The sequence below is a fragment of the Macaca mulatta genome, chromosome 10 (genome assembly GCF_049350105.2).
Source record: "Macaca mulatta isolate MMU2019108-1 chromosome 10, T2T-MMU8v2.0, whole genome shotgun sequence".
In the NCBI taxonomy this organism is placed as follows: domain Eukaryota; kingdom Metazoa; phylum Chordata; class Mammalia; order Primates; family Cercopithecidae; genus Macaca; species Macaca mulatta.
In genome coordinates this window covers 36450572-36522660 of record NC_133415.1, presented here as the reverse complement: position 1 = coordinate 36522660, position 72089 = coordinate 36450572, and the positions used below count along the sequence as shown (strand labels likewise).

The 72089-nt window shown below is 38.8% G+C and overlaps 1 pseudogene; it reads right to left on the bottom strand.

The window, feature by feature from the left end:
• Window positions 1-43647: 43647 nt before the first annotated feature.
• LOC106995624 (carboxy-terminal domain RNA polymerase II polypeptide A small phosphatase 2 pseudogene) lies at window positions 43648-44494 on the bottom strand (annotated as a pseudogene).
• Window positions 44495-72089: the final 27595 nt, after the last annotated feature.

Sequence of the window (72089 nt, the reverse complement as noted above, 5' to 3'; positions counted from 1 at the left end):
GAAAGGAGCATCTTGTCAGAAGACATTGTGGTCAGTGGTGAAGGTAACCCAGGCTGACTGGGGAAGTCCACCAGCACATCTGAAGACTGAGCTAGGGGAGGGTTTCCCTGATGTTCACTCCTTCTGCTCTCCATACATTCATCTACTTTTCCCAAACTTCCCTCTGATGTCCTCCAAACTTTCCAACCTCCCAGGGCTTTTTTTTTTTTTTTTTTGCCAGGGAGTCTAATGAAGTAAAAGCTTTAAAATTGCTTTGATTTTAAAAATAATTTTATTGATTATTAAAATGTCCTAACATAAAATTAGAATATCCACTTTTGAAATGTTTAAAAAGTAAATTAAGTATAAGTTTACATTTAATTAACTTATTTGATTCCTAATTAAAATTAAAAAAAAAGTTTGAAACAAGGTCTTGCTTTTTCACCAAGGCTGGAGTGCAGTAGTGAGATCTTGGGTTATTGCAACCTCCACCTCCTAGATTCAAATGATTCTCATGCCTCAGCCTCCCAAGTAGCTGGGGCTACAAGTACACACCACCAACTAGCTAATTTTTGTGTTTTTAGTAGATACGATGTTTTGCCATTGTGCCCACACTTGTCTCAAACTCCTGGTCTCAAGTGATTCACCCAGCTTGGCCTCTCAAAGTGCTGGGATTACAGGTGTGAGTCACTGCACCTGACCTAAAAAGTTTTTAAAATTATAGGTAAATTTAAATTACTCAGAAATAGCCAGAATTAACCATTGAATACCCTGAATCATTTTCTCATGCATAAGCCTTTCTAATCTTTCTATTTAAATTTAGGACTTGACTCAGTTCTAGTGTTTTAAAACCTGCTTTTTTCCTTTGAAGAAATGCAGACCATCTCACAGGTCAATGGACATCATGGACTTTCTGATGTTTAGTGCCTGCCTGGTTGTTTATCTATGACCTCCCATAACGTATTTAAGTAACACCCTCTTGATTATGGGGTTAAGTAGTTGAAATTACATTGTCCTTTCTGAAGCACTGCATGGACAAAATTAGATCTTGAAAGAAACACACAGACCGGTACCACACCCTTCCTTTGAAATTCTCTACTGCTTATTTAAAAAGCTGTTTATTCCTGACTAAGGTCCCACATTACACCCTCTGTAAAATTTTTGGAAACTATAAAAGTACAAGAGAACCAATAAAGCAATTTAATTTATCACAGAATCCTGCTTCCTATAAGCAACACCTCAATTCTTGTAATTTGGCATATTTCCTCTCAGTCATTTTTCTACACATTTTAAATTTTGAGCTGTAATGTATAAGTTTGGTTATACTTTTTAATGTATGCATTTAATTAATATGTTTAATGGTATATCATCTCATAAGCACTTCCCCATGTCATAAAAAAATTCTTTGTATAACCTATTTTTAATATATGTCTGTAGCTCCAAAGAACAGGTACACCTTCTTTACTCTTCTAATCCTCTATTATTGGAAAATTTTGTTTTTCCAATTCTTTGAGATAATAAATTGGTTAGGGTTAGTATTTTGGTCCTCATTTAAATTTTCTAAGAGTTTCCTTTCTATAAGAGGCTAAATGACTGTTAGAAGGAGAAGAGCCCTCTTGCAGGGGTGTGTCCTAGGGTTGAGGCCTTCCTGAAAAGTGCCGTCCTTGTGGCAGGTCCCCATGTGTCTTTCTAAAATCAGCACAGTCAGACTGAGGTGCTTGGGATTCTGCAGCTGTGACCCCTCTGGAATCTTCCTTGAATTCAGGTGCAACTAATCTCCTCCATGGTGGACACCAGGAAGTAGGCTGTAGAGCATTCTGTGACCCTGAAGAATGACACGATGTCCTTGATAAAGAAGATGAAAATTCCTGAAGGAGAAATAATGTTTTCTTAACAGCAGAAGTAGATGAAGAAGCACATTTGCTCCTCTGCTAGAATCAGAGAAATAACTTAGCCCACTGATAGTGTCTCAAAGTTATGTAAGTCATTCTATCAGAAGCCTGTTTCTAAGAGTACTTGGCACAGCTATTTCTGTGGGTCTCCGAGACATTCTTATTTTATTGAAGACAAATCCCCGTGGGGGAGCTTATTTTTGAGCACTTTTAGAAAAGCAATAGAGTACAACCAAAACTATATACTAATGAAAAAGTAAGCTATGCCTACAGAGATGTAGTTAGTTAATTTCACTAAAATGTTGTTTTATATAATGCAAACGGCACTAACACTTTGACAAATAGATCTGTATTATGAACAGTGAGGGCACTCACAAATTTTTTTTAAATCTTTGAACAATTTCTGGATTATTTATGTTAATAACAATTATGTAAAAAATTTAACCTAGAAGAATCTAAGCATATGTCTGATTATTTAATATAACAAAATGCAAAATAGGCAAATTTCCATTTATTAGTAGGACATAAACACTTTGTTCTGATACAAATATCAAACAGAAAATGTAAGTAAGAAATAGAAAAACAATGACCTGTACATGTTGATTATGTGTGTACATTACTATGCAAAATTACATTATTTTTAGTAACTTAGATTATGTAAATATTTATATTTTAAGCAGCAACAAATATTAACACATTTTTTAAATGTGCAGCTTAGATAATAGTTGATGATTACAATTTATAAATATTAGCTATTTACAACAAGTGGCTACTCAAAAAGAAATTCTAAAAATAATTTTATATTAACTTTGAAAATTTTAAACTCTTTTCTACAGAAGTTTTTAAATTACAGATAATAAAATAGAAAGTTTATAAAACAGGAAAAGCTATTGAGAAATAGTTGGATTTTGATTCATTAACTTTTCTGAATTATTAGTACTTGGAGGTTCACTGTTCATAATTCCAATAGGCTACACAAATTTTCTCTTCAGGAAAATGGCAAAACAGAAGACATTCAACTTTTAAATATCTGATGCCATTTTATTACCTTTTTTCTATATAACTGACATGAAATTTAGACCAATAAAAACAGAATTTCTTCCATGAAATTTCAAGAGCTGAGCTGAGCTGAGCTGGGAAGAGCTGAAGTGCTTGGTATCAGAGTTGTAAATTAAAGCAAGAGCCCCACATCAAACTAATAATAGTTAAGCCTTTTTCTCTTCCTTTCTGTGATTGTGTTAAGCAACAGGCAAAATCAGATGAAGCACCGACTCCTCATTGTTCCATTTTTTCCTCATGGAAAAGCACCAGGAAAGGGTCAGATGGATCAGCACAAACATGGGGCACTGTCTCACTGATGAGGTGGCCCCCTCATAAAAAACAGGCCTGCAATTTTGTGGAAAAGGGGCAGGAGAGGGTAGGGGAGAATGTATGAGCAAGAGTTAAAAAGTATTGAGTATTAAGTAAGAGTGTATAAAAATTATTATCGAAGTCTCATTCCTTCTCCAGAAACAGGGATCTGAACAAAAGTTTCTGAGGAAGGCCTCAACCAAAAGCCCCTCAGTAAGGTGCCCCTGAATCTAGATGCCTGGATGGGGAATGAAAATCTACATGTGAGCCTCAGTAGCCAAGAGAGCCTGTATTGTTTATTTCAACCCCTCAGAGGCTGCAATGCATAGACATTCATATGCTTCTCCTAAATGCACATGTCAGCAGGAGTGTGACAATCAATACTTTCAAAGATATAATGTGAATATCAGAATTTCTGGCAAAAATTTAGATAATCTTATCTTTCCAACCTCAAAAATCATATATGCTGAGAAACTTCAAAGGCATGTATCTCAACAAACAATTTTTCAGGAAGGACTAAAGAAGCACAGCTGTAGCACAAAAACTAGACTAGAAGTTGATGCTACCTGTGGAAATTGCTAATAATGGAAACACAGGTTGTTAGAATTTAACATGTCTGATGGGTGAATATAATGTCACAGCAGCATAGATGCAGGAATATTTGGATCTGACTATGCTATCTAAAGCTAGAATCCTTACATTTTCAAAAGTTTAGAAAAAATAGGTTAGAGTAGTTAGTGGAGGTGGTATTTCTCCTCTTTGGTTGATTTGGGAATTAACACCAATCCTCATAATAGTTTCTGGTTCATATGTACAGCATGTGTTTTAATCATGACAATTTAGGTAAATACATTGAGTTACTCTCTTTCAGGTATCTGTAAAGAGAGCATTATTAACATTACAGATAAATTTTAACTGGAATAAAATACCTCAACCCAGAATCTTCAGTGGTGCCATCAATTGAGGTCAGTCATTTATAATCAAATGAAATCTACTATTCTTTTTAAAATATACAAAGTAAAAGTCATCAAGATCAAAGTTATTCAGAAACAAAATAATAATCAAAACACAGCTGTACCATTAGAGCTTAATAAATCCCAAAATTGTATATGTAGTGTAGAAATAACATAAGTAGTTATAATGTTTAAATACATTAGAAGAAAAGTTTAAAAGTAAGATCAAAATAAAGCATATTATCAAAATAATTAGGTGAAAGTTTTAAATGAAAAAATAATATTTAAAATGTAAAGGATAGAATAAATAGAAAAATTACATAAATGAAAAAAGAAATTATCAATTAGAAGGTAAGATGAAGTGAATATTTAGAAGTCACAATAGAGATAAAGCAAATAAACAATATAAAAAACAAAAATACATGAAAAACTAGAATAAGTGGTGTTGTTTAAGTACAAGTTTAAATAAATAAAATGAAGTGAATGTCAAATAGGGAATAAAAAATATATAATTATTAAAATAAATAATTATAATAGCTTAAAGGCATGCTTATCAAAAAAAAAAATAGTTAAAAGCATAATACCAAAAAGAGAAAATCACGTAAAGCCATCTAAGATAAAATTCAAATTAATTAAAAAGCAATGAAAATAAACCTATTTCTCAATATGTGAATAAAATCAAGAATCCAATAGATTATGGTTTTCAAAGTTCTGAGGGAAAAACATGTAAATTTAAAATTACATATATTTCAAAATTTGTTGTCAGGATTGAGGACAAAATGTAACTTAATACACAAAACAATGTAAATTGTATATATTTACCTTAGTGAAATGCGTCAAAAATTTTCCAAAAATGTAGTTTATGAAGAAAAATACTCTTCCTGAGAACAAAAACTGAGATAAAATAAATATGCAAACATCTAAATAGATCTAAACTATATTAACATTGTGTCCAATTATGCAGAATGTGTGATATATCCATATGAAGTACATTTACGGAAGAATAAAAGACAATGTTATCCCAAGGGTTATAATAAATAAAAGAATAAATTTGGTAACAGATGAGTAACTTATTTTATATCAGTATAATGTGTATTTAAGAGATTTCTGTCACTAAATTCTTAAATATTGAGTGCAAATCCTATATACTGTTTTAACAATAATCACTATTATTTTCTCAGCAAAGATTGGCACTGAAAGACTGACTCCTACATAGCCAGTGACCACAGCTTCTGGAACAACAAAAGTATTAAATCATTTATCCTGAATATGGCCAATGAGCATGAGATGAAGAAATCTACCCAGTATGTGACCACAAAACAACTCAAAAGCAGTTGGATGGTCTGAGTAGCTTATTTCTCTGGAGAGACTCTTAGAGAGTGGCTGCTGCTATAGCGATGCTGAGACTGCCTTTTGTGCCTGGAGGAGAGAATTACCACCTGTGCATTTGAGAGCATCAGTGTTCCTCCAGAAGAGACATTTCTAAATGCTGCTAGTGTGAAAAACGAGCTTATGTTCATGTAGCCCCTGGGGGAAGAAAAACAGTAATAAACAAGAAAAATAATGCTTGCCCAGGTTACATTTGATTTAGCATTAGTGGGATAGAGCCAGTCACTACTAATACAGAAGTTGAAAATCCATGAGAGGAACACAAAACATAGTGTATAACTTAGGTGGGTGAGTTTGAAATTTGCCAAACAGTAGGTTCTGGGATTAATGGCAATCGTTTGTAATATGCTCAAAGAGCAAGTGGTGCATGTGAAGAAGCTCCTCATTACCATGTTAAGGTAGACAGCAGGCTTCTATTTGAGGCTACTCTAGAGAACATCTTCCCAATCTATGTCTGCAGAGAGCAAGTTTGCCATAGTAGAAGCATCACTATGTAGATGAATGCCTAGTTACTGATGCTCTGGTCACAGGACCTGGGCTGTAACCCAAAAAGCATGCAAAAATCCAGAAGAGAGGAAGGAAGATGACAGAGATTCCAATGCTGTGGAATAAAAAGCACTTTTATGGCACTATTATTTGAAGATGTGCTCTTTATCAGAAAAGTAAACGCATATCTGGAAAAACAAACCACACAACAAACAAAATCTCTTCTTAGGAAATCTCTGTGATTATATCAACTAGGACCACCACTCTCCTCGGTGTCGACCATCATGATTACCTCAATCAAAAATGCCTGAGTCATCCCCAGCAACCCCATGAGTACCATCCCCCCAGCCAGCTCATTCTTTCACTTCCCATTAGCATCAAATCTGCAATGATGCCATTGAAGCTCCCTCTTTTGGGGCTTTTATTATCTTCACACTTCCTGAACAATTGTAAGTGCCACATGTCCTGGAAGTTTATAGTTTATTTGTATATCTTCTCTTAAATTCCACAATACTATGGACAATGACTTATGAACATTTTATCTGCATACCTGGTACAGTGTTAGGTTAATGTTTTTCAAAAAGGTGAATGACTGGAGATAAGCAGACAATCCATTGGTCAGCTTTTTTCACTCTACTAATTAATATGAAGTGGAGAGAATTTATAATGTGTAATTGAGCAAACTTTCTTCATCAAACTTTTTAATAAGAGCAGTAATCTATTTATGAGGATAGAGCACTCCTGACCTAAACACATCCCAAAAGACCACACCTCCCAATACTGTTGCTGTGAAGATTAAGTTTCAACATAAATTTTTAAGGGAAACAAAAACATGAAAACCATGCCTCATGTCCCCATTTTTTTCTTTCACACAAAATACAATCATTCCATCTACTAGCTTCTGTAATTCTTAGCTCATTCCAGAATCAACATTAACATGTAAGTTCAAAGTCTTGTCTAAATCTCATGTGGATGAAATTCAAGGTATAATTAATTCTCATGCAAAGTTTTCTTTACCTGTGAATCTATGAAACCCAATATGTTATGTGTTTTTGAAATATAACGTCAGGAAAGGCAAAGGACAGACATTGCTGTTTCAAAGGGAGAAATAGGCAAGAAGAAATAAATAACAGGTCCCAAGTGTGTTATAAAAATAACAACTAGAAGGTAGGCCATGCACGATGTCTCATACCTGTAATCCCAGCACTTTGGGAGGCCAAGGCAGCTGGGTCACTTGAGGTCAAGAGTTCAAGATCAGCCTGGCAATATAGTAAAACTCTGCCTCTACAGAAAAAAAAAAAAAAAAAAAAAAAAAAAAAAAAAAAATTAGCCAAGCATGGTCTCATGCACCTTTGGTCCCAGCTACTTTGGAGGCTGAAGCAAGAAAATCACTGTAGTCCAGGGGGCAGAGGTTGCCATGAGCTGAGATCACACCACCGCACTCCACCCTGGGCAACAGAGTGAGAATCCATCTCAAAATAAATAAATAAATAAATAAAAATAATGGACAAAAACTGCTCAAATTTGAAAAAAGAAATGGACAAACAAACTCAAGAATTTTAGTGGACTTTGACCAGCATAAATTTAAAGAAAACCAAAGTGAGACACAATATAAAACTATTAAATATCTCATAGAAAAAAATTTCAAAAATTTCAAGAGAAAAAAATATTAAACATATACAATTCAGTCACACTAATACCATCAGCAGATGTCTTTAAAGATATTTTGCAGTTCAGAGTGTGGGATGATAATATTCAAGTACAAAAAAATTACCAACCAAGAACATTATATATGGCAAAACTCTCATTGAAACATGAAGGTGAAATTAAGATTTTTTCAGATAATCTAAACCTGAAGGAGTTTATGACCACTGGATTTGTTCTTCAAGAAATGCTAGAAAGTCCTTTGAGTATAAAAAACGGGAGTACCAACATACCATACAAACCTATAAAGCTCTGTTTTAAAGTAAATATATCAACAAATACAGCATCCTCTATTATTGTGATGTTGGTAAGTAAATTTAATTCCCTCATGGAATTTGACAGAAAAATATACAAAAATATTATATGTGCATGTTAAAGCATACACCATATAAAAGGCCTAATTTGTGACATCAAGAGAAAAGTGTGTGTTGGGAAAGATGGTCATGTAAAAGACTGTAAAAGTTATATGCTACTGCAGATAACATCAGATTAAAATAGATTGTTATAACCTTGAGACGTTTCATGTAATCTGTATAGTAATCACAAAGATAATACATGTAGAATACACACAAAAGAAAAAGAAATAAAAACATGTTAGTACAAAATTTAATTAGACAAAAAGGAAGATAGCAAGAAATAGAACAAATAAATAAAAGAACTACAAAAGACACATAAAACAATTAGAAAAATGGCTATAGTAACTCCTTAACTGCAAATAATAACCTCGTATGTAAAAATGTCAAATTCTCCAATAACAGACACAAGGTCACTGAAAAAATAAAAATATAAAATCAAATAAATTCTGTTTATAAGAGGCTCACCTTTTATTTAAGGATAAACATGGGCTGAAAGTGCAGAGATGGAAAATTATATTCTACATGGTAACCAAAATCTGTTTATAAGAGGCTCACCTTTTATTTAAGAATAAACATGGGCTGAAAGTGCAGGGACGGGAAATTATATTCTATATGGTAACCAAATAATCCTAAATAGCAACCAGAATAGAACAAACTTCGTCACATTTACATTAGATGACTAGGCTTTAAGCAAAAATCCATCATAAAGACAAACAAGGACATTGTAAAAGAAAAATAAATCGCCAAGAAGATATCATAATCAAAATATGCACATGTATCAGCAATGATTCCAAACACATAACACAAATAATGACAGAATTAAAAGGAGAAATAGGCTGAGTACAGTGGCACACACCTGCTTGTAATCCCTGCATCTTGGCGGGGGCTGAGGCAGGAAGATGGCTTGAGCCCAGGAGTTGAGATTAAACTGGGCAAGATAGCAAGACTTCATCTCTATTAAAAAAAATGTATATGTATATATAATAAAATATATATAAATAAAATATATATACATAAAAATAAAGGGAGAAATGGACACCACCACCAAAATGATAGGAGACTTTAATAATGAAGCGGACAACCTGGCAGACCAACATGAAAACAGAGGGTTGAGCAAGGAGAGATTCAACCAAATCCAACAGACATAGAGAAACAGTCTTCTCAACAACAGAATGCGCATGCTGGTGCGCACGTGGAACATTCTTCAGACTATTTCACAAATCGGACCGCAAAGAAATCAATTCAAGAAAACTAAAATCATACGAAGTATCATTTGCAACTAAAATGGGATGGAACTAGAAATGAATAGCAGGTGAAAAATTTAAAAATTTGCAAATAAATAAAAGTCAAGTAACATGCTCCTAAACAACATTATGGGTTAAAGAAGAAATCACAGTGAAAATTTCAACATAACTGGAAACAAAAAGCATAGCAAAATTATTGAATGCATCTAGAGCTTGTATTCAATTGTAGTAGTAAATGTGTACATTTAAAAAATCTATCTCCGCCGGGCGCCGTGGCTCGCACCTGTAATCCCAGCACTTTAGGAGGCCGAGGCTGGCAGATCACGAGGTCAGGAGATTGAGACCATTCTGGCTAACATGGTGAAATCCTGTATCTACTAAAAAAATACAAAAATTTTACCCAGGCGTGGTGGCGGTCGTCTGTAGTCCCAGCTACTCAGGAGGCTGAGGCAGGAGAATGGCGTGAACCTGGGAGGCAGAGCTTGCAGTGAGCCGAGATCGCGCTACTGCACTCTGACCTGGGCAACAGAGTGAGACTCCATCTCACACGCACACACACACAAACTATCTCAATCCACTACTACATGTAACCTAAGAAAAAAATAAAAAATTCAGCAGTTATAAATAGATAACAATTAAAAGCCATAGAAAAATATTTTAAACTTTTGTTCTATTGAAAAGATCAAGAAAACTGACATATTAAAAGAAAAAAATAAGATATCTCAAATAATTAAATTCAGAAATAAAAGAGGAGCTATGACTACTGACTCCACAAAAGTAGGAAAAGAAGAGGTTGCAAAAGTTTAAGTCCAAGTATATGCCAAAAAACGTGATAAGCTAAAAGAAATAGACAAATGTCTAGAAACATAGATTATACTAAAAATAAACCATAAAAAAATCTGAATAGACATTTAACTAGTAACAACAACCTCCCTTCAAAAAGCCCAGGCAAAGATCACTTTATTAAATATTTTTTTCCAAAATGTTAAATTAGAGTTAACACAAACCTTTCTAAAACTACTTCAGAAAAATAATAAAGAGAAAACAATTTCGAATGTATTTTATGAACCCAGCATTAACTCTGCATTAAACCCCACAAAGACCCTAAAAAAAAAAAAAAAAAAAAAAATACAACTACAGATGAATTTTCCTGATGACTATTGATGTAAAAATTCTCCTCGGAACATTAGAACACCAAATACGATAACATATTATAAGGAATATACACCAAGTCCCAAAAGGCCTGAACATAGGGTATCTTGGACCATTTGCCTAGTCTCTTGCAGAAGTTGGTCAGATCTGTGAGAATGTTAAAGTGTAGAGTGCCTTCTGCTGGCCACTGAGACTGATTCTCCAATTTGTATTGCGGCCATGCTATTGTGCAGAAGAAAATGAACCGCTTTCGTTTTATGTCTGGGCTGAGACTTAAAGTCTGGAGATTCGCCAAGAGGTACCCGGGAGGAGATTTTCAGTTTGGTTTGGACTGGGCAGTTCCCATGATCTTAAGGCGGGCAGTCCGGAGGCTATGGGAGCATCCTCTCAACTGCCACGCGGAGTGCTGGGTACGGTGGCTTCCGGGGAGGTTGGACGTCTCCTAGTCCCCAGTGCTGAGGTCACAGCTGACCGGAGAGAGCCCCTGACATGGCCGTGCGTTTTGGACAGGGACTCCTGGAGGTAGCCTTCAGGATGGGGGAAAACTTACTCAGCTGTGATTGAATTGAGTCAAATTTAGTGAGACGGCTCCAGGCTTGAGGAGGGGATCCCAGCTTGGGGAGAGGACAGCCCACCCGACCCGACAGGGGTCTGGGAAGTGGGGGGGTCTCCTCCTGGGTTGGCACCAAATGTAAAGGTAAACTGAGGCTGGAGCTGAACCAGGAACAAAGACACAAGGCAAATGGCAGTGAGAATAGCCTTTATTAGGACTCGTGAGCAAGGTTCCTCAGTCCAAAGCTGCAGGCTGAAGAAGTCGCGTTGAGGGAGGAGGGTAGCAGCTTTTTATAGCCCAAGAGGTAGGGAAGCTGGTTGTGCAAACAGGGCCTGGGGGGTCTTGAAACTACTAGGGTAGGAGTTGAGTAAGGGTCATGAGGAAGGGGTCTTTGGAAACTGTTAACCGAAACTGCTGTTTACGATCTTGTGGAATGCAGGTGAGCTGCAGGTCATGGGGGAGTGTGGTCCCCAGCAGGAACTCTGATGCATGTAAGTCTGCGGGTGTGTACAGGGTGAAGCGAGTCTTTAACAAAAGGCCTGCTATGCCAGGTAACGCCACCATGTTAGGTCTAGATTCCTGCCTAACAATTCTATTTCCAACCAACAGCATGTAAGGGGGTTTGACATAGCTCCTGATGGTTATAACCTGTTCAGATATCAAGGTGATATTGGATATGGGTGTTTTGGTATTAGTGTGAAGGAATTAATACGTAGTGTCCCATATTTTTATTCTTGCCAAGGATGCAGCTAATTTCCATAATTTAGGATGTTCTGGGGTAATAAAACGATGAATCATTTTTGGTCTAGGAGGAACAATGCCTGTGTCTATCCATCTAAAGGGGTAAGGAGACCCCCATTGTCTCAACCTGTATAACTGCCATCCATCCTCTATATAATCTGACAAAAAATTAAACTCCGAGAATGAAGTATTTTTGCTGGACCAATCTTTCCAATAATGCCCTTTTGGAGCCCAATCAATAGCAGTACCCACAGCTAAACTTTGGAGCACAACGGCCTTGGGAGCATTCCTATCATTCCATAAAATTGAAGTCACTAGAAAAGGTCCCTTTGTAGGTTTCTTTGGGCAGTCTGGCAGTCCTTTTGTTTTATTACTTTTAGTAGTGACAGGAACTCTCCATTCCTCATGGGGATTAAGTTTGACAGTGAGAAGTTGAAAAGAATTGGTACTGAACGCATTATGTACCTGATAAGAATCATTTCTAAAGGACGGTACAGTTCACATCCAATTCTGATAAGAGTAAGCTAAACAGCCAAGTGACATCCCAATGCATAGTGTTGGATATTTATAGTCAATTGACAGATTAAAGTGCACACCATATTCTTCCAATTGAGCTGGAAACCTATCATCATTAGCGACTGGCATGAAAGCACTATTACTAGTGTAAACTTCTACTGGGGATTCCATCCAGGAGACAGACTGAATTAAAGGGGGAAAAGGAACATATGCCCAGTAAGTAGAATTTTGAGTTTCCCCAAACGGTGGTACACTTACTGCTGCACTGACTACCATAAAAGCAGTGAGAATTATATTACCGGTCATTTTTGGGATTCTTTTTTCTTTTAATAAATTTTATGTTGGGTGAGATAAAACCTTTATAAGACCCCACGTTGGTGGAGTTGAGTGAGTGTGTTGTAGATCACATGGAGAGATTTTGTCTCAGTGTTGGGGTCAGGAAGTTTATGTGTCAGGCAGTGAAAGTTGCTCTTTGGTTTCTGAGGGATTTTTGCCTTTTGTTTCTGGACGCGTTTCATCCTTGGATTTGTGGTGCAATTTTAATTGTCGGGAGGGGACCCACACGGGTTGTAGTCCTTTTCCTGAGGAAACACAAGCAAAATCCCTACCCCAAGTTATAAGGGTCCAGGGAGGGGTGTGTGGGCCCAAATGTCAGTAGTGTAGAAAGGAGAAGACCTTGCTCTGAGCACTGATTGAAACTTTTGAAAAAGAAAAAATAAGTTATCATCAGGCAAAATTTGGTTGAGGCAGTTTCAATGTTGTAAGCAACATGTACTACATACGCTGAGTCAGACACAATGTTAACTGGTTTAGGGAAATCTTCAAGGATGGCCATAACAGCAAGCAGCTCAGCTCGTTGTGCTGAAATAGCTCCTGTGTGGAGAACACGTTCTCTTGGCCCTCTATATGCTGCTCAGCCATTAGAGGAAGCCTCAGTAAAAACAGTGACAGCTTCAGCTAAAAAGGTATTTCTAGTAATGTTAGGTAAAATCCAAGAAGTGAGTTTAAGGAACTGAAATAATTTTACATTACGATAGTGATTATCAGTTATGCCCGGGAAAGCTGCGAAATGTACTTGCCAAGCGATGCAAGTAGCAAAAGCCTGTTGAACTTGTCATCTGGTGAGGGGAACAATAATGTTTTGGGGCTCTGTACCCATAAGACAAAGGAGACGAGAACGTGCCTGGCAAATGAAGACCGAAATTTGATCTAGGTAAATAGTTAGTGTCCGTAAAGAGCTGTGTGGAAGAAAACACCATTCAATTAAATTATGTCCTTGAATAATGAGTCCTATTGGTGAATGTTCAATAGGAAAGATTAGTATTTCAAAAGGTAAATGTGGATTCACTCTGGTGACCTGAGACTGTTGAATGCATTTTTCTGTAAGCTGTAGCTCGGAACCTGCCTCAGGAGTCAAGGACCTTTTGCTGTGTAAATCAGGATTGCCCCGTAACGTTGCAAAAAGATTAGACATAGCATATGTAGGAATGACTAAGGAGGGATGAATCCAATTAATGTCTCCCAGTAATTTCTGGAAATCATTTGGAGTTTTTAAGGAGTCTCATCTGATTTGAACTTTTTGAGGCTTAATGACCTTGTCTTCCAACCGTATTCCTAAATAGTGATGAGGGAAATAAATCTGAATTTTTTCTGGGGCAATAACCAAGCCAGCTGCTGCAAGTGCTTGTTGTAATGCAGAAAAACAAGATATTACTACAGAGCATGAAGCTGCCACGAGATCGGCCTCCTGCTACGTAAGATCAGTGGCCTGTGGCTGATTTTGTGCCACAGGGATGGCAGGTATTGGAGTCTGTAAAATTACAGGAAATTGCCAGGCTTCGGGATCCCCATATTCTCTTGCCTGTGCTATAGCCCTCGTAAACAGAGTGTCATTTTGAGGAATGGATGTAACTTGTTGCTTGTGAGCAGCAAGGGTAGATGAGATTACCTGCTGAGCAGATCTTTCATGGGCCTGATAGCCAGGCTGCCATGGCAACTGCGGACCAGGCTTCAAGGGAGCCTGTGACTCTAACGGAGTCTGAGTAGCAGAAAAGGAACCAGGCCTCAAGGGAACCTGTGACTCTAACCGAGTCCGAATAGTCTGAGTAGAGGGAAAAGAACCAGGCCTCAAGGGGGCCTGTGACTCTAGCCGAGTCTGAGTGGTAGGAAAGGAACCAGACTTCAAGGGAGGCTATGAATCTAGCCGAGTCTATCCAGGGGGAAAGAAGCAGGCATGAAAAAATTAGGCTCTGGAGGGATAGGGTTGAGTGCCTCATTACTGGGCCGAATAGGCAGAGGGTTGAGAGCCCTACAGCAGGGCTGAACAGCGACAGGGTTGAGATAATACAGGAGAGTGTTTATAAAGTTTAAATAAGCCGAGTACTTAGTAATGTTCTGTCCCATGGTGTCCCCGGAAAACTCTGGGTGCTCAAGCTTACCACTAAGCTTATTGACTGCAATCCTCAGGAATCTCTCATCAAAATCCTCCACTGAATCTGCACTCAGGGTGCAACTTCACACAGTGTAGGAGAGCCCCACGTCGGAGCGCCAGATGTAGGATCCAGCCCCACAGGGTTGGTGGGTTTTTCTCCCCGTGTGCAGAGACAAGAGATTGTAGGAATAAAGACACAAGATAAAGAGATAAAAGAAAAGATAGCTGGGCTTGGGGGACCACTGCCACCAAGACATGGAGACCGGTAGTGGCCCTGAATGCGTGACTGCACTGTTATTAATTGGATACAAGGCAAAAGGGGAAGGGGAAAGGGTGTGAGTCATCTCAAATGATTGATAAGGTCACATGAGTCACGTGTCCACTGGACAGGGGGCCCTTTCCTGTTTGGCAGCCAAGGTGGAGAGACAGAGAGAGAGAGAGGACACAGCCTATGCCATTATTTCTTCATATCAGGGGTGTTTAGTGCTTTCACTAGTTTGCTACTGTTATCTAAAAGGCAGAGCCAGGTGTACAGGATGGAACATGAAGGCGGACTAGGAGCATGACCACTGAAGCACAGCATCACAGGGAGATGGTTAGGCCTCTGGATAACTGCGGGTGCGCCTGACTGATGTCAGGCCCTCCGCAAGAGGTGGAAGAGTAGAGTCTTCTCTGAACTCCTCTGGGGAAAGGGAGGCTCCCTTTCCGGGTCTGCTAAGTTGCGGGTGTTTTTCCTTGACACTGATGCTACTGCTAGACCATGGTCTGCTTGTCAACGGGCATCTTCCCAGATGCTGGTGTTACCACTAGACCAAGGAGCCGTCTGGTAGCCCTGTCTGGGCATAACAGAAGGCTCACACTCTTGTCTTCTGATCAATTCTCACTATGTCCTCTCAGCTCCTATCTCTGTATGGCCTGGTTTTTCCTAAATTATAATTGTAGAGCAAGGATTATTATAATATTGGAATAAAGAGTAATTGCTACAAACTAATGATTAATGATATTCATATATAATCATATCTATTATCTATATCTAGTAAACTATTCTTATTTGATGTATTTTATTACACTGGAACAGCTCGTGCCCTCGATCTCTTGACTCGACACCTGGATGACTTGCCATCCACATATGCCAACTTCCTAGAACAAGTACAGGTTTCATCTAGACTAGTTTTCAAAATGAGGAAACAGGATGCAGACAAGTACTTTATTTTCACTTTTTGATCCTGTCCTTATTAACCAGCTGAACTGCGCATAATTAGTTTAGCTAAAAATCAAAAAATATATAGGTAACTGAGGGAAGAAATTGGAAATGCAATAAAAATAGAAAATATTCAGGAATTCGATGTTATTGGTTCATAGAAATGCTACCGATTTTTGTACATTGATTTTGTGTGCTAAAACTTTACTTGTTTATCCACTTCAGGAGGCTTTTCAAGTTTTCTCCAAAAGGAGTTTTGGAGAGGCTTTAGGATTTTCTACATAGAAACTCATATTGCAAGTGGAGAGAGAGAATTCAACTCTTTTTTCTATTTGGATCCCTTTTTATTTTTTCTATTTTCTGATTGCTCTGTCTAGGTCTTTTAAATCTAATTAAATTGTTATTGTGAGATTTTCATATATTTTAATATGTCTGTAATTAATTTTATATCTGTATAATGTCCCCTTATATAGGAATATGCAGCAGTTTTATTTATTTATTTATTTTATTATCGATGTACATTTGAGTTGTTTTCAGTTTGGAAAAGTATCAAATAATGCTTCTTTGAGCACTTTTCTGCATTGCAAGATATGCTGTGCTAGACCTATAAAGACCTTTTAAATATTAGATTAAACAACCCCCATAAAAAACAAACAAACAAACAAACAAACAAAAAACCAGAAAAAGAGAAAAAAGAAATATCCAGTCAGTTAAAATTTTTAAAAAGACAAAAGACCTTATCCTACAGATCCAGTGCCCTGTGTCCCTCACTGTAATGGGGGTGGACATGGGCTTCACAGGACATGAAATTCGTCAAACAGTTGGTGGCTGAAGGTGAGCAAATCTTGTGGAACCAGCCTCTTTGTGTAGTGTTCTCCACATAATTTAACACAGTAAATGATCCCTGGGTAAATGAATAAATCTTCGTATTGTCCTATTTGACTCCCTTAGAGTTTGGCTCTTTTCCTATACACCCATCCAGAGTCCTGTCTAACTAGAGTGAAAATGCTCATGGTTGTCACCTAACATGGCTGAGAATTCCTCATGTGTATGGGACAACTGGCTCCTTCTCAGGTACTCCCTGTTTCTGGCAGACATCCTTGCCAAGAATGGAAATAAATGCTATCTATACCTGTAGGGTCCAGCCCCATAAGGTCGGTGGGTTTTTCTCCCCATGTACGGAGATGAGAGATTGTAGGAATAAAGACACAAGACAAAGAGATAAAAGAAAAGACAGCTGGGCCCAGGGGACCACTACCACCAAGACGTGGAGACCGGTTTTATTGTCGATGCACATATGAGTTGTTTTCAGTTTGGAAAATTATCAAATAATGCTGCTTTGAGAACTTTTCTGCATTGCAAGATATGCTGGCATTTCTATTGGGTGTATACACCTAATAGTGGAGTTACTGGGTTTTAGAGTGTGCTTACGTACATCGTGTATGTAAGGAGATACTACTCAAGAGGTTGTGAATACAATTATAACAGTTTACACACAGAAAGGTATAAGAAAGTTCCAGTTGCTTGACATCATCACTAGTACTAAATATTGTCAGTTTTCAAAAATGTTAATTATTGCGTAGTGGTATTAAATTGTAGTTTTAATACGTATTTTTCTGATACATAAATATGTGGATATGTTTACCTACTTGTTGGCCCTTTGGTTCTGTATGTGGAACTCCTAGTCACATGTTTGCCAATTTTGTTCAATGTACTACATCTTTGTTTATTAATTGATGGGATTTAGTTAAAAAATCTAGATATAAGGCTTTTGTCACACAAATATAGGGCAAATGTTTATTTCCACTTTGTTCTTGGCTTTCTACTCTCCTGAAGGTTTTTTTATGAAGGGAAGGTTTTAATTCTAATAAGACCCAATTTGTCATATTTTTGTTTGATGGTTAATTCACTTTGTGTCCTAAGAAATCTTGGCCTGTGCCAAGGTTATGAACGAGTTTATCTATGTTATCTACTAGAAATATTGTTTTCAACTTTCACCTTAAAATTTTAAATCCACCTGTCAGTGAAATTTCTTAAGAATGTAAGATACGAGTATTTCTTTCTCACATAAATAACCAGTTGACCCAAGGCTATTTGCCGAGATGACTGTGTTCTCTCCACTGCCCTTATGTGCCTCTTTTGTAATATACAGAATGTCCAAATGTGTGGGTCTGAGTTGGACTCTCGAGTTTTTCTAGTTTTCTTTGTGCCTATTTTTGCATTACTACCATACATCGCTTTTATTATTATAGCTTTAATCAAAGTCTGAATATCTGGCATTTTAAGCTCACAAACTTTGTTATTCTTCAGGATAGCTTTTACAGTTCTTGGCTTTCTTATACGTGTTTAAATTTCTAAATTGATTTAGACATTTCTTACAAGGTTTCTACCAAACCTTGTAAAAGAAAATAGAAATCTGTAAATCAGTTTGGGGAGAAGTTACATAGAAACAAAGCAAAGCAATACAACAATAACCTGCAAGTCAATCTTAAAGAGAGCACCACAATAAGAAAAGAAGTTCCAAAATTGGAATAAATATTGCAATTCATGAAATTACAAAGGGGCTCACATTTCCGCTGCTGGTTTGTTTTTTGATACAGAGTCTCCCTCTGTTGCCCAGCCTGGAGTGCAGTGGCATGATCTCGGCTCACTGCAACCTCCGCCTCCTGAGTTTCAGCAATTCTTCTGCCTCAGCCTCTTGAGTAGCTGGGACCTCACGCATGTGCCACCACACCTAGCTAAATTTTTTTATATTTTTAGTACAGACGGGGTTTCACCATGATGGCCAGGCTGGTCTTGAGCTCCTGACCTCAAATGATCTACCTGCCTCATCCTCTCAATGTGCTGAAGTTAAAGCCATGAGCCACTGCGCTAGACCTGTAAAGACCTTTTAACTATTAGATTAAATACCCCCATTAAAAAAAAAAAAAAACAGAAAAAGAGAAAAAAGAAACATCCAGTCTGTTAAAATTTTTAAAAAGACAAAAGACCTTATCCTACAGATCCAGTGCCCTATATCCCTCACTGTAATGAAGGTGGACATGGGCTTCACAGGACATGAAATTCATCAAACAGTTGGTGGCTGAAGGTGGGCAAATCTTGTGGAACCAGCCTCAAGAACAGCCCTGGAAAGAAAACTTGGCTGAGCTGTGCTCTGTGTTCATCTGCATTGGACATGTCTGGAGGCCTGGGGGCCTAAGCACCCATGGACACTTAAGTCTGCCCAAACTCACCACATTCCAATATTCTATGTGGTATTGAGCATGACACCATGTCCTCACTGAACATGTGCTTATACAGTTTTGTGTCCAACTCCTCGTTTTACAACAGGAAGACTGAGGCCCCCAAAAAGCCAAATTCTGCTCTAGATTGCAGAAATTGGGCAGAGCACAGAGTATTAGGGAGGGAGCCAGCTTCCTAGGCCTTGCATGCACCCCACCTATCAGGTTTGCTCTGGAAATGAGAGTTCCTAAGTCCTGCAAAACCCTGTGCTCTACTTTCTACCTGGGCTTTCTACTATTCCATATTCTCACATAGGTGTGCATGCATGTACAAACACACACACACACACACGCTTCTAGGATGGAGATCATGGAGGTGAGATTAGGGAAGAGGAACCCAGAGAAGTGACAAAAGGGGAAGAAATAGTAGAGGCAAATTTGCCATGAGGCAGAGGCATCCACTCCCCCAGCTACATGAGCAGGAGCTGACAGCATGGGCTGAAGGATCTTCCAGGTTCCCTGAGTTCTTCCAGGCCTGGGGACCTCCCCAGCTGTTTGAAGAGGACAGGACTGGGATTGTGACTCCCATCTCAGTGGGCACCTGGAACTAAAATGAGCTATACCCCCCTCCCACCATCCTGCATGATATAAAAAGAGGCTATGAGAAAGAAAGCCTCCATTTTCTCCCTCATAAATAGGGGTACTTGAAGGGAATAGTATCAAGGATTCCAGATACTCATAAGTGTCTACTGCCCTTGGCTCCTCATTGAGAACTCACTGTGCTTTGAGACTCTGGGAAGAGGCTTTCAGTTTCAAGAGATCCTTCAGAGAAGGGAAAGGCCTAGAGACTTGGGCAGATGAGGACTTGGAATAAAGCAGAATGTGACAATGCACTTGGCTCTGGAGTGTGGGGCCCAGAAAAAAATACTAAATTTTTGAGGGGTCCTTTAAGTCCTCATTTGGAAGAGGAAGAAAACCGTGTCTCTGAATGCTGTGAAAATGTTTCATGAGTGCACAGCACAGCCCAAGATGCTGAGGCAAATACGAATCAAGGGAGGCTCCCGAGGTCACTTTTGTGGCCCTTGGAGCCTTCAGATACTGCTCCTTTTCCCCAAGGGTACATGAAGAGCCACTGCATTGAGAATCCCCTAATCAGGTACCTGTTCTGTGGTGCTTCTGCCTGGGGCTGCAGTGCTAGTAATGGCCTCTAGGTGGTCTCTAGGTACCCATAGGGCTTTACTGGAACAGCTGGAGCCATGGGGAGAGTCATGCTGAGGTCCTGCACCTCCTGTCATCATTGATGATCTCCACATTATTGGATGGCCAAAAGCAGGAATAAGAGCTTTCTGATTTTCCATTTTATTTTACTCAGCGACTCTTCCCCTAGCACTTACCCTGTGGCAGCTACTTTGGTAGGTTCACAATGTGGTACCGAAAATAATTATGTTATCCCTGCCTTCCCACGGGGAGCCCACAGTCTGAGGACTGCTGGACAAAAACACTAAAGCAAGTACACGTGAAAGAAAAGAGCATTTTATTATGTAAGTAAAGTAGAATGTTGGGAGGGAGGACTGGGAAGACGTTTCATGGAGGGACATGAATGCCTCACTGAGGTGATATTATGTTGTGACCAGAAAGACAACAGAGAGCCACTCTTGCACAGGTGTGGAGAGTGTCAGGGAGAAACCACTTTTGTGAAGAGACTCACAGGCACAGGTGAATTCAGCAGAGGAGGTGAGAAAGGGACCAGTGTGGCTGCAGGCAGCCTGAGAAAGAAAGGAACAGAGGGGTGGGAGGATCCTGGGGCCTGAAAGAGGAGGTTAGTCATTTGCTCCTCTCTGACAACATTGCCCTGAATTTTAGCACCTTTCTACAACAAATACTATCTCACAATTTTTGTGATCCAGAAGCTGGACATAGCTTAGTTGGGTGCCTCTGCCTCAAGGTCTCTTATGAGGCTGGTTCTGTGATTTCAACTGAAGCTGGCTTTGAGAAATATCAGCCTCCACTCTGCCTCATGGAAATTGACATGATTCAGTGTGAGCTGAGAGCCAGAGGTCCTTCCTCTCGATTGTCCTGGGAATCTCCTCTGTTCTCAATCATGTGGATCTGTACCTAGAGCTACTTAGAACACTGGAGATCCCTTCCTTGGCTTGAGGAATAAAGTAGAGGATGGAGAATAAAAGAGCTAGACATATGCTCAGAAAAAGAAAGAAATGAGATGGAGAGATTGAGAGAGGAAGCATAGGACAGAGCAAGTAGGAGGCAAATAATAGCTTTTTAAAAAATATAACCTTGGAAGTTGCAATAGACTATGTGATTTCCCCCAACCCCCGCCATATTCACATTCCAGAACCTTAATTCTGAGTGTAATGGCCTTAGGATGTGAAAGGTAATTGAGTTCTAAGAATGAGGCCCGCATGATAGAGATTACTGACTTTGTAAAAGAAACCGCAGAAGGCCGTGTCTCCCCCTTTCTGCTAAATGAGAATACAACCTCAAGTCTGGAGGTTGAAACTCAGAAGAGAGCCTTACCAGACCCCAACCATGCTGGAACCCCAATCTCAGATATCTAGCCTCCAGAACTAAAGTCTTTTGTTTATAAGTTGTGTAGACTATGTTTTTTGGTATAGATGTCTGAACTAAGACCGAAGTGATAACCTATCATATTTTTTGTATTCTCTTTGACAGAAGCTAGAACCTCTTTGACAGAAGCTAGAACCATGTCCCCAAAGAGTTAAACCATTGACTAGCAGAAATTCTCTACTTTTCAGAATGACAGATAAGAAAAGATACAACTTGTTAAAGGACTGAAATGTCTTCCACTTAGGAGACTTTTATAAACTGGCTAAAATTGGTCAGAATCCCTATGGTCAATAGGAATCTCTGTGAAATAAGCACACTGATGTCAGAGCCAAATTTCCATCACATGTTTTATACTAACTCTCCCCAAATTTACACATGTGACCTATGTGTAAGCAAGAAAAGATGGCTGTTCGTGCCCAGTGACTTTCCATACATTTTTCCTTTCAGCAATTCCCTAGGAATCCAGAACCCACCTCCTAAACCTTTTCTAAGAATATTACTACCTTAAAGTCAGCACAGGGAGAGATTTGAGCCGGATTCCTATCTGTGTACAGGTAAAGAGTTGACATGGGAGAGGAGGGTGAGCCATCAGCAGCCCAGCAGGACCTTTGCATCAGTTTATGGAAGAAAAGGGCTCAGGGGATAAAATCTTGAAGAAGCTAACAGACTTCCCTTGTGACAGAACCCAACAGAATTTAGATCTTTGGGAACCAGACACCCACATGCTAGAGACACCCCTGTATCAAGCTCATTTCATGGGAGATGCTTAAGAGAGCACTATGTTCTCACTGTATGCTACATTCCTAAGCTGTTGCCTGAGAAAGGCTCAAAGTGAGAGCCTTTTCTGATAACACACACATTGGCTCTGCTTGCATCCTTGATACCTCTGGCCATTCGGCAGGAAGAACCCACAGGTAACACAGTGTAGCCCAGGGCAGGTCCATCCATGTCAAGCCTACCTTGTCATCTCATCTGGGCAACCCCACTTGGCCTACGATTACCATGCATTTGGGGGGAAGCAGGAAAGGAGGAATCTCTTTCTAACAGGGGCAGATTGTCAGGCATTGGAACTCTGGTGGGAGTGTCATGTTCACACCCAGGTCATGACTGGTGGAATAAAAAGTTGAGCTTTGTGGATGAAGTGGGTCTACTCAGATGAGAATCCCAAGGCTGTAAGCTGTCCTCTGGTTTCCTCATTTGCTAGAAGTCTATGTGGATGCTCCTATGTTCCTGATCCAGGAAGCAGAATTTCAAATGGGGATGTCACCTGCTGGTAAAAACAAAGCAGATCATTAACTTCTTTTATTTATTTGTTTATTCTCCTGGCTTGTCTGCTGGGAACTCTCTTTATAGAGCTGCATTAAAATCAGTGAGCAGCTGCTTGATGGGTTCAACTCCCTTATCTCCTTGGACAAAGGACAGGTTCACCACACCCCCAAGCACGGCATACAGTGAGCTATGGTGAGAGCAGGCACATGGGAGTCTCTACAGACAGCGGCCTGACAAAACCAGGATGGGCCCAGGACCCAGACCCCAATATGGAATTTCTCTGGGCTCTCTCTTAGGGCTTTTCCATGAGTGACCCAAAGTTCTGTCCCCCAAAAATCTGGCCTTCATTAGTCCCAATTGCAACTTGGTTAGGTGTAAAGTCCCTTTTTACATACTTGTAGAATTATCAGAGAAGGCCTTTGTGTTGTTTTTGCTTTGCACTAGGCTGCATTTATTCATATTACTACAGTTTGTATTGTTTTAATTATTCACACCTGGTATCATCTGTAGGAGGCAGCTTCACTGTACTGCCAGACCTCCTGCAAGACTTAACAGCCACCACTATCACTACTACGTTACAAAAATAGGGAAGAGTTTACATGAAAAAGGGGTTACATTGTTCACTGCATTTGTCTGCAATGTGTCATCTCAGAGAACACATCCCTGTAGCCCATCAGGGCAGAAGCGGTGCCCTCACCTGTCTTTGAAATGTTCCATAATGGAGGTCACTTCCCAGAATGGTTTAGCCTTTCAGTGTCGATTTTTTCTGATCCAAATGGAATAAAACGAGGAATCAGTAACAGAAGAAAATGAAAATGTCAACGTATATAGGGAAATTAAACAACTCACTTTTGAGCATGCTCATGTTTAAGGGTTGTAAGACTTAATATTGTGAAGTTTGTTCATGATACCTAAGGCAAGCTGCAGATTCAATGCAATCCCTTTTAAATTAACAATATTTTTAAGAAATAGAAAAAGTAACTAAAAAATTATATGGAATCTCAAGTGACAACAAAGATCCCAAAAATGTTTAATAAAACAACAATGTTAGTGGCCTCACCTTTTCTGATTTCAAAGCACATTACAAAGCCACAGTAATGAAAACAGTTTGTTTCTGGCATAAAGACAGAAAAATTTTCCAGTAAAACAGAAGGTAACACAAATGTAAACCTCGCGCATATGAGCAAATAGTTATTTGCACACCTATATTCACCACAGCATTATTCACAGAGGTGAAAGCAACACAAACTTTCCTCATAGAATGAATAAATAAATACAATTTGTAATATAAAAGTAATGGAATATTACTCAGCTTTTAAAAGCAGAAAATCTTGTAATATCCACAATAAAGATAAATCTTGAGAACATGATGCTAAGTAAAATTAGTCACAATAAAATAGATACTCTATGATTCTACTTACACATTTTATCTAAAGTATTGAAACTCTTAGAAACAGAAAATAGAATGAGTTTTATCCAGAGTCAGGTGGTAAGAAAAATGGGAAGCTGTCATTTCATCTGTATTGAATTTTAGTTTTTCAAGAGAAAAAAGCTTTACAAATATGATGCATAACAAAGTAAATACACTTAACATGACTGAACTGTATAAGAAAAAATATTAAGGATTCTAAATTTTATGTTACATATTTTTACTACAATCAAAATTTAAAATGACACCCAAGGGCCAAGAGCAATGGCTCATGCCTGTAATCCCAGCACTCTGGGAGGCTGAAGCATGCAGATCACTTGAGGCCATGAGTTCAAGACCAGCCTGGCCAATATGGTGAAACCCCAGCCGTATGAAAAATACAAAAATTAGCCAGGTATGGTGGTGCACGCCTTTCTTTAATGCCAGCTACTCAGGTGGCAGCATTGCTTTACCTGGGAGGTGGAGGTTGCAGTGATCCAAGATTGTGCCACTGCACTTTGGGTGACAGGGTGAGGTTCTGTCTTCAGAAAAAGAAAAGACACCTGAAAGAGATTGAGTTACAAAGCCTTGAAAAATTACCTTCAAATCACATAAGTCTTTCTTTCACACCAGGATATTATAAACAATAGATGTTGAAATTAAGACAATTTCCATGATTACTCACTTAGACAGAATCAATTGTTGGCCATCAACCGAGGAGAAAATCTACAAGTCACAAACAAAATAGGGGCAATATTTACACAAGCAAGCAAACACTCAGATAATTATATTGACAAAAGATGTAGGGCTGGTTGATATTTGACTTTTGCCCCACACTGTCTTAAGGTGTGCAGAGGTGAATATTGTCATACGAAATTGTATTATATAAAATAAAACTAAAAACAATAAACTGATGTAAGGTACCCTACCCTGAAACACGAAACACAGAAATATAAAATTGCAAAACAAAGTTAAAAGAAACATAAACCCCCAAAATTCTGATTTGAATAATGTAATTCAAAATCATAATCCATAGGTAGAAACTGAAAACACAATTAAGTGATGTGAGAAAGCCTACTCTAAAAAATACAGAAACATAAAATTATGAAACATAGTTAAGAGAAACTTTAATCCATAAAATCCTGAATAAACATAGTGTCCTATTGAAAAAGAATCCTAGGTAACTACAATTTCCAACTCTTCCTGTGAATCTGTGAAAAGTATAAATTTTGAATCATTTGAATACGGTTAGGGTAACAACATTTTAGAGAAAACACATTATAATTATTATAAAGAGCTCTGATGAGAAAGTTTTAAGGAATAAGGATTTAAGTAATACTAGACAACGTTTTAAATTATGCTACTGATGCATTGCTGCTTTTCTTACACAAAATGGTAAGGCTGTAATCTAGCCTTCAGGAGAAAATTCTTACATTTCTAAATACAGTGACAATATAAATATTGTAAATACAGTATAAAGCATTGATACATAAAATACAAATTGGGAATAAAGTACACTATTACTCAAATAAAAGTTGGGGAAACTGGAAGAAAATGCTAATAGTAACATTGTGCCTACAGTCAATGAAACATACAAGTCAAATATTTTAATAAATTATTAATTATACAATTTATACATAACTTATACATTTGAGCATGCCAGTTTAGAACTTTTGAAACTGAAATTACAGACAAATGTGACATAAGACAATTCAGAAAGTGAAAACACAGTCATACTAATCTTCATATTATGGAATCATAAAATAATAAGTGAGAAATAAGGTAATAATTGAGAATTCAATGTATGTTGAACAGTGTTCTAATAACAGTGTTCTAAAGTTTTTGTAAGGAATCTGTAGAATGAGTACATACAATAAATAACCCTACGGTAGAGACTGTTGGCATATAGAGTTTAAATTTCTATGATTAGGTCCTACTAAGAAAAAGAAAATGTTAACATAAAATAATTAGATTTTCCTGTTTAATAAGATACTTTTTGCCTATCAAGTTTTTCAGTCTAGTTCTTTGTAGAATTATGTTTTACCCTTCATAGGACTTGACGTTGTAAAGCGGAAAACAGGTGACTTCTGTCTCTGGTGTTCTGGAATTTCTAGACCAAATCCCAATGCCTCCACAACTCCCTTCACACACTTCTGACTCGAGGAACCACAGATTTCTAAAAAATGGCATAACAGAAGTCTCCAGAAGTGTGCACAGATTTTCCCAGATCCCTAAAAGCAATGACAAAGTAACCAGATCATTTAGGTTCTCACAAGATTGTGGGAGGACTTTGGCTTTCAGTGTGAATGCACTGGAAGATTCTGGGAGGGAGAGAAAAACCCTTAGAGGATTACAGAGTAGAATAAGCATAAGACAGGAAATATTCCTCCGTAACAGCAAGAAAAATAAAAGTAGACTTTTCCAAAACAATTTCCACTGGAGCAGAGATGACCAAACCATATTCAAACTCTGGCCTTTTCCGTGACCTTTGGACCTCTCCCGTGTGTTACCTGCTCATTTATTTTCACCATGCATTGTATATAGCTGTTGTCTCATCTCTTTTTACACTCCAGGAATTTTTTCATTGCTGCAGAAAGTTGGTCAAGTCTGGCTTACAGGCTGTCCACTGCAGTTTCTTTTCTTTCCCAGAACAGTAATTGGGCTCATCAGAAAATGCCCAACTACCAGTATCTCTCTCAGGAGAGAATTAAAACGGTAGAATATGTTTGATTTTTCAGAGATTGTCTAATGACTAGATTCTGTCTCTCCTGCTGTGGAATGCTCAAGGACATGATGGAGTCATATGGATGACAGTTTGTGTCTGCTGAGAAGAGAGATGAATGCTTGTTACAGCACTAGAGAAACTGCAGTACCACAGACAGCCAACTGGGGAAGAAAATAGAAATTAGAATCTAAAAAGCATCGAGAAAAAAATTCTCTTTAACTTAGAAACACACACAAGTCCAGAGAAAACATATTTGAGAGTGTGTTTGTGAAGCACCTAGAATCTGTAGCCTGGCCTATGGGTGTCGGTACCCATAGACCCTTAGTCAAGACTGTCTTGACTAAGCCAGTCTTTAAATGCTAGATTTGATGACTGCTGTATAGATCCCCAGATCGCATAAAAGAAAAAATCACAAGTCACAGAGAGAAGGTAGAAAATATTCCCTATTGGAAAAAAACATAAATATCGAGAAATTGAATCTTAAGTAACAAAGATTGTTTCCTATCTGATAGAGAAATTAAAATAATCATCTTAAGCATTCTCAATGAACAAAAATATAACAAAACTAGACAACTGAGTGAAATTTAAAAATAATGAATGAGCAAAATATGATATCAACAAAGAGATAAAAACTATTTTTAGAAACCCAACAGAAATCATAGAGTTGAAGAATACAATAATTGAGTTTTATAAATTCACTACAGAGACACAACAGCAAACAATGGAGCAGAAAAAAGAAAAGGGAACATATATTATTGACAAATATTGAGTTCTGGAAACTAATATTTTAAAGAATGGTAAAAATGCAGGTGAAATATAAGACTTACTGAACACCATCAGGTAGACCAATACATTCAGAGAAGAAGTCTTTTAAAACAATATAGGGAGAAAATTGTATAAACATTATTTGGGAGGAAAAGTGGGAATGCTGAGAACTTTCCACATGTCAGTGATGAAACAAAAAATACTAGCAACCAGGAATAATTGATCTGGGAAATATTGTACTTCAAAAATTATAAAAAATTAAAGACTTTCAAAGATTAAAATAAAAAAGTTAAGGTTGTTAACTACTAGAATAAACCAAGGAAAAAAAAGGGGTAAGTTCACGCTTTCTCCCATGTGGCTAGTCAACACAGTTGCTTGGGCTTTCTCCCTGAAGGTGTCCTCCAAGAGGTTGGTGCAGGAGATTTACCCAGTGCTCATGGTCCATAAAGACATGTGTCACTGCACCTGCTTCTCACTGCACCTGGACAGCAATATGCTGGCCCACTTCTCGGAGATGTGCAATATTGAGGAGCTGCAGGAGGGCTCAGGGCTGGGCATGAGTGAAGGCTGGTTTGGAAGTTGGGTGGACTGCCTTGGGGACGGCCCCCAGAAGCAGGGCAAGGCAGCACTTTCCCACTCCTCTGAGGGGTCTGTGTCACATATGAGGGCATGAGGGTGGGATTGGAGAGCAGGTCTTCTTCTTGGCTGTCACATCAGCACCTTCTAACTTCATAGCCCATGAGTTAAAGAACAGAGTTCTGATTAAAAAAAAAAATCAGGCAATACTAAGCCAGGCTTGATATCAGCCCAATCAAATTCTATAAAGAAAAATGATGTATTGAACAAAAAGAAAGAAAAAAGGAAGAAAAGCTTCACAGCCTTTGAGTAGGGAAGTCTGCCTGGTGCAGCACTGCCAACTGCTTAGTTTCCCTGAGCCAATTGGAAAAAAAAAATGTCCTTCACCTCGAAGTTTTAAGTGACACCCAGGGTAGCCACCAATGTCTTGGCACTGAATCCTCATGGATGCTTCCACTACCAGTTTGATTTGCAGCCTCATGGTTGTGTTGTACTAAATATTCTTTCTTCTGGATTTGTTTAGTGAACGTGGTTCACATGGCTAACACCACTTGTTGAGATACAGGCACCACGTAAAGCTGAGAATGGATTTGGGTTAGTTACCATTGTGCCTTCTCCTCACTTGAGAGGCCCATTTTTCCTGGTTAATTCATTAAGATTATTAGTGCCGTCAGTTGTCTTTGGAAAACTGAAATGACAAGTGGCTGTGGTTTCATAAAGAAAATGAAGGCTTTAGATGTGAAACCCTCGTTTTCTCTTCTCCTCATCTTAGGCTATGATTCCAGTGTGGATGGGCAGGTCTTCAAGATGGAAAACCAAGTCTCACTGAGTTGCTGGAACCGCACTCACCTTTCTGCACATCTCCCACCATGGGCTTCCACTTTTCTCCCACGCTTGAGTTTTATTCACATTCATATTTTTATACACACAGAAAAACACACATACACACACACACACACACACACGTCTCACTCTGTCAGTGCAGTAGCTGAATCATGGGTCACTGCAGCCTCAAACTCTTAGGCTTGAGAGATCCTTTCATATCAGCCTGTCAATTAGCTAGGACTATAGGCATGCAACCCTACACCCAGCCAATTTTTGAATTTTTTTCTAAAGACTGAGCCTCCTTATGTTGCCCAGACTTTTCTTGAACTCCTGGGATCAAACGATCATCCCACCTTGGCCTCCCAAAGTGTTTAGAATACAGTTGCAAGTTACCAAACTCAGCCAAAAATAGTTTTTAAAGAACTGTTACAATGAAATTATGAGTTATGATTGCATCACTGCCCTCCAGCCTGGTCACCAGAGCAAGACCTTGTATCCAAAAACAAAGCAAAAGAAAACAAGAACAAAAAAAAACCTTATAACCAAATTAAACTTTGAAGATTGTGTCATCAGTGTCCCGCCTTGCCTTCCAAGCTGTCACTGTTAAATATAATGGTTATTGAGAATACGGTTAGATATTATCAAGAAATTTCTATATATTCTCCAGCTGGGAATAGGTATTCTGATGTGGCCCAAACATTTTCTCACCACTACCTTCTGGTTCTAAACTAGCAAATCAAATCAGGACACCTGCAGAGGACAGTGGCTATTTTCAAATAAAGAAATACCCCCATTAGTGACAGTAATCCAGTGATTTTCAAAAAGACAAGTCAGACTGAGATGCAGTGCAGTCAGGGCACAATTACCCTGCAATAGTCACTTCACACAGTATAGTTGTAGAACATTTCTAAGATGAGTAAATTTGGGCAACGTAATTCTTGCTTATTTATTCCCAGCCCCCACTGCCCACCTGATTCCTAATGACCACCCCATGATGTGGTCAGCCGTGGGGTGCAGCATGGTGAGAAAGGGGCTCAGGGATGGGATGAGGGTCTTTCCTGCATTATCAAAATGCTTAAAAGTTGTTTAAAAGATGTCCAAATATTCTACTTCCTACCTTTAAATAGCTGCTAAGATGCATTACACAACAGACCCAGGTACGGGAAAGAACATGTGCATTTCAAGTCTCAACTCAATTCTTAATTAGCTGTGATACTCTGGGTATGTGACCCCAACTATTTGAGCCTGTTTTCTTGTCCACCCAAGACAATCCTAAGCAACTAAACAAAGCTTGACGCATGATGCTACCAAACTTCAAACTATACTACAAGGTTACAGTAACCAAAACACCACAAAACATGCTACCAGACTTCAAAGTATACGACAAGGCTACAGTAACTGAAACAGCATGGCACTGGTACCAAAGCAGATATATAGACTAAAGGAACAGAACAGAGACCTCAGAAATAACACCAGACATCTACAACCATCTGATCTTCGACAGACCTAACAAAAAGAAGCAATGGGGAAAGGATTGCATATTTAACAAATGGTGCTGAAAAAACTGCCTAGGCATATGCAGAAAACAGAAAGTGGACCCCTTCCTTACACCTTATACAAACATTATCTCAAGATGAATTAAAGTCTGAAATGTAAAACCCCAAACTATAAAAACCCTAGAAGAAAACCTAGGCAATACCATTCAGGGCATAGGTATGAGGAAAGACTTCATGACTGAAATATCAAAAGCAATTGCAACAAAAGCCAAAATTGACAAATGAGATCAGTTAAAGAGCTTCTGCACAGCAAAAGAAGCTATCATCAGAGTGAACAGGCAACCTACAGAATGAGAGAAAATTTTTGCAACCTATTCATTGGACAAAGGTCTAATATCCAGAATCTACAAGGAACGTAAACAAATTCCCACAAAAAAAAAAAAACATCAAAAGTGGGCAAAGGATATGAACAGACTCTTCTCAAAAGAAGACATGTGGCTGGGCATGGTGGCTCACACCTGTAATCCCAGCACTTTGGGACGTGGAGGCAGGTGGATCACGAGTTCAGGAGTTTCAGACTAGCCTGGCCAACATGGTGAAAGCTTGTCTCTACCAAAAACAAAAAATTAGCCGGGCGTGTTGGCAGGTGCCTGTAATCACAGCTTCTCGGGAGGCTGAGGGAGGAGAATCACGTGAACGTGGGAAGCAGATGTTGCAGTGAGCTAAGATCCTGCCACTGCACTCCAGCCTAGGTGACAGAGCAAGACTTTGTCTCAAAAAGAAGAAGAAGAAGAGGAAGAGGAAGAGGAAGAGGAAGAGGAAGAAGGAAAAAGGAGGAAGAAGAAGAAGAAGAAGAAGAAGAAGAAGAAGAAGAAGAAGAAGAAGAAGAAGAAGAAGAAGAAGAAGGAGGAGGAGGAGGAGGAGGAGGAGGAGGAGAAGGAGGAGGAGAAGGAGAAGAAACAGAAGCAGAAGAAGGAGGAGGAGGAGGAGGAGAAGAAGAAGAAGAAGAAGAAGAAGAAGAAGAAGAAGAAGAAGAAGAAGAAGAAGAAGAAGAAGAAGAAGAAGGAGGAGGAGGAGGAGGAGGAGGAGGAGGGAAGTAGGAGGAGGAGGGAAGGAGGAGGAGGAGGGGGAGGAGGGGGAGGAGGAGGAGGAGGAAGAAGAAATTTATGTGGCCAAGAAACAGAAATGGAAGTCAAAACCACAATGAGGTACCATCTCAAGACAATTGGAATGGCAATTATTAAAAATTCAGAAAACGACAGATGCTGGTGAGGCTGTGGAGAAATAGAAACGCTTTTACACTGCTGGAGGGAGTGTAAATTAGTTCAACCATTGTGGAAGACAGTGTGGTGATTCCTCAAGGATCTAAAACCAGAAATACCATTTGACCCAGCAATCCCAGTACTGGGGTATACACTCAAAGGAACATAAATCATTCTACTGTAATGACACATGCACATGTATGTTTATTGCAGCACCGTTTACAGTAGCAAAGACTTGCAACCAACCCTAATGCCCATCAAAGATAGACTGGAAAAAGAAAATGTGGCACATATACACCATGGAATTCTATGCAGCCATAAAAAAGAATGAGTTCATAACCTTTGCAGGGAGGTGATTGAAGCTGGAAACCATTATCCTCAGCAAACTAACACAGGAACAGGAAACCAAACACCTTATGTTCTCACTCATATGTGGGAGTTGAACAATGAGAACACATGGACACAGGGAAGAAATCATCACACACTGGGTCCTATTAGGGGATTGGGGTCAAGGGGAGAGAGAGCATTAGGACAAATACCTAATGCATGCAGGGCTTAAAACCTAGACCGCAGGTTGATAGGTGCAACAAACCACCATGGCACATGTAAAGCTATGTAACAAACCTGCACGTTCTGCACAGGTATCCCAGAACTTAAAGTAAAACAAAGAAACAAAAATACACTAACGCTGAGGGTGAGTGGGGGTAGGGGCAGGCGTGGGGCGGGGGTAGGTGGGTCCTGGTGTTTTATTCAATCAGTGGCGCTGGTGTGGGAACCGCCCAATCAGGTGCGCAGTTGGAGAAGAGAGGAGAAGAGGGCGTGACTTCCGGAGTTTGGCGGGACCTTTGTCTCTCTCTGGTGCTGGCGCAGGAGCTTGGATTCCGTCTCCACTCTTGAGCCTCCTGCACTTTGGGAGCCCTGGGAAACTCCCTCACAGTCCCTGTATGCCCTGTGTGCTGTAGATCCTTGGGGACTCACAGTTAAGTTGCCCGGACGTCCTGGAAGCTGGAAAATGGTGCGTATGCAGAGTTAGGCATCCCGAGAGGCGAAAGTGATCTGTGAAACCGGCGTTACCGGCCTCCCCACAGTCAGATCCGGGTCTCCGGCAGCTTAGCCCTCAGTCCCCTGTGGCTGCAAGATGGCCGCTGGGCCAGCAGCGGGGACCCCCGTGACCCGCCCCTCTCGTCCGGTCCAGTCGTTCTGCAGTGCCCTGCTCTGCGCCCACAGCCCTGAGAATTTCCCTGATTGTTCAGGGATGCCAGGTGGGTCATCAGGGCAGAACCGCCACTGGGTGTGTGCGTGGCAGGAGCTGCGGCCCGTGAGATCCCCAGTCTCTCTTGTTAAAACTTAATGGGAGTCCGTGTTAAAACGTTAACCAGTTTATTTGAGCAAACAGCGACTGGTGAAATGGAAAGCACCCAGCCATGATTTGTGGTCCACCCAAGGGGCATGAAGGAAAGGCTTTTATAAGGTGCATAAGAAAGCAATCCAAGTTCAAGAACTGGTTACAGTTATGTAGTCGCCCTATTTGAATTATCCAAATGGAAATTTCCTGGTTATGTAATCAGAGGTTAATTGCAGGTGTATAATTGGTTAAGACTGCATTTTTTTTCAGCCTGAATAGTGATTTTTAAGAAAGGTATTTGAGTTAGGTTTTAGAATTTTTTTTTTTTAACCTATGAACACAGGGCACTAGAGCCACTTTAGTCTAATTTTCTGGTCTTTAATTATTTTAACACTCCAGAGGAGTAATGGCTTTCCCCTGTGTTTTTCTAATGTATGGTAAGCAGGACCTCTAATCCACCACCCTGTTTCCCAGCCTAACTCAGGCTTGCTGTGTAAGTTCCCACTTTCTTTGCCGCATTCTCAAATGCAACAAATGAGGCCAACTTCCCCTTGCCAATTTACAATGCTATCAACTATTTGTCCTTTATTGTACATTTCTTTAAAGTTTTCTATTATTGGATTTCTTTCTATTTCTCCCTATAGTTCTGTCAATATTTGCTTTTTATATTTAGAAGCCTCACTTTTGGATGCGTAAATATATATAGCTATATTCTCTTGACAAATTAACCTCTGTTATTATTATATGATAAACTCATTTCATACTTGTGACAGATGTTGTTAGAAAGTCTATTTTGTCGGAGGGGCGGAGCAAGATGGCCGAATAGGAACAGCTCCAGTCTCCAACTCCCAGCGCGAGCAACACAGAAGACCAGTGATTTCTGCATTTTCAACTGAGGTACTGGGTTCATCTCACTGGGGAGTGCCGGATGATTGGTGCTGGTCAGCTGCTGCAGCCCGACCAGTGAGAGCTGAAGCAGGGTGAGGCATTGCCTCACCTGGGAAGCGCAAGGGGGAAGGGAATCCCTTTTCCTAGCCAGGGGAACTGAGACACACAACACCTGGAAAATCGGGTAACTCCCACCCCAATACTGCGCTTTAAGCAAACAGGCACACCGGGAGATCATATCCCACACCTGGCCGGGAGGGTCCCACACCCACGGAGCCTCCCTCATTGCTAGCACAGTAGTCTGCAATCTCGCAGCAAGGCAGCAGCGAGGCTGGGGAGGGGTGCCCGCCATTGCTGAGACTTAAGTAGGAAAACAAAGCTGCTGGGAAGCTCGAACTGGGTGGAGCTCATAGCAGCTCAAGGAAACCTGCCTGTCTCTGTAGACTCCACCTCTGGGGACAGGGCACAGTAAACAATAACAAATGCAACAGAAACCTCTGCAGCCACAAGCGACTCTCTGACAGCTTTGAAGAGTGCAGTGGATCTCCCAACACGGAGGTTGAGATCTGAGAAGGGACAGACTCCCTGCTCAAGTGGGTTCCTGACCCCTGAGTAGCCTAACTGGGAGACATCCCCCACTAGGGGCAGTCTGACACTCCACACCTCACAGGGTGGAGTACACCCCTGAATGGGAGCTTCCAAAGCAAGAATCAGACAGGTACACTCGCTGTTCAGAAATATTCTATCTTCTGCAGCCTCTGCTGCTGATACCCAGGCAAACAGGATCTGGAGTGGACCTCAAGCAATCTCCAACAGACCTACAGCTGAGGGTCCTGACTGTTAGAAGGAAAACTATCAAACAGGAAGGACACCTACAGCAAAACCCCATCAGTACATCGCCATCATCAAAGACCAGAGGCAGATAAAACCACAAAGATGGGGAAAAAGCAGGGCAGAAAAGCTGGAAATTCAAAAAATATGAGCACATCTCCCCCGGCAAAGGAGTGCAGCTCATCGCCAGCAACGGATCAAAGCTTGACGGAGAATGACTTTGACGAGATGAGAGAAGAAGGCTTCAGTCCATCAAATTTCTCAGAGCTAAAGGAGGAATTACGTACCCAGCACAAAGAAACTAAAAATCTTTTAAAAAAGTGGAAGAATTGATGGCTAGAGTAATTAATGCAGAGAAGGTCATAAACGAAATGAAAGAGATGAAAACCATGACACGAGAAATACGTGACAAATGCACAAGCTTCAGTAACCGACTCGATCAACTGGAAGAAAGAGTGTCACTGATTGAGGATCAAATGAATAAAATGAAGCGAGAAGAGAAACCAAAAGAAAAAAGAAGAAAAAGAAATGAACAAAGCCTGAAAGAAGTATGGGATTATGTAAAAAGACCAAATCTACGTTTGATTGGGGTGCCTGAAACTGAGGGGGAAAATGGAACCAAGTTGGAAAACACTCTTCAGGATATCATCCAGGAGAACTTCCCCAACCTAGTAGGGCAGGCCAACATTCAAATCCAGGAAATACAGAGAACACCACAAAGATACTTCTCGAGAAGAGCAACTCCAAGACACATAATTGCCAGATTCACCAAAGTTGAAATGAAGGAAAAAATCTTAAGGGCAGCCACAGAGAAACGTCGGGTTACCCACAAAGGGAAGCCCATCAGACTAACAGCAGATCTCTCGGCAGAAACTCTACAGCCAGAAGAGAGTGGGGGCCAATATTCAACATTCTTAAAGATAAGAATTTTAAACCCAGAATTTCATATCCAGCCAAACTAAGTTTCATAAGTGAAGGAGAAATAAAATCCTTGACAGATAAGCAAATGCTTAGAGATTTTGTCACCACTAGGCCTGCCTTACAAAAGACCCTGAAGGAAGCACTCAACATGGAAAGGAACAACAGGTACCAGCCATTGCAAAAACATGCCAAAATGTAAAGTCCATTGAGACTAGGAAGAAACTGCATCAACTAATGAGCAAAATAACCAGTTAATATTATAATGGCAGGATCAAGTTCACACATAACAATATTAACCTTAAATGTAAATGGACTAAATGCTCCAATTAAAAGACACAGACTGGCAAACTGGATAAAGAGTCAAGACCCATCAGTCTGCTGTATTCAGGAGACCCATCTCACATGCAGAGACATACATAGGCTCAAAATAAAGGGATGGAGGAAGATTTACCAAGCAAATGGAGAACAAAAAAAAGCAGGGGTTGCAATACTAGTCTCTGATAAAACAGACTTTAAACCATCAAAGATCAAAAGAGACAAAGAAGGCCATTACATAATGGTAAAGGGATCAATTCAACAGGAAGAGCTAACTATCCTAAATATATATGCACTCAATACAGGAGCACCCAGATTCATAAAGCAAGTCCTTAGAGACTTACAAAGAGACTTAGACTCCCATACAATAATAATGGGAGACTTCAACACTCCACTGTCAACATTAGACAGATCAACGAGACAGAAAGTTAACAAGGATATCCAGGAATTGAACTCATCTCTGCAGCAAGCAGACCTAATAGACATCTATAGAACTCTCCACCCCAAATCAACAGAATATACATTCTTCTCAGCACCACATCGTACTTACTCCAAAATTGACCACATAATTGGAAGTAAAGCACTCCTCAGCAAATGTACAAGAACAGAAATTATAACAAACTGTCTCTCAGACCACAGTGCAATCAAACTAGAACTCAGGATTAAGAAACTCAATCAAAACCGCTCAACTACATGGAAACTGAACAACCTGCTCCTGAATGACTACTGGGTACATAACGAAATGAAGGCAGAAATAAAGATGTTCTTTGAAACCAATGAGAACAAAGATACAACATACCAGAATCTCTGGGACACATTTAAAGCAGTGTGTAGAGGGTAATTTATAGCACTAAATGCCCACAAGAGAAAGCAGGAAAGATCTAAAATTGACACTCTAACATCGCAATTAAAAGAACTAGAGAAGCAAGAGCAAACACATTCGAAAGCTAGCAGAAGGCAAGAAATAACTAAGATCAAAGCAGAACTGAAGGAGATAGAGACACAAAAAAACCTCCAAAAAATCAATGAATCCAGGAGTTGGTTTTTTGAAAAGATCAACAAAATTGACAGACCGCTAGCAAGACTAATAAAGAAGAAAAGAGAGAAGAATCAAATCGATGCAATTAAAAATGATAAAGGGGATATCACCACCGACCCCACAGAAATACAAACTACCATCAGAGAATACTATAAACACCTCTACACAAATAAACTGGAAAATCTAGAAGAAATGGATAATTTCCTGGACACTTACACTCTTCCAAGACTAAACAAGGAAGAAGTTGAATCCCTGAATAGACCAATAGCAGGCTCTGAAATTGAGGCAATAATTAATAGCCTGCCAACCAAAAAAAGTCCAGGACCAGATGGATTCACAGCTGAATTCTACCAGAGGTACAAGGAGGAGTTGGTACCATTCCTTCTGAAACTATTCCAATCAATAGAAAAAGAGGGAATCCTCCCTAACTCATTTTATGAGGCCAACATCATCCTGATACCAAAGCCTGGCAGAGACACAACAAAAAAAGAGAATTTTAGACCAATATCCCTGATGAACATCGATGCAAAAATCCTCAATAAAATACTGGCAAACCGGATTCAGCAACACATCAAAAAGCATATCCACCATGATCAAGTGGGCTTCATCCCTGGGATGCAAGGCTGGTTCAACATTCACAAATCAATAAACATAATCCAGCATATAAACAGAACCAAAGACAAGAACCACATGATTATCTCAATAGATGCAGAAAAGGCTTTTGACAAAATTCAACAGCCCTTCATGCTAAAAACGCTCAATAAATTCGGTATTGATGGAACGTACCTCAAAATCATAAGAGCTATTTATGACAAACCCACAGCCAATATCATACTGAATGGGCAAAAACTGGAAAAATTCCCTTTGAAAACTGGCACAAGACAGGGATGCCCTCTCTCACCACTCCTATTCAACATAGTGTTGGAAGTTCTGGCCAGAGCAATTAGGCAAGAGAAAGAAATCAAGGGTATTCAGTTAGGAAAAGAAGAAGTCAAATTGTCCCTGTTTGCAGATGACATGATTGTATATTTAGAAAACCCCATTGTCTCAGCCCAAAATCTCCTTAAGCTGATAAGCAACTTCAGCAAAGTCTCAGGATACAAAATTAATGTGCAAAAATCACAAGCATTTTTATACACCAGTAACAGACAAACAGAGAGCCAAATCAGGAATGAACTTCCATTCACAATTGCTTCAAAGAGAATAAAATACCTAGGAATCCAACTTACAAGGGATGTAAAGGACCTCTTCAAGGAGAACTACAAACCACTGCTCAGTGAAATAAAAGAGGACACAAACAAATGGAAGAACATACCATGCTCATGGATAGGAAGAATCAATATCGTGCAAATGGCCATACTGCCCAAGGTTATTTATAGATTCAATGCCATCCCCATCAAGCTACCAATGAGTTTCTTCACAGAATTGGAAAAAACTGCTTTAAAGTTCATATGGAACCAAAAAAGAGCCCGCATCTCCAAGACGATCCTAAGTCAAAAGAACAAAGCTGGAGGCATCAAGCTACCTGACTTCAAACTATACTACAAGGCTACAGTAACCAAAACAGCATGGTACTGGTACCAAAACAGAGATATAGACCAATGGAACAGAACAGAGTCCTCAGGAATAATACCACACATCTACAGCCATCTGATCTTTGACAAACCTGAGAGAAACAAGAAATGGGGAAAGGATTCCCTATTTAATAAATGGTGCTGGGAAAACTCGCTAGCCATAAGTAGAAAGCTGAAACTGGATCCTTTCCTTACTCCTTATACGAAAATTAATTCAAGATGGATTAGAGACTTAAATGTTAGACCCAATACCATAAAAATCCTAGAGGAAAACTTAGGTAGTACCATTCAGGACATAGGCATGAGCAAAGACTTCATATCTAAAACGCCAAAAGCAACAGCAGCAAAAGCCAAAATGGACAAATGGGATCTAATGAAACTAAAGAGCTTCTGCACAGCAAAAGAAACTACCATCAGAGTGAACAGGCAACCTACAGAATGGGAGAAAATTTTTGCAATCTACTCATCTGACAAAGGGCTAATATCCAGAACCTACAAAGAACTCAAACAAATTTACAAGAAAAAAACAAACAACCCCATCAAAAAGTGGGCAAAGGATATGAACAGACATTTCTCAAAAGAAGACATTCATACAGCCAACAGACACATGAAAAAATGCTCATCATCACTGGCCATCAGAGAAATGCAAATCAAAACCACAATGAGATACCATCTCACACCAGTTAGAATGGCGATCATTAAAAAGTCAGGAAACAACAGGTGCTGGAGAGGATGTGGAGAAATAGGAACACTTTTACACTGTTGGTGGGATTGTAAACTAGTTCAACCATTATGGAAAACAGTATGGCGATTCCTCAAGGATCTAGAACTAGATGTACCATATGACCCAGCCATCCCATTACTGGGTATATACCCAAAGGATTATAAATTATGCTGCTATAAAGACACATGCACACGTATGTTTATTGCAGCACTATTCACAATAGCAAAGACTTGGAATCAACCCAAATGTCCATCAGTGACAGACTGGATTAAGAAAATGTGGCACATATACACCATGGAATACTATGCAACCATAAAAAAGGATGACTTTGTGTCCTTTGTAGGGACATGGATGCAGCTGGAAACCATCATTCTTAGCAAACTATCCCAAGAACAGAAAACCAAACACCGCATGTTCTCACTCATAGGTGGGAACTGAACAATGAGATCACTTGGACTCAGGAAGGGGAACATCACACACCGGGGCCTATCATGGGGAGGGCGGACGGGGGAGGGATTGTATTGGGAGTTATAACTGATGTAAATGACGAGTTGATGGCTGCAGCACACCAACATGGCACAAGTATACATATGTAACAAACCTGCACGTTATGCACATGTACCCTACAACTTAAAGTATAATAATAATAAATAAATTAAAAAATAAAAAAAAAAGAAAAAAAAAAGAAAGTCTATTTTGTCTAATTTAAGCTTAACTACCAATGCACTCCTTTGGTTATTATTTGCATGGAATATCATTTTCTATCCTTCCACTTTTAGCCAATGCTCTTAATTCAGAAGTGAATCTCCTATAAGCAGCATATTATAGGGTTTAAAAGATTCATTCATCCACTCTGTCTGTTTTAGTCTCTTTTCTGCTGCAATAGCAGAATATCACAGACTGGTAATTAATAAGTAATGTAAATGTATTTGACTCATGATTCTGGAGGCTGGGAAGGCAAAAGAACATGACACTGGTATGTATCGAAAATCTTGTTGCTGGTTAATAACTTGGCCAAAGATGTCAAGGAGAGAGAGGTTTTTTTTGTTTTGTTTTTTGTTTTGTTTTTTTAATGACAGACCCATTCTCATTATAATTAGCCCATTCCCACTATAAGACTATTAATCCATTCATGAAGGCAGAGTACTTATACTTTAATTAATTCTTAAAGGTTCCATCTCTTAATTCTATCACATTGGCTATTAAATTTTCTCCTAAATTTTGGAGATGATATTCAGTCTATAACAGTATCTATTTAGTAGATAACTTAATCTTATGTGTAAAGTAGTGATAGGTAAGCAGTTACTATTGTAAATTTGTAGTTTTCTGTCCATTTTACATTTGCTTCTTTTTTTCTTGTTCTGTCTTTCCTGTGGTATTGTTAATTTTTGTTGAGACAAAGTTATGCTTTCCTGCTCAGACTGAAGTGCAGTAGCGTATCACAGCTCACTGTAGCCTCAACCTCCTGTGCTGGAGCAATCCTCCCACCTTAGCCACCCAAGTGGCTTAGACTACCAATGGGTACCACAACACCCAGCTAATTTTTTCTGTAGAAATAAGGTTTCCTCATTTTGCTCAGGTTGGTCTCAAACTCTGGAGCTTATGATTCTTCCACCTTGGCCTCCCAAAGTGTTGGAATTATAAGCAGGAGCTGCTATATCAAATTTTTAATTTTTGTAATATATGTTTTAATTCCTTTCTCTTTTTCTTCACTACATTTTTTTCCTAGTGGTTATCATGAGACTTACGTAAAACATCTTGTATTTTAACAGTCTATTTTAAGATGATAACAATTTAGAGTATTCTGAATTTCAGGATGTATTTACAATTTTTAGTGACATGTATACTTTATTATTTTTCATATTGTTAGTTAGCATTTCATCATATCAATGTGGAGATTTCTTGCAGACCATGGCTGGAGAAGTAAAGAAGGTGTGTTTTGCCTGATTCAGGGGCTACAGACAGTACCAGGTTTGGCAAGCCTGTCACTCAAATCTCAGGTGAGTATGAATTCTCTTGGGTTTTTGGCAGATTGTTGCAGTGTCAGGACCAAGGCCAAATGAGTTATAGCCAAGTCTAAAGTAAGATGTGGCAGTATTCTGTTTTGAAGGTGGGACCATGATAGGCAAGTCTGCCACTTGGTCAAGTGCTTACCCTCTGAAGATGTCTTCCTTGGTCTTTGCCTCCAGGTGTGTGTCACAAAATCTGAACTGGATCCCAACGCTTTCATAAATGCACTTATGTTTGCTGTGGCTGATGCATTATGTTGTGGGTGATGTGCATGCAGGACCTCCCATTCTGTCCTCTTGCTTATGTTACTCTAATTTGTGTTTCACTTTCTGAAATGAATGTCAAGCTTGTGATTTTTAGATTCAAAAGTTCTAAAATAAATTGCTCAAATTTACACATTATGTAAGCTGTAAATGAAATTTCTTTCAGGTGCTACATATTTATTAAAATTATTGGTTGTAATTTTAAGCCCACTGTAGACAGAAAGGAATCATTTAAAGTTATATTCTTTTTTTAGTCTGTATCTAAATGATGGTATATTTTAATTGCAAATATTTACTTTATACTTCAGTAATGCTCATCATATTTTGCAAAATTTATGTTGTTCTTTTAATTGAAAATACAAAACATTTTTAGCTCCTGAAAGCTATATTATTGTCATATAGTTTTATTACATTTTGTGGTAAGAATAGCAGCAACATATTGAGAACATAATAAAACTCGCTTGTCTTTTTAGTGCTTATTTATTAAAATCTTCTCATTAGAGCCTATTGTTAATGATTGTAATATATTTTCTGTCTAATTTTACTGCCATTTATTAAACACCAATGACTTGAAATGTCTGCTTTTCATGAGTGCATACAGTTGAAAGCTGTAGATATCAAAAGAATTATTTTTCATTGTATATCTATGTTGTATTCAGGATTTTATGAATTAAAGTCTCTCGTTATTTTCAATTCTGTGTCATTTTGTTTCTTTTCTGGGGGGGAGGGTGTTTTCTCAGATCAGTTAATTGTATTTTTGCTTTTAAAGCTTGATATTATGAGTTGAATGATAATTTTTAACTCGGTACACTTTACAACAATATGATGTTTAATTTACATGTGAATTAGCCATGTCTGTTGCTTATAGACATATCTGTGTGTTTTTCACCTATGTAAGTATGATATCTTTTTTTCCTTTTTTTTTTCAGTTTTGGGTAGTCTTTTTTGTAGTTGAAAGATAATTTTAAAACAGAGTCAAAAGAAAAGAAATCATTTATCTGTTATCTTGCAGGGTGGGGAGACAGCCTGAGCCCTGGGGAGATGCAGAAAGGATCCATCCCAGGCAATTGGCTGGAGGTAAGTAAGCATAGCCTTTGGGCCACAAGACATGATGACTTGGGTACTGGTCTGGATATAAGTCTTCATCTGCCCTGAAATGTCAGCTTTTCTCTGCAATAACTGGCTGGAGAAATATTTCAGAAAGATGTGTGCCTGGAACACCCAAAGGCAATACCCTTCCTTTCTCCTTGGCATAGGCCTTGCAATACCAAGGAAAGACCAGGTTTGCAATGGAGCCTTCAGTAGTCTTCATCCCTACGAAGCTCAGTGGTCATAGGGTGACAGGAGAGGAGATAAGCTAACTTGGGAAGAGTCTTTGTCTTTCAGTTTCTCCCCCACTGAAACACTATATACTGGGGCTACAGTTCATGGCAAAACACACATGCTGTCTTTCTCTCACATACACATCTTGAGAACCCAACAACTTGATGGCAGGTAGCTCTGGGCATCCTTGGTCTGGCATTCACCCACTCAGCATCTAAGCTGTCCTAAAGCTCTTTTCAATCACTTCTCACTTTTTCCAGGCTCACGTGGCTAGGTACTCCAGCTTCCACCCTGTCAGGCTGATCATAAAGGCACAGTGTGGGAAAGTCTCCTATTATGATGGCCATTGCTGGGAAGCAGGGAAGGCTAAGGGCCCACTGCCGTACAAGGCTAATGTAGACACCCTCTGCTCCACTCATCTCCTTGAAGATTGCTATCAGGTTCAGCAGCTGCTATCTGTCATGTTATCAAACCGGGACTGCACAGGCACTGCGTTCTCTGGGTGGAAGTTGTAAGAAGCAGGTGAGTTGTCCAGGATGAGAGTTTTCCTCAGGTCCCTCCCGAGATGGCTGAGGTCCTTGGCATAGCAGCCCTGGTGGAACAAACACAACTCATGGGATAAGCAGCCCCAGAACAACCCACACCGGTCCAGCAGACCCATCACAGGATCTGCATACTTGTCCAAACTGGAATGAAGAGAACACATTTAAAGAGTTCCTCCATTCATCTCAGGAATTCATCCACATAAGGCCTCTTGAGCACATGGATCTGGTGAGTCGTCCCCTCAGTCTCTACAGGCACTAGGGAGTCAGCATTGCTGATTGGCTTAAAGGAGCTATGCACAACGGTTTCATCCAGGTCAGTGACCATACAGATCTTTCTTTGATCTTTCTCTGTCACCTCTGGGAGCAGGCAGGTTGCTAGGATCTGATAAAACTGATACTGGAGACCCTGGAGATGATCTGACTTTGCCATGGTGTTGGCTTCCTCCTTATGTGTGTAGAGCTCAGTGGGGGAACTTGACTGGCCAACATGCTGGGTGTAAGAACAGCAGAAAGGGGCCTTGTAGGATGTGACAAACATGAGGGCTCTTAAGAGAGGACTTTGGAAATCAGGCCTTGCTTGGTAAGGACCAGGGCATCTTCCCTACATGCCTGGGTGATGATGGAACCATGTTCCATCTAACAATCCTGAGGGCTGGGCTGGCTGGGTGGGAAGACTGGTGGGCACACTGGCTGGGCTGGGCTGGGGGGCATGGGCTGGGGCCTACTCCAGTTCCCGAGAATCTGACTTCCACAGCTCTTCATAGTCCCTCTCTCATTTCCATCACTGGCCAGGAAAGGAAGTGGCCTGTAGGGAGGGTGGATGGCCTTGGCAGCAGCTCCCCATGGTGCCCCCAACCCGGATTCCTCCAGTGGCAGCTTCAGGTTCCTCAGTTTGGGTCTAACATAGAGAATCCACCAGATAGGCATTTGTTTTTTCAACATTTTTTTGAAGTTTTGGGAGTCTATGTGCAGGTTATGCAGGATTCTTACATAGATAAACATTTGCCATTGTGGTTTACTGCACAGATCATCTCATCACCTAGGTACTAAGCCCACCATCCACAGCTATTCTTCCTGATGCTCACCCTCCCCTCCCCCTTGTCATGAAACAGGTGCCCAGTGTGTGTTGTTCTTCCTGATGTTTCCATGGGTTCTCATTGATCTGCTTCCACTAATAAGTGAGAATAATAATAAGCAGTGTTTGGTTTTCTATTCCTGCATTACTTTGCTGAGAGTAATGGCTTCAAATTCCAACTATTTCCCTGTAAGGGACATCATCTCATTACATGTTATGGGTTCAAAGTGCTCCATGCTGAATATGTACCACATTTTCTTTTTCCAGTCTATCATTGATGGGCATGTAGATTGATTACCTGACATTGTTATTGTAAATAGTGCTGCAGCAATGATGTGTGTACATGTATTTTTAAAATAGAATGATTTATATTCATTTGGGTGTATAACTAGTAATAGTATTGCTGGGTCAAATGGTATTTTTGCTTCTAGGTCTTTGAGGAATCTCCACACTCTCTTCCACAATGCTTGAAACAATTTACACTCCCACCAACAGTGCAAAAGTGTTCCCTTTTCTCCACAACCTCACCAGCATCTGCTATTTTTGACTTTTTATTAATAGCCATTGTAATTGGTGTGAGATGGTATCTCATTGTGGTTTTGATAATTATCAGTGATGTTGAGCTTTTCATGTTTGTTGGGCACATGAATGTCTTCTTTTGAGATATGTCTGTTCATGTCCTTTGACCACTTTTTAATGGGGTTGTTTGTTTTTCTCTTGTAAATTTTGTTTAAGTCTTTCATAGATTCTGAATATTAGAAATTTGTCAGATGGATAGGTTGTAAAATTTTACTCCTATTCTCTAGGTTGTTAGCTTGATGATAGTTTCTTTGGCTCTTCAGAAGCTCTCTAGTTTAATTAGACCCAATTTGTCAATTTTTGCTTTTGTTGCTATTGCTTTGGCCTTTTTGTCATAAAATCTTTGCCCATGCCTATATCCTGAATGGTATTGTCTAGATTTTTTCTTCTGTGTTGTTATAGTTTTGGGTTTTACATTTAAGTCTTTAATCCATCTTGAATTAATTTTTGTATATAGTGTTAGGAAGGGTTCCAATTTTAATTCTCTGCATATGGCTAGATGGTTCTCCTAGCACCATTTATTGAATAGGGAGCCCTTTCCCTAATTCCTTGTTTTTGTTGAGTTTGTCAAAGATTAGATTGCTGTAGGTTTGTGGCTTTATTTCTAGGCTATTTTGTTTCATTTGTCTATGTGTCTGTTTCTATACCAGTACCATGCTGTTTTGGTTACTGTACCCTTCTAGTATAGTTTGAAGTTAGGTAGAGTGATGTTTCCAGCTTTTTTTTTTTTTTTTTTTTTTTTTTGCTTAGGGTTGGCTTGGCTATTTGGGCTCTTTTTGGGTTCCATATGATCTTTAAAAGTTTTTTTTTTTTCTAATTCTGTGACTTGTTAATAGTAGTTTAATGGAAATAGTTTAAAGGAAATGAATCTATAAATTACTTTGGACAATATAGTCATTTTCATGATACTGATTCTTCCTGTCCATGAGCATGGAATGTTTCTCCATTGGTTTTGTGTCCACTCAGATTTCTCTGAGCAGTTGTTTGTAGTTCTCCTTGAAGAAGTCCTTCACTTTCCTTCTTAGCTGTATTCCTAGGTGTTTTGTTCTCTTTGTAGCAATTACGAATGAAAGTTCATTCATGATTTGGCTCCCTGCTTGCCTGTTGTTTGTGTATAGGAATGCTAGCTACTTTTATACATTGATTTTATATCCTGAGATTTTGCTGATGTTGCTTAACAGCTTAATAAGCTTTTGGGCTGAGACAATGAGGTTTTCTAGATATAGGATCAGGTCATCTGCAAACAAAGATAACTTGACTTCTTCTCTTTCTATTTGAATGCTCTTTATTTCTTCCTCTTGCATGATTTTCCTGGCCAAGGCTTCCAATGCTATGTTGAATAGTAGTGGTGAGAGAGGGCATCCTTTTCTTGTGCCAATTTTCAGAGAAAATGCTTCCAGCTTCTGCACATTCAGTATGATATTGGCTGTGGGTTTGTTGTATATGGCTCTTATTATTTTGAGGTATGTTTCTTCAGTACCTAGTTTATTGAGAATTTTAAATGTGAGAGAATGTTGAATTTTATTGAATGCTTTTTCTGCATCTATTGAGATAATCATGTGGTTTTTGTATTTAGTTCTCTTTATGTGATGAGTCACATTAATTGATTTGCATATGTTGAACCAACTTTGTATCCTAGGGATAAAGTCAACTTGATTGTGGTGGATGCGCTTTTTAATGTGCTGCTGGATTTGGTTTGCTAGTATTTTATTGAGGATTTTTGCATCAGTGTTCATCAAGGATATTGTCATGATGTTTTGTTGTTGTTGTTTTTTCTGTGCTGGCTTTTGGTATCACGATGATCCTGGCCTGATATAGTGAGTTAGAGAGAATTTCTTTGTCTTCAATTTTTTTGGATAGTTTTAGGAGAAAGGATACCATCTCCTCTTTGTACTTCTGGTCAAACTCAGCTGCAAATCCATCTGGTCCTGGGCTTTTTTTGTTCGTAGGCTATTTATTACTGTCTCAGTTTCAGAACACATTATTGATCTATTCAGTGATTCAGTTTCTTTCTGGTTCAGTTTTGGGGAGGATTTATTTTGCAAGGAAATTGTCTATTTCTTCTAGATTTTCTAGTTTATTTGCTTAGAGGTGTTTATAGTATTCTCTGATGGTTGTTTGTATTTCTGTGGGTCAGTGATGATATCTCCCTTATTATTTCTAACTGTGTTTGATTCTTCTCTCTTTTCTTCTTTATTTGCCTAGATAGTGTTCCATCTATTTTATTAATTTTTTTCAAAAAACCAGCTCCTGGATTGGTTCTTTTTTTTTTTTTTTGGAAGAGTTTTCAGTGTCTATCTCCTTCAGCTCAATTCTGATCTTTGTTATTTCTTGTTTTCTGCTAGCTTTCGGGTTCATTTTCTCTTGGTTTTCTAGTTCTTTTAATTGAGATGTTAGGCTGTTAACTTTAGATCTTTCTAGTTATTTATTTATTTATCTATTTTGGCAGAGTCTTACTCTGTCGCCCAGGCTAAGGTACAGTGGCATGATCACAGCTCACTGCAACCTCCACTTCTCGGTTTTAAGTGATTTCTGCTGTCTCATCCTCCCGAGTAGCTGAAATTACAGATGTGCATCACCACACCCAGCTAATTTTTGTATTTCTTGTAGAGATGTGGCTGTATTATGTTGTCTAGACTGTTCTTGAACATCTGGCCTCAAGTGATCTGCCTGTCTCAGCCTCCTAAAGTGCTGGAATTACAGGCATGAGCCACCACACCTGGCTCTTTCTAGCTTTTTGATGCGGACGTTAGTGCTATACATTTCCCTATTTTCTTGGTTTCTAGTGATTGTGATAATCTTAAATTCACAACCTATTTATAGTTTAAATCTATATAATTATGTGAGAACAACTTTTTGATATTTGAAGGTGATGTTTGAAAGATTTTGTAACTTTGTTTTTTAGGTAGTTTTAAATTTCTAATTGTAGTTAAAAACATGTCATTGTCATGTCTAACATTTTAAGTATATGGTTTATAAATGGTCAGTATAGTACCATTGTCGTGCAATAGGTTTTAGATAATTTTTTCCTACAAAAGTAAAAGTGAATACTCATTACTTGTGAAAGAAGTTAGTTACTTTGCCTTAGGTAGATAGCAAGAGAATGGTCTGTGGAGAGTCCCTGGTCCTTGAGATAGTGCCTCATCCCTGCATAACATAAAAAGAAGCCTGGAAAAAAGTCAAGCTGCAGACACTAACAAGGGAAGTAGCACATGATGTTGTGCTTGGAGACATGCCCACGGCTGCACAGATAGAAAAACCCCTGGCCCATTTGGATAAAAACTTGCACAAATCTCCAGCTCACTCAGATAAAGGAACAAGATCGACCTGGCATAGAAATGTCTTTGTTTGGTCAGGCACGGCAGCTCATGCCTGTAATCCCAGCAATTTTGGGAGGCAGAGGTGGGTGGATCACCTGAGGTCAGGAATTGGAGACCAGCATGACCAACATGGAGAAACTCTGTCTCTACTAAAAAAAATACAAAATTAGCTGGGCATGGTGCCTCATGCCTGTAATCCTAGCTACTTGGGAGGCTGAGGCAGAAGAATCGCTTGAACCCAGGAGGCGAATGTTACAGTGAGCCGAGATCACACCATTGCACTCTAGCCTGGGCAACAAGAGCAAAACTACAGAAGCAAAAAAAAAAAGAAATAAAAAGAAAAAGAAAGGAAAGAAAAGACCTTTGTCCTTTGTACAATCAATAGGCTGACAGGAAAAAGTTTCTTCTCCTTTTGTGGGCACGGGTACAGTGGTCTATGGTGAGTTCCAGTCACTATAGCCCACTCCTTTATTTGTACTGTAAGTCTGACCTCTATGAATAATTACTTCAGCCCCTGATTGCTCCTGGGCCAAGCTTTCATCCTAGATTCTGATAAGTCCTGGGCCGAGCTAAGCAGCAACTAGGAATCATCCCTTCAGCTCCTGATTGGTCCCGGGCCAAGGTTCTGGGCCAAGCTGAGCCACTCGTTTCTCAAGACAGCCTGTGAACTAGGCACATTCCCTTCCCCTCCCAGTCCATAAAAACCCCGGACCCCAGCCTTCTAGAGGGCACCCCGTTCAGACACCTATCTCTGCTGGCAAAGAGCTTTCTTTTCTTGCTTATTAAACTTTCACTCTGACCTCACCTTTGTGTTCACAGTCCTTTATCTCCTTAGAGGTAGAACAAATAACAGTGTATTATCTCATATGAGACACTATTACATCTTGGTGCACTGCTGAGACTACAACACTTGGTTTCTATGAGTTTGACTAAATATTTTACATAAGTGTAATTATACAGTCTTCCTTGTTGAGTGTCTTATTTTATGTTAAGAATGTTTTCAAGATTTGTCCTTATTGTAGTAGGTTTCAATATTTCCTTATTTTTAAGGCTGAATGCTATCCCAGTGAATATATGTGCCCTGTTTGTTGAACCTACTCATCCTTAAAGACATATTTGCTTCCAGGTGGTATGTCTGTGAGTAATACTACAATGTACATAAATGTGCAAATATCTATTCCATGTTCTGCTTTGCCTGTTTGGAATATTTTTGACACACTGATTCAGTACCATGTGTACTCCCTTGCTTTTGTTGTCTGATCCATTGATATTACATCCCCCAAATTATTACCAAGACCAATTATCATGAAGCTTCACCCTTCTGTATTGTGCTAGGAATTTTACAGCTATAGGTTTTACATTGTAGTCTTCATTCATTTTCTAAAATTGACACATGTAATTGTACATATTTTGGAGAAACAATTATATATATATATCTTGTATAATAATAACAATCATATGTATACATGGGCCATGTTGGTGTGCTGCACCCATTAACTCATTATTTACATTAGGTATATCTCCTAATGCATATATACATATATAACAAACCTGCATGTTGTGCACATGTACCGTAGAACTTAAAGTATAATAATAATAAAAAAACAAAATAAGAAAACTTTTAACAAGAAAAAAATAATAATAATAAAAATCAGAGTACTTAGTATATTTATTGCCTCATGCATTTGTTATTTTTGTGGTGAAAACATTCAAAAGCTTCTTCTCTTGCTATTTTATTTTATTTTATCTTTATTTATTAATTTTTTTTAGAGACAGGATCTTGCTCTTACACCCAGACTGGAGTGCAGTGGTGCAATCATAGCTCACAGTAACTTCAAACAATCTTCTAACCTTAGCTTCCCAATTAGCTGCAACTACAGGAACCTGCCACCATGCCTGGGTAATGTTTTTATTTTTCATAGAGATGGGGTTGCACTTTGTTGTCCAGACTGGTCTTGAACCTCTGACTTCAAGTGATTCTCCTAACTCAGTCTCCCAAAAGGTATGAATTGCAGGAATGTGCCACCATAACTGGTCCCTTTTAGCTATTTTGTAACATGCAATACCTTTTCATTAATTATTATTATTCTACTGTGTAATAGAAAACAAAAACTTGTTTCTCCTATCTAATTGTAACACAATACCTGCTAAGCAGCCTTTCCCCATCCTTCTGCTTCAGTCTTTAGTAACCCCTGCTGTACTCTTTGCTTATATCAACCCTTTTTTTCATATTCTTCAAATGAGTGAGATAATAGGATCATAAAGTATCTGTGTTTCTCTATGTGGCTTATTTTACTTAACATGATATCCTCAAGGTTCATCCATGCTGTTTTAACTGACAGAATTTTATCCTTTCTTATGGCTGAATAGTATTTCACTGTGTATATATAGCACATTTTCTTTATCCATTTATCTGTTGCTGTACATTTGAATTGATTCCATATGTAAGCTATCATAAATAGTTCTGTAATAAACATGGGAATGCAAATATCTTTTTGACACAGTGATATCCTTTCTTTTGGATATACACCCAAGAGTAAAATTACTGGATCATATAATAGATCTATTTTTAATGTCTTTCAGAAATGTCCATGTTGTTTTCTATAATGGCCATACTAATTTACAATTGCACCAACAAGATATACGTTCACTCTTTTTTTATATCCTCACTATTTCTCATTTTATTTATTTATTTATTTATTTATTTATTTATATTATAGCCATTCTAATGGGAGTAAGGAAGTACCCCATTGTGGTGTGGATTTGCACTTCCTTGATTATTAGTAATGTAGAGCATCTTTTTATGTTGCAGTTAGCCATTTTTGTCTCTTTTTGACAAACATCTATTAAGATGTTTTACATATTTTTAATTAGATTATAAGTGTGTTTTACTTTGAGATTTTAAAGTTTCTTGTATATTCTGAATATTAGCCTTTTGTCAGATGTATAGCCTGAAAACATCTTCTTTCATCGCCTAAGTTGTCTCTTCAATGTTTTAGTTTTTTTATATGAAAAAGCATTTTAGTTTGACATAATGTTGTTTGCTTATTCTTGATTTTGCTGCCTATGTTTTGAAGTCTTATTTTAATAATCCTTTCCCAATCCAATTTTATAAAGCATTTTTTAATGTTTTTGTCTAATAGTTTCATAATTTGTGGCATCACATTTAAGTCTTTAGTTTTAGTGGATTTTCATATATGGCAAGGCACAAGGGTCTAGTATTTTTCTGATATAAATATTTAAATGACCCTGCACCATTTATTGAAAAGATTAGCTTTTCCCTAAAGTGTGTTCTTGGCACTTTTGTTGAAAATCAGTTCCCTTTAGGTGCATAAATTAACTTCTAGGCTTATTAGGCACATTAGTCTATGTGTTTGTTTTTATGCCAGTAAAGTGCCATTTTGATTACTATAGCTTTATAGCAAGTTTTGAAGTTTGATAAGGTGGTGCTTTCAGCTTTGCTTATTTTGCTGAAAGTGGCTTTGTCTATTCAGAGTTTTTTGTGGATCCATATAAGTTTAGAATATTTTTTCCATTTTTGTGAAAAAATGTCATTCGTATTTTGATAAAAATCACATTAAGTCCATAGATTACTCTGGGTAGCTATATTAACAGTATACTTCCAGTCTATAAACACAATATTGTTTCATTTATTTATTTGTATTTTATGTTTTTTATCTACATTTTGTAGTTTTCAGTGTAGAGATCTTTTACCTTTTTAGTTAAGTTTGTTGCTAGGTGTATTAGTTGGGGTTACGTAGAGAAACAGAACTAATAGGAGATATATATAGAGAGAGACACACACTTATATATACATATATACATATATATATGTAGGAGTTCATTAAGAATTAACTTTCAGATCACAAGATCCCACAATAGGCTGTCTGCAAGTTTCAAGAGAAAGGAGAGCCAGTCCACATCCCAAAGCTGAAGAAATTGGAGTCTGATGTTTGAGGGCAGGAAGCGTCTAGCACGGGAGAAAGATGTAGGCTGGGAGCCTAGGCCATTCTTTCCTTTTCATGTTTTTCTGCCTGCTTTATATTCACTGGCAGCTCATTAGATGGTGCCCACCAAATTAAGAGTGGGTCTCCCTTTCCCAGCCCACTGACTCAAATGTTAATCTCCTTTGGCAACACCCACACAGACACACCCAGGATCAATGCTTTCTATCTTCCAATCCAATCAAGTTGACACCCAGTATTAACCACCACATTAAGTATTTTAATTTTTGTAACTTTTACGTATGCAGAAGAAGCATTGGATGAAATTCAACATTCATTATGATGAAAACTCTCAACAAGTTAGGAATAGAAGGTATGTGCCTCAACACAATAAAAGCCATTTATGACAAAGCAATGATAGCATTATACTGAATAAGCAAAACCTGAAAGCTTTCTCTCTGAGATCTGGAACAAGACAAAGCATCCCCACTTTCATCCTTCTTACTCAACATAGTACTGGAATTCATAGCCAAGGAAATTAGGCAAGAGGAAGAGATAAAAGTCATACTAATTGGAAAGGAGGAAGTCAAATGGTCTCTGATTGTGGACAAAATAATCTTTTATGTGAAAAACTCTAAACACTACACCAGAAACTATTAGAACTACTAAACGAATTCAGTAAAGTTGTAGAAAATCAACAAAGTAGTAGCTTTCTGTATGCTGATAGCAAACTATCTGAAAAATAAAATTTTAAATTCCATTTTAATAGCAACCAAAAATTAATTCATTTTGAGTTTATTTATTTATTTGATGTGGAGTCTCGCTCTGTCACCAGGCTGGAGTGCAGTGGTGTGATCTCAGCTCACTGAAACTTTTGCCTCCCGGGTTCCAGAGATTCTCCTGCCTTAGCCTCCCGAGTATCTGGAACTATGGGCATGTGCCACCACCCCCAAGTAATTTTTTTTTTTTTTGGATTTTTAGTAGAGACATGGTTTCACCATGTTAGCCAGGATAGTCTTGATCTCCTGACCTTGTGATTCACTTGCCTCAGCCTCCCAAAGTGCTGGGATTACAGATGTGAGCCACCGCACCTGGCCTTGAGTTTATGTTTTTATTTGGTGCAAGGTAAGGTCTAACTTTATGATTTTTTCCATGTAAATTTTTTATTATTCCCAATACTGTTTATTGAAGAGACTGTTCTTTGCTTATTGTGAATTCTTGGAACGATTTTCAAAAATATGTTTACTACACCCATGAGGACTTATGTCTGGACTCTCATCTGTTTCAACATTCATTTGCCTTTATGTCAGTACCAAACTGTTTTAATTACTATACATTTGTGGTATGTTTTGAAATTAGAAGGTATGATGCCTTTGTCTTCATATTTTTTTCTCAATATTGTTTGGCTGTTTGTGGTCACTTGATATTCCATAAAAATTGTAGAATATTTTACAACTTCTGCAAAAAGTTTCATTGGTATTTTGATAGAAAGTACATTGAATCAGCTGGGGGTGGTGGCTCATGCCTGTAATCCTAGCACTTTGGGAGGCCAAGGAAGGTGGATCACCTGAGGTCAGGAGTTCAAGACCAGCCATGGAGAAAACCCATCTCTACTAACAATACAACACTAGCCAGGTGTGGGAGTACATGCCTGTAATCCCAGCTACTCAGGAGGCTGAGGCAAGAGAATTGCTTGGACCTGGGAGGTGGAGGTTGCAGTGAGCCGAGGTCACGTCATTGTAATCCAACCTGGGGAACAAGAGCAAAATTCCATCTCAAAATAAAAAAGAAAGAAAGAGAGAGAGAGAGAGAATGAGAAAGAGAGAAAGAAAGAAGGAAAGAAAGAAGGAAAGAAAGAAGGAAAGAAGGAAAGAAAGAAAGAGGAAGAAAGAAAGAAAGAAAGAAAGAAAGAGAGAGAGAGAAAGAAAGAAAGAAAGAAAGAAAGAAAGAAAGAAAGAAAGAAAGAAAGAAAGAAAGAAAGAAAGAGAGAAAGAGAAAGAGAAAGGAAGGAAGGAAGGAAGAAAGGAAAGAAAGGAAAGAAAGGAAAGAAAAGAAAGAAAGGAAACAAAGGAAAGAAAAGAAAGAAAAGAAAGTAAATTCAATTCGTAGACCACTTCTGGCACTAGTGACATCTTAACAATATTAAGTCTATAACCTCTGGAACAAGAGTGTGTTGAGAATTTGTTGTTTAATGTTTACTTATTCTTTGACATGCTAGTGTTTTTAACTTCTAGTTTTATTGTATTATAGTTAGATATAATTCGTGTAATTTCCATCTGCTTAAATTTGTTAAGATTTGTGACTTAACAGGCTGTCTATCTGGAATATTGTGGCATATGTGATTAAAAGTATTGCATATTCTGCTGTTGAGTGGAGAGTTATAAATATGACTGGTAGGTCTAATTGTTCTATTGTGTCGTTCAACTCCTCTGTTTACTTATTCATCTTATGTTTGTTCTCTTAATTTGCATTACTGAAAGTCAGATATAAAAGTCATCTACTGTTATCAGGTGCTGCCTACTTCATGTTTCAATTCTGTAAAATGTTGCTTCATATATTTGGGAACTGTGATGTTAGGCACATATGTTACTGTTGTTACTTTTATTGTTGTATGTTGTTTTATTGTTGTTGCTTTTATTGTTGTAGTTTTTATTTTTCTTTTCCTATTGTCTCTTGTGGACGTTTTTGATATAACATGTATTTTGTCTACTATGACAGTATTTGACTTTATATTTGATTTTTTTTATTCTTTCATGTACAGGTTATATATATTCCAGATCATAATTTGGTCATTGGTAGGAAGCATAGAGTTGAATCTTGTTTCATGAATTTATTTAGTGAAAGTATGTTTTTGATTGACATATTTATTTCCATATAAAGTCATTACCAAAAGGGAATGATTTCCTGTTGCACTTTGTTTCTTTTCTCTTTTAGGTCCTGGAGCTATTTTGTCCCTGTTTTTCTCTCTTGCTATCTTTCTGAGTGTATTATTGATTTTTGTAGTGACACGATTTAATTCTTTTATTTTTCTTTTCTTCTTCTTCTTCTTATTATTATACTTTAAGTTCTAGGGTACATGTGCATAACGTGCAGGTTTGTTACATATGTATACTTGTGCCATGTTGCTGTGCTGCACCCATCAATTCGTCAACACCCATCAACTCGTCATTTACATCAGGCATAACTCCCAATGCAATCCCTCCCCCCGCCCCCCTCCCCATGATAGGCCCCGGTGTGTGATGTTCCCCTTCCTGAGTCCAAGTGATCTCATTGTTCAGTTCCCACCTATGAGTGAGAACATGCGGTGTTTGGTTTTCTGTTCTTGGTTTCCAGCTGCATCCATGTCCCTACGAAGGACACAAACTCATCCTTTCTTATGGCTGCATAGTATTCCATGGTGTATATGTGCCACATTTTCTTAATCCAGTCTGTCACTGATGGACATTTGGGTTGATTCCAAGTCTTTGCTATTGTGAATAGTGCCACAATAAACATACGTGTGCATGTGTCTTTATAGCAGCATGATTTATAATCCTTTGGGTATATACCCAGTAATGGGATGGCTGGGTCATATGGTACATCTAGTTCTAGATCCTTGAGGAATCGCCATACTATTTTCCATAATGGTTGAACTAGTTTACAATCCCACCAACAGTGTAAAAGTGTTCCTATTTCTCCACATCCTCTCCAGCACCTGTTGTTTCCTGACTTTTTAATGATCGCCATTCTAACTGGTGTGAGATGGTATCTCATTGTGGTTTTGATTTGCATTTCTCTGATGGCCAGTGATGATGAGCATTTTTTCATGTGTCTGTTGGCTGTATGAATGTCTTCTTTTGAGAAATGTCTGTTCATATCCTTTGCCCACTTTTTGATGGGGTTGTTTGTTTTTTTCTTCTAAATTTGTTTGAGTTCTTTGTAGGTTCTGGATATTAGCCCTTTGTCAGATGAGTAGATTGCAAAAATTTTCTCCCATTCTGTAGGTTGCCTGTTCAATCTGATGGTAGTTTCTTTTGCTGTGCAAAAGCTCTTTAGTTTAATGAGATCCCATTTGTCAATTTTGGCTTTTGCTGCCGTTGCTTTTGGTGTTTTAGACATGAAGTCTTTGCCCATGCCTATGTCCTGAATGGTACTACCTAGGTTTTCCTCTAGGGTTTTTATGGTATTAGGTCTAACATTTAAGTCTCTAATCCATCTTGAATTAATTTTTGTATAAGGAGTAAGGAAAGGATCCAGTTTCAGCTTTCTACTTATGGCTAGCCGATTTTCCCAGCACCATTTATTAAATAGGGAATCCTTTCCCCATTTCTTGTTTCTCTCAGGTTTGTCAAAGATCAGATGGCTGTAGATGTGTGGTATTATTTCTGAGGACTCTGTTCTGTTCCATTGGTCTATATCTCTGTTTTGGTACCAGTACCTTGCTGTTTTGGTTACTGTAGCCTTGTAGTATAGTTTGAAGTCAGGTAGCGTGATGTCTCCAGCTTTGTTCTTTTGACTTAGGATTGTCTTGGAGATGCAGGCTCTTTTTTGGTTCCATATGAACTTTAAAGCAGTTTTTTCCAATTCTGTGAAGAAACTCATTGGTAGCTTGATGGGGATGGCATTGAATCTATAAATTACCTTGGGCAGTATGGCCATTTTCACGATATTGATTCTTCCTATCCATGAGCATGGTATGTTCTTCCATTTGTTTGTGTCCTCTTTTATTTCACTGAGCAGTGGTTTGTAGTTCTCCTTGAAGAGGTCCTTTACATCCCTTGTAAGTTGGATTCCTAGGTATTTTATTCTCTTTGAAGCAATTGTGAATGGATGTTCATTCATGATTTGGCTCTCTGTTTGTCTGTTACTGGTGTATAAGAATGCTTGTGATTTTTGCACATTAATTTTGTATCCTGAGACTTTGCTGAAGTTGCTTATCAGCTTAAGGAGATTTTGGGCTGAGAATGGGATTTTCTAAATATACAATCATGTCATCTGCAAACAGGGACAATTTGACTTCTTCTTTTCCTAACTGAATACCCTTAATTTCTTTCTCTTGCCTGATTGCCCTAGCCAGAACTTCCAACACTATGTTGAATAGGAGTGGTGAGAGAGAGCATCCCTGTCTTGTGCCAGTTTTCAAAGGGAATTTTTCCAGTTTTTGCCCATTCAGTATGATATTGGCTGTGGGTTTGTCATAAATAGCTCTTATGATTTTGAGGTATGTTCCATCAATACCGAATTTATTGAGCGTTTTTAGCATGAAGGGCTGTTGAATTTTGTCAAAAGCCTTTTCTGCATCTATTGAGATAATCATGTGGTTCTTGTCTTTGGTTCTGTTTATATGCTGGATTATGTTTATTGATTTGCGAATGTTGAACCAGCCTTGCATCCCAGGGATGAAGCCCACTTGATCATGGTGGATAAGCTTTTTGATATGCTGCTGAATCCGGTTTGCCAGTATTTTATTGAGGACTTTTGCATCGATGTTCATCAGGGATATTGGTCTAAAATTCTCTTTTTTTGTTGTGTCTCTGCCAGGCTTTGGTATCAGGATGATGTTGGCCTCATAAAATGAGTTAGGGAGGATTCCCTCTTTTTCTATTGATTGGAATAGTTTCAGAAGGAATGGTACCAGCTCCTCCTTGTACCTCTGGTAGAATTCAGCTGTGAATCCATCTGGTCCTGGACTTTTTTTGATTGGCAGGCTCTTAATTATTGCCTCAATTTCAGAGCCTGCTATTGGTCTATTCAGGGATTCAACTTCTTCCTGGTTTAGTCTTGGAAGAGTGTAAGTGTCCAGGAAGTTATCCATTTCTTCTAGATTTTCCAGTTTTTTTTTGCGTAGAGGTGTTTATAGTATTCTCTGATGGTAGTTTGTATTTCTGTGGGGTCGGTGGTGATATCCCCTTTATCATTTTTTATTGCGTCGATTTGATTCTTCTCTCTTTTCTTCTTTATTAGTCTTGCTAGCGGTCTGTCAATTTTGTTGATCTTTTCAAAAAACTAACTCCTAGATTCATTGATTTTTTGGAGGGTTTTTTGTGTCTCTATCTCCTTCAGTTCTGCTCTGATCTTAGTTATTTCTTGCCTTCTGCTAGCTTTCGGATGTGTTTGCTCTTGCTTCTCTAGTTCTTTTAATTGTGATGTTAGAGTGTCAATTTTAGATCTTTCCTGCTTTCTCTTGTGGGCATTTAGTGCTACAAATTCCCCTCTACACACTGCTTTAAATGTGTCCCAGAGATTCTGGTATGTTGTATCTTTGTTCTCATTGGTTTCAAAGAACATCTTTATTTCTGCCTTCATTTCATTATGTACCCAGTAGTCATTCAGGAGCAGGTTGTTCAGTTTCCATGCAGTTGAGCAGTTTTGATTGAGTTTCTTAATCCTGAGTTCTAGTTTGATTGCAGTGTGGTCTGAGACACAGTTTGTTATAATTTCTGTTCTTGTACATTTGCTGAGGAGTGCTTTACTTCCAACTATGTGGTCAATTTTGGAATAAGTGCGATGTGGTGCTGAGAAGAATGTATATTCTGTTGATTTGGGGTGGAGAGTTCTATAGATGTCTATTAGGTCTGCTTGCTGCAGAGATGAGTTCAATTCCTGGATATCCTTGTTAACTTTCTGTCTCGCTGATCTGTCTAATGTTGAGAGTGGAGTGTTGAAGTCCCCCATTATTATTGTATGGGAGTCTAAGTCTCTTTGTAAGTCTCTAAGGACTTGCTTTATGAATCTGGGTTCTCCTGTATTGGGTGCATATATATTTAGGATATTTAGCTCTTCCTGTTGAATTGATCCCTTTACCATTATGTAATGGCCTTCTTTGTCTCTTTTGATCTTTGATGGTTTAAAGTCTGTTTTATCAGAGACCAGTGTTGCAACCCCTGCTTTTTTTTGTTCTCCATTTGCTTGGTAAATCTTCCTCCATCCCTTTATTTTGAGCCTATGTATGTCTCTGCATGTGAGATGGGTCTCCTGAATACAGCAGACTGATGGGTCTTGACTCTTTATCCAGTTTGCCAGTCTGTGTCTTTTAATTGGAGCATTTAGTCCATTTACATTTAAGGTTAAGATTGTTATGTGTGAACTTGATCCTGCCATTGTGATATTAACTGGTTATTTTGCTCGTTAGTTGATGCAGTTTCTTCCTAGCGTAAATGGTCTTTACATTTTGGCATGTTTTTGCAATGGCTGGTACTGGTTGTTCCTTTCCATGTTGAGTGCTTCCTTCAGGGTCTCTTGTAAGGCAGGCCTAGTGGTGACAAAATCTCTAAGCATTTGCTTATCTGTAAAGAATTTTATTTCTCCTTCACTTATGAAACTTAGTTTGGCTGGATATGAAATTCTGGGTTTAAAATTCTTTTCTTTAAGAATGTTGAATATTGGCCCCCACTCTCTTCTGGCTTGGAGAGTTTCTGCCGAGAGATCTGCTGTTAGTCTGATGGGCTTCCCTTTGTGGGTAACCCGACGTTTCTCTGTGGCTGCCCTTAAGATTTTTTCCTTCATTTCAACTTTGGTGAATCTGGCAATTATGTGTCTTGGAGTTGCTCTTCTCGAGGAATATCTTTGTGGCATTCTCTGTATTTCTTGGATTTGAATGTTGGCCTGCCCTACTCGGTTGGGGAAGTTCTCCTGGATGATATCCTGAAGAGTGTTTTCCAACTTGGTTCCATTTTCCCCCTCACTTTCAGGCACCTCAATCAGACGTAGATTTGGTCTTTTTACATAATCCCATACTTCTTGCAGGCTTTGTTCATTTCTCTTTCTTCTTTTTTCTTTTGGTTTCTCTTCTCGCTTCATTTCATTCATTTGATCCTCAATCGCTGATACTCTTTCTTCCAGTTGATCGAGTCTGTTACTGAAGCTTGTGCATTTGTCACGTATTTCTCGTGTCATGGTTTTCATCTCTTTCATTTCATTTATGACCTTCTCTGCATTAATTACTCTAGCCATCAATTCTTCCACTTTTTTTTTCAAGATTTTTAGTTTCTTTGCGCTGGGTACGTAATTCCTCCTTTAGCTCTGAGAAATTTGATGGACTGAAGCCTTCTTCTCTCATCTCGTCAAAGTCATTCTCCGTCAAGCTTTGATCCATTGCTGGCGATGAGCTGCGCTCCTTTGCCAGGGGAGATGCGCTCTTAGTTTTTGAATTTCCAGCTTTTCTGCCCTGATTTTCCCCCATCTTTGTGGTTTTATCTGCCTCTGGTCTTTGATGATGATGGTGACGTACTGATGGGGTTTTTGTGTAGGTGTCCTTCCTATTGGATAGTTTTCCTTCTAACAGTCAGGACCCTCAGCTGTAGGTCGGTTGGAGATTGCTTGAGGTCCACTCCAGACCCTGTTTGCCTGGGTGTCAGCAGCAGAGGCTGCAGAAGATAGAATATTGCTGAACAGCGAGTGTACCTGTCTGATTCTTGCTTTGGAGGCTTCCTCTCAGGGGTGTACTCCACCCTGTGAGGTGTGGGGTGTCAGCCTGCCCCTAGTGGGAGATGTCTCCCAGTTAGGCTACTCAGGGGTCAGGGACCCACTTGAGCAGGCAGTCTGTCCCTTCTCAGATCTCAACCTCCGTGTTGGGAGATCCACTGCACTCTTCAAAGCTGTCAGACAGAGTCGTTGGCGTCTGCAGGGGTTTCTGCTGCTTTTGTTGTTTATCTGTGCCCTGTCCCCAGAGGTGGAGTCTACAGAGACAGGCAGGTTTCCTTGAGCTGCTGTGAGCTCCACCCAGTTCGAGCTTCCCAGCGGCTTTGTTTACCTACTTAAGCCTCAGCAATGGAGGGCTCCCCTCCCCCAGTCTCGCTGCTGCCTTGCTGTGATATTGCAGACTGCTGTGCTAGCAATGAGGGAGGCTCCGTGGGCATGGGACCCTCCCGGCCAGGTGTGGGATATGATCTCCTGGTGTGCCTGTTTGCTTAAAGCGCAGTATTGGGGTGGGAGTTACCCGATTTTCCAGGTGTTGTGTGTCTCAGTTCCCCTGGCTAGGAAAAGGGATTCCCTTTCCCCTTGCGCTTTCCAGGTGAGGCGATGCCTCGCCCTGCTTCAGCTCTCGCTGGTCAGGCTGCAGCAGCTGACCAGCACCGATTGTCCGGCACTCCCTAGTGAGATGAACCCAGTACCTCAGTTGAAAATGCAAAAATCACCGGTCTTCTGTGTCGCTCGTGCTGGGAGTTGGAGACTGGAGCTGTTCCTATTCGGCCATCTTGCTCCACCCCTGTTGTTTTCTTTTAAACTATTAAAAGACTTAAAGCAAGCAATTGGATAATATGGGCTAAATTCTCCTTATGCTCTTTCCTTATTACAATCTGTGGCTTATAACCAGTTTTAATACTTATGGATTGGGAATCATTAGCCCGATCCACCCTGTCCCCCTCTCAATTTCTCCAACTTAAAACCTGGCAGATGGATGATGCAACAAATCCGGCACACAGAAAGGCTCAAGCCCAACCTCCCATTAAGATCATATCTGACCAATTGCTTGGAATTGAACAGGCATGGCGTACTCGAAATCAATAGATGCTAATGGGTGATGAGGCTGTTGATCAGCTCAGAAATAAATGCCTAAGAGCCTGGGAAAAAATTCATGACCCTGGTACTACTTATCCTTCTTTTAACTCAGTTCAACAGGTTCCAAGGGAGCCTTATCCAGATTTTATCACCCATTTACAAGACGTGGCTCAAAAGATCATTTTGGATTATCATGCCAGAAAGTGATTGTTCAGCTGCTTGCTTATGAAAATGCTAATACAGAATGTCAGGCAGCAATTAGACCTATTAAGGGAAAGCCAGATCAAAATTATACTTATTGGGCCTACATTCCATTCCCACTGCTGATTAAGCCTGTTACTTGGTTGGACCCCCCCAGTGGAGGTTTATGTTAATGATAGTGTCTGGATGGCTGGTCCAACAGATAACTGAGGTCCTATTCATCCAGAGGAGAAAGAAATGTTAATGAATGTTTCCATTGGTTATCGCTTCCCTCCCATCTGCCTGGGGTCAGCCACAGGATGTTTAAATTATGATAAACAAAGTTGGATGTTTTATGTCCCTGCACATAATGGATAAAAAGCCTCTGTTCATGCAATCAGTGGAAGAACATTTCAATCTTTGCACACTATTAAATACTTAGAGCATGGCTATGTTATGACATATCTCCAGATTAATAAATTTAAACTTAATAAGAAGCCCTTCCCTAGACTGGCCACTAAATGATCTTGAAAGCTAGAGGTGCTAACCTGAGAAGATTGTAGTGCAAACCACACTGCTGTACTGCAAAATAATTCCTATGGAATCGTCACTCGTTGGACCCCTAGAGGACGCTTTGCAGTAAATTGTACTGGACAGTGTGAAGAATGTTTGAGAGACTCCTTTTGCAAACGATTACCCAGGTAATGCACCAAAATTATATAGAAGAATTGAAACAAATTACCCTATTAAGTGGGAGGAGAAAGGTATGTATCTTGCAAGCCCAAAAATGATTGATCCAATTATAAGTCCAGAATATCCAGAATTGTGGAAATTAATGATGGCTCAAACTCCAGTTAGGATTTGGAAAGGAGAATATAAAGCAGAGACCCATAGTAAAAACTTTGATTTGTTGTAGCCATGACCTTTAATCGGATGGTCCTATTGCAGAGTTGTGTTAAATTTCATTTTATGTTGGCAATGGAAAAAATTAATATCCTACCTGACTCTCAAACCATATCATGCCTCAACTGCTGTTTTCTTATCTGCATTAATTCTACCTTTAATAAAGATAATAGCATTTTACTAGTAAGGATCTGCAAAGGAGTCTGGATACCTGTTTCCCTCAATAGAACTTGGGAATCCTCTCCCTTCATACATATTATCACTGAAGTACTAAAAGGAATACTTAATAGATCAAAGAGATTCATATTTACTTTAATAGCTGTGATCATAGACCTTATAGCTGTCACAGCTACTGCTGCTGCTGCTGGTGTTGCTTTGCACTCTTCTATTCAAACTGTGGACTTTGTGATACCTGGCAGAAAAATTGTTCTAAGCTATGGAATTCCCAAAGCCAAATAGATCAAAAATTGGCAAATCAGATTAATGATCTCCATCAAACAGTAACTTGGATGGGAGATCGGATTATGAGCTTGGAGCACAGAATTCAAATGCAACGTGATTGGAATACTTCTGATTTTTGTATTACTCCTAGCTTTTATAATGCCACTGAACACCACTGGGAGAACATTAGATGTCATCTACAAGGAAAAGAAGAAAATTTAACACTAGAAATTGCTGAACTGAAAAAACAAGCTTTTGAGGCATCTCAAGCTCTTTCCTGGAGCTGATATTCTTGCTGGATCTGCTGATGGCCTTTCTAATACCTATCCTTTAAAGTGGATTAAAACCATAGCTGGATCAACAGTTGCAAATTTTGTTTTGGTTTGTGTTGGTTTATGCTGTTTGTTTTCAGTCTACACATGTGGATGGTGCCTTGGGATAGAAGTCAGACACTGTGAATGAGCCATGATAGCAATGGCGGTTATTAATTTACAAAAATTAATAAAGACAAAAAAAGGGGACATATGGAAAAGAGAGTTCTGGGGTGCCAGTTGAGTTGGTCTGCCCTGTGTGAGACACCCTTGGGAAGCCATGGGTGGCCTCTGAGTAGAAAAGTCTCCTTATTGGCCAGGTGTGGTGGCTCATTTCACTTTGAGAGGCTGAGACGGGCAGATCACAAGGTCAGGAGATCGAGACCATCGTGGCTAACATAGTGAAACCCTGCCTCTACTAAAAAATACAAAAAACTAGCCGGGCAAGGTGGCAGGTGCCTGTAGTCACAGTTACTCGGGAGGCTGAGGCAGGAGAATGGCATAAACCTGGGAGGTGGAACTTGCAGTGAGCTGAGATCTGGCCACTGCACTCCAGCCTGAGGGACAGAGAAAGACTCCGTCTCAAAAAGACATGCCTTCATGTCTTTATGCCGTGAGACCATAACCACTCAGCGGCATTCCACAGGTTGCTCACAAAGATAACACTCCCTTGTAGCAATGGAGTATAGTCAAACATCTTGGCTCCTCTTGAGACCCGCTCCCACCTGTTACAGTCCCGATAAGTTAAACACCTTAAGTAGTTTAGACACATGGCTTTGCTCAAGGAAATTCACAGAAACCACCACTGCTATATATCTTATCAAACGACTCATGGGTTCTCCTTCACTGATTAATACTTTTCCTCATCCCTTCCTCTCCCTCCCATCTGACCTAAGAATATAGAACTTGTCAACTAATGAACTGGGCAGAGCCCAAGGGCTCTGGGACGTGAGCAAGCCACCAAAGCTCCGGTTCACTGGACCCACCTTTCAAATGCTTATTCTTTCTCTCTCTAATTCTTTTTTCTCTGCCATACTCAGGGTACCTGCTGGGTAGTGTGGGGCTGGTTTCCCCAACAGGAAACACTTTTTCTGGAGAATCTATGAAGGGACATTTGGGAGCCAATTGCAGCCTATGGGAAAAAACTGAATATCCAAAGATAAAAAGAAGAAAGAAGCTATCTGTGAAACAATTTTATGAAGTCTGGATTCATCTCACAGAATTAATCTGTTCTTTTCATTCAGCAGAAGGGACACACTATTTTTGGAGAATCTGTGAAGGGACATTTTGGAGTCCTTTGAGGCATATGGGAAAAATAGAACCTCCCCAGACAAAAATTGGAAAGAAGTCGTATGTGAAACTTCTTTGTAATGTATGGATTCATCACACAGAGTTAAACCTTTCTTTTGAAATGGCAGGTTAAAAACGCACTTGTTGGAGAATCTGCGAAGGGATACTTGGGAGCCCATTGAGGCCTATGGGGAAAAAACAAATATCCCCGGGTAAAAAGTAGAAAGAAGCTATATATAAAACTGCTTTGTGATGTGTGGACTCCTCTCATAGAGTGAAAGCTTTCTTATGATTCAGCAGGTTGGAAACATTCTTTTTGGAGAGTCTGTGAAAGGACATTTTTGAACCCATTGAGGGGTGTAGGGAAAAACCAAATATTCCCAGGTAAAAACTAGAAAGAACCTACCTGTGAAACTGCTTTGTTATGTGTGGATTCATCTCACAGAGTTTAACCTTTATTTTTGATTCAGCAGGTTGGAAACACTCTTTTTGGAGAATCTGTGAAGTGACATTTGGGAGCCCACTGTGGCCCATGGGGAAAACAAAATATCCCAAGATAAAAACTTAAAAGAAGCTATCTGTGAAACTGTTTTATGATGTGTTGACTCACTTCACAGAGTTAAAACTTCCTTTTGATTCAGCAGGTTGGAAACTCTCTTTTTGAAGAATATGCTAAGGGACATTTGAAAGCCCATTGAGGCCTATGGGGAAAAACCAAATATCCTCAGATAAAAACTAGAAAGAAACTATTTGTGAAACTGCTTTGTGATGTGTGGATTCATCTCACAGAGTTAAACTTTCTTTTGATTCAGCAGGTTGGAAACACTCTTTTTGGAGAATCTGTGAAGGGACATTTGGGAGCCCATTGAGGCCTATGGAGAAAAACCGTATATTTCCAGGTAAAAGCTAGAAAGAAGCTATCTGTGAAACTGCATTGTGATGTGTGGATTCATCTCACAAAGATAAACCATTCTCTCAATTCAACAGGTTGAAAACAGTCTTCTTGGAGAATCTGTGAAGAGACATTTGAGAGCCCATTGAGGCCAATGTGAAAAATAAAATATCCCAAGATAAAAACTAGAAAGAAGTTATCTGTAAAACAGCTTTTGGGTTTGTGGTTTCGTTTCACAGAGATAATCATTTCTTTGTTTCAGCAGGTTGGAAACACTCTTTTTGGAAGGCCTGCGAAGGGACATTTTGGAGCCCATTGGAACTTGTGGGGAAAAACCTTATATCCACAGGTAAAAACTAGAAAGAAGCTATCTGTAGAACAGCTTTGTGATGTGTGGATTCACCTCAAAAAATTAAATTACTTTTGATACAGCAGGTTGGAAGCCCTCCTTTCTAAGAATCTGCAAAGGGACATTTGGGAGCCCATTGAGGCTCATAAGGAAAAACTGAATATCCCCAGTTGAACACTAGAAAGAAGCTACCTGTGAAACTGCTTTGTGATGTGTGGATTTGTCTCACAGTGTGAAAAGTTTCTTCTGATTAAGCAGGTTGGAAACACTCTTTTTATAGCATGTGTGATGGAATATTTGGGAGCCCATTTATGCCCACTGGGACAAACCAAATATCCCCAATGAAAATCAGAAAGAAGCTATCTGTGAAACTGCTTTGTGATGTGTGCATTCATGTCACAGAGCTAAAACTTTCTATTGATTCAGCAGATGGTTACACTCTTAGGTAAATCTGCAAAGTTACATTTGGAGCCCATTGAGGACAATGGGGAAAAACAGAAATTCTCAGAAAAAAACTAGAAAAAAGCTATCTGTGAAAGTGCTTTGTGATATGTAGATTGATCTCACAGAGTTAAACTTTTCTTTTGATTCAACAGATTGGAAACGCTGTTTTAGAAGAATCTGCGAATGGACATTTGGGAGTGAATTGAGGCTTATGGTGAAAAAGTGAATGACCCCAGGTAAAAGCTAGAAAGAAACTATCTGTGAAACTGCTTTGTGATATGTAGATTTATCTGACAGAGTTAAACCTTTCTTTTGATTCAGCAGTTTGGAGACACTTTTTTTGGAGAATCTCTGAAGGGACATTTGGAAGCTCATTGAGGCCTATGGGGAAAAACAAAATATCCCCAGATGAAAACTAGAAAGAAGCTACCTGTGAAACTGCTTTGTGATGTCTGGTTTCATCTCACAGAGTTAAACGTGTCTTTTGATTCAACAGATTGGAAACACTCTTCTTGAAGAATCTGAGAAGGGACACTGAGTAACCCATTGAGGACTATGTGGAAAAGCTATCCCCAGAAATAACTAGAAAGAAACTGCTTTGTGATGTGCAGATTCGTCTCGCAGAGATAAAACATTCTTTTGATTCAGCAGGTTGGAAAAATTCTTTTTGGAAAATTTACAAAGGGACATTTGGGAACCCATTGAGACCTATGGGGAAAAACTGAATATCCCTAGGTGAAAACCAGAAAGAAGCTATCTATGAAGTTACTTTGTGATGTGTGGATACATCTCACAGAGTTAAACTTTTTTTTCGATTCAGCAGGTTGGAAACATTCTTTTTGGAGAATTGGTGAAGGGACATTTGGGGGCCCATTTAAATCTATCAGGAAAAACAAAATATCCCTAGGAAAAAAGTAGAAACAAGCTATCTGTGAAAAACCTTTGTGATGTGTGGATTCATCTCAGTGAGGTAAACCTTTCCTTTGGTTCAGAAGGTTGGAAACATTATTTTCAAAAATCTGCAAACTGGTATTTGGGAGCCCATTGAGTTCTATGAATAAAAACCTAAAATGCCCAGGTAAAAACTATAAAGAAGTTATCTCTGAAACTGCTTTGTGATGTGTGGATTCATACCACAAAATTGAAACTTTCTTTTGATTCAACTGGTTGGAAACACTCTTTTTGGAGAATCTGCCAAGGGATATTTGGGAGCCCATTCTGGCCTATGGGGGAAAACAAAATTTAACCAGGTGAAAACAAAAAAGAAGCTATCTGTGAAACTGCTTTGTGATGTGTAGATTTATATATCCAGGTAAAAACTAGAATGAAGCTATCTGTGAAACTGCTTTGTGATGTGTGGATTCATGTCACAGAGTTAAACGTTTCTTTTGATTCATCAGGTTGGAAATCCTCTTTTTGGAGAAAGTGTAAATGGATAGTTGGGCATCCATTGAGGACCAAGGGGAAAAACAGAATATCCCCAGGTAAAAACTAGAATGAAGCTATCTTTGAAACTGCCTTGTGAAGTGTGGATTCATGTCACAGAGTTAAAACTTTCTTTTGATTCAGTAGGTTGGATACACTCTTTTTGAAGAATGTGCAAAGGGACAGTTGGGAGCCCATTGAGGCCCATGGGGGAACAACTGAATATCCAAAGATAAAAACTAGAAAGAAGCTATCTTTGAAACTGCTTTGTGTTGTGCTTTGTGTTGTGTGGATTCACCTCACAGAATTAAATCTTTCTTTTGATTCAGCAGGTGGAAAACACTCTTTTTGGAGGATCTCTGAAGGCTCATTTGAAAGCCCATTTAGGCCTATGGGGAATAACTGAACATCCCAAGTTAAAAACTGGAAAGAAACTATCTGTGAAACTGTTTTGTGATGTGTGGATTCATCTCACACAGCTAAACCTTTCTTTTGATTCAGCAAGTTGAAAACAGTCCTTTTGGAGTATCTGCGAAGGGAAATTTGGGAGCCTTTGTGGCCTATGAAGAAAATGAATATCCCCAGATAATAACTAGAAAGAAGCTATCTGTGAAACAGCTTTGTGATGTGTTGATTCTTCTCACAGAGTTAAACCTTTCTTTAGACTCAACAGGTTGGAAACACTCTTTATGGAGAACCTGAAAAGGTACATTTGAGAACCCATTGAGGCCTATGGTGGAAAATCAAATATTCCCAGTTAAAAAATATTAAGAAGCTATCTGTAAAACTGCTTTGTGATACGTGGTTTCATCTCACAGAGCTAAATATTTTATTTGATTCAGTAGGTTGGAAACCCTCTTTTTGGAGAAACTCTGATAGGACATTTAGGAACCCATTGAGGCAAACGTGAAAAACTGAATATCCCTATGCAAAAACTAGTAAGAATCTCTCTTTACAACAGCTATATAGTCTGTACATTCACCTCACAGAATTAAACGTTTGCTTTGACTCAGCAGGTTAGAAACACTCTTTTTGGACAATCTGCAAAGGGACATTCTTGCAATCAGTATTATACATTTTCTTGCAGCTCAGGTTTATATAACTGTTCTAAGTCAAGTAAATTGTCTAAAGCTGCACAGCTACTAAGAGGATGGGATGGCAGTCAGGGCCAACTCTGCAAAATGTCCATAACCTCCATAGACTAAACTAACTCATGCAACTTTCCTAGATCTTGGAGGCTCTAGAGAGCGACACTTCTGCAAACAGAGGCAGAATTTATTTGAGATTTTTATCCATCTGTTATTACCCTTTACCATTAGGAATAATCTCCTCTGAAAAATGCTTCTGAAGGTCTTTTAATAATTTAAGAAAATGACTGAGGGCTGAGGTTAGAAATCCAAGGTACAACATTATATCATTCATTTTACATCATAGGAGAAACTGCAAAACACATAGAATGCATTCCATATATTGATAATTTTTAAAGGTATTTGCAGGCTATTTATGTTTTCAACATAGATTAAATCAAATTACTGTGCCAGAGACAATCTGTTCTCTAAAAGCAAGTGACATAAAAATAGATCCGTGAAGAGACATTTTCTCCTGCTGCAACTTAACTAAGCAGCTGAGTACATCTTCAAGTTGTAATTTGAGTTTAATAGAATAAATTTGTTTTCCAAGACCCCTAATCCAGCAGTACCAATGGGTCAAATCCCTGCAACAGATATGAAAATCACAAACAGCTAATGCGTTCCTCATCCTGAACCAGTGGTTCTGAACCCTGGCAGCATATTAGAATCACCTGGGAAGGGGCTTTAGAATTCTTCAAACCCAAGTTGCAACAGAGCAATAAAATCAAAATCTCTGGAGTGAAACCAAGACAGCAATAGTGTTTGAAGTTCTTCATTTGATTACAGTATGTGGTCAAGCCCCCAAACCACTTCTTTAAACCAATACCTTTTGTTAAACTAGTTACAAATTATCTTTCAAATGAACATAAAATATATTCTACTGAGATGTTGAGTTAAAATTTCTGTGCAAATATAAAGTATTTAATTGTTTATTGAGGCACAACATGCATACAGAAATGCACACAGAAACATTCAAGTAAGTCTTGATGGATTATAACAGAAAATTAACTTTAACAACTGAGAATTAAAACTAGATTTACTAATGTCCAGAAAATAACTTACTCCCTCTCTCCCTTTACAAGGGTAATCAAGTTAACAGTATAGACAAATTTTGTCTATTTATGCAAGTTTTAATACAAATTTTTAAACATATAAAAATAAAATAGTATGGCAGATCTGTTACCCAGCTTCAACAACTACTAATCAGGTGCCATTTTTGCTTCTTTTATACCTTAACTGATTACTCACTTTCCACTCTATTTGTTTAAGTTTTTTCATGAGATAACATGTACATTTAAAGGCACAAATTTTAACTGTACATTTTTTATGAATAAATAAACCCATATAAACTTCATCACTTTTAAAAACAGAATACTTTCATTATCCTCAAAAAATTCACTTGTGTTTTTTCCCAGGCAATTTTATTCTCAATCAGACGCCATTTGTATTCACTTTTTTTCACCACAGATTTTTTGCCTGAAATAATACAATGCATAAAAACATAAAATAAATTTTATGTCTAGCTTTTCTCATATAGACTGTTTATGAGATTCATTCAGGGTGTATGCTTCATTAGCTTCCTGCTTTTTGTTCCTGTATTGTATTTTGTTTTATGAATGTTACACAATTAGTTTGTCCATTTTCTTATTGATATGTAGGTTGTTTCCTGCCTTGGGCTATTATGACTATCTTTTTACTACTTAATAAATTTTAAATCTACAAATTATAAATTTGACAATATAATGTTATAAATGTTAGTTTAAATAGTCACAGGTCTGTTTAAGAAATTGAGAGGAAAAGCTGTTGTTGAATATTTGAAGGCCGATAGGGACTATGAAAATACACTATTCTTTCAGGTTTAGCTGCAATTGTTGCATTTCTCCAGGAATCTTGCCTAAGGTAACGATTACTGTGGTATTCTAGTGTTGCTTTTCTATTTTGAATTATCCATCCATATTGATATGTATTCGGAATTCTGTATGATTTCCTTTCTTCCTGATGTATTTATTTAATCTATTTTATGTCAGTATAAACTAATAAATATTAATTTTATTCCATGGGGCATAATCCAGTGGGGCTACTGGTATTTTGTTGTTTATATTGTTCCAGGTTGGATCATTGGGAAGTCTTTCAGACTGGCTCCTTTTGATATGGCCCTGTCCATTTTATGAAGCACATTTTTCTTTGTGGTTTACAAGATAACCTAAGCTCAACTTGTATTTTCTAACTCTAACACTAAAATTATCAATTCCTACAGTTAACCCTGGTTCCTTTCAGTAAAGGACAGCATTTAGAAACCAAGGTCTGAGAACTAGTTGTGCTTACTAATGCTGGGTGTCACTGTTTCTGGGTCCACAACAGTTTGAAAATATATGGGCAAACAACCCCATATGTAAAAATATAAACACGAGTATGCACATTATCTATCTGTCAATCTGTCAGTCTCTCTTGATGGATAAATATATTGC